The following is a 72089-nucleotide window of genomic DNA, read 5'->3' as shown; positions in this document are numbered from 1 at the left end:
ATTTTCGAGTGTTTAGGAGAGGAAAAGAAGCTTTTTTTTATGTGACTGCCTCTAAATTTCTTTTTTTATAGGGGGAGACGATGTTGGTATATGAAGCACTGGTTACCAGTTCAGCTGAATGCATTGTCACTATTTGAGCAAGCATATTCCAGTTGTGCCATAATGTAGACAGGTGATATTTTCTGAATTGCCCCTATACCAATAGTCACACCATATCTTGAGCATTACTAACATGTCTGGCCCCACAAATTCTTTGTAAATGTAGATTTTTGTACACAATGTATGCAACTTTTTTAGGAGCACCTGCTGACCAGAGAGTAACAACCTCAGGATAAAAGCAAGTAGCTGTACAGGACAGAAGGGTTGGAGCTTGACTAAGGTAACTCAGAAAGTACCTTTGTCCTTGATTCACATTACCTGTCATGACTAGAGAGAGATAAACAAAACAAAGATAGTTCAACTGTTAATTACCCCCTTGCCACACACACACACTGCTTAAACATAGTTACCATCATAAGCAAAAATTTACATTAAAAGGCGACAGGCACTTCCATTGAAGTCCTAAGTATGAGGTGCATCCTGAAAGTAATTGCCAAATCATTCTACTGCCACTGCAGCACTTGTGTTGTAGGTTCACACATTTCTCGGGTTCATTGTCTTGACACTGCAGCTCAATTTTGTGGTATTTATATTTGTTAGTGATCAGTCAAAATCTTTAGGACCACCTCTGAGCCCAGTGACTGTGATGTGTGCTCTGTTATGTTTAGTTCCAACACACAGAACATTAAGCCAGCTGAAATTCATCAACTTGTAGACATTTACGGTGAGAAAGTGGATGAGACAGTTGAAGAAACACTCATGACGAAGCATGTGTTGGACAGCCTTCTGTTGTCACTGATGGTATGGGTGAGAAAACACATGGTTCACAATAAGAATGTATTTCAAAAACTGTTTTGCATGACTCAGTCATAAATTGCTTAAATTTTTGTGAATTGCGTTTGAAAAATGCTTTCAAAATTATGTACCTTGGCAGAGTTTTGACATTTCAGCACTGAATACAGTGATAAGGAAGATGAGTTCTTAAATAGAATCGTGACTGGTGATGAAACTTGGGGTCTTCATGACACTCCAAAATAAAATCAACAATCTATGGAGTGAAGGAAGTGACAGTCCGACAATCCTCCACCACCCCCAAAAAAGAAATCATAATGAAGTTGCAAGTGCAAAAAGTCAGGTGAAATGGATTCTGCGACCAACAAGGCATTCTGCTTGTTGAGTTCCTTCTCAGAGCTGAAACCATGAAAGCGGTATGATACTGCAAAACACCGAGAGAACTCCATCACACTATTCAAAACAAAAGATGCAAAACTCTCAATCGAATCATTATGATGCTTCATTTCTGCTGGTGGCACTGAAATCCTTACTAAACAATTCACTTGGGAACAGTGAGACCACCTGCCAATCAGTGCTGATCTCACATCTTCGGACTACCACTTTTACTTCATCATCAGTCAGGATGAAGGTGCTTGAACACCTATGATGATGTAAGCAAGTGTGATCAGTATTGGAGGTCTTAACTGGTATTATCTTTCTATGAAAAGGGCATAGAAAAGTTGGATTACTGCTATGACAAATGTCTGAACAGTGGTGGCTGTTACGGTCTGAAGAAATGTTTTCATGAGTCCTTTCCCACAATGGTACTTACTTTTCTGGCATACCAGTGTGGGTATAAAAGCTGACGGAGAACACCCCACATCCTCCTCTTTACAGCAGTCACATAATGGGGATACTCAAGCCAATATGAACCACCTATTTTCTATCAGCAGCCATGTTTGACCATGAGGTTTGATCAGCATGTTGTTGAATCTTGTGGATCATACACAGGGTTATTCAGCTGCCCCTGCCATAAAGTTTTATGGAACCTGCAACATCTTCAAGAACCACACCCATGATTTTAATCTTCTCTCCTCCCTACATGCTCACTGTTAGTCCTGCAAAAACAATGAACAGAACCTTTTTGTATCAAAATTAACTACATTACATTTTGTACTTTGTTGGACACCACACTTTCTGTGGCATTCAAGAAAAAAGGCATTTGAATGCCTGTCTTGTACTTTTTGTTAAATAATTAAAAAACTATGGCTTCTAGTAAAAATGTATCCCCTCCCCTCCCAAAAAGAAATGACTACATTAAATTTCCCACAAAAAGATCCTGTTCATTTTTTTATGTAGGACTAGTAATTTGCATGTAGTGGGTGAGAGAAATGAAAATCTTGCCCATGACATTTGTAGGCATTGCAAGTTGCATAAAACCCATGGGTAGGTGTAGTTTAATCATCGTGTACAGGTTTATCATGCCAAAAGAACTAATATAAGATTTCTCTGGCTTCATAAACAGCTCAAGAAACATTTTACACCACATTAATGTATAGTGTTTGCACTTTTCTTAATCAGAAAATCATTTCTCATTGCTTTCCTGACCACAGAAAATTCCTACACACAGCCAACTGTTTTTGTTGTTGTGGTCTTCAGTCCAAAGACTGGTTTGATGCAGCTCTCTATGCAAGCCTACATCTATTTGAACCTGCTTACTGTATTTCCCCTTCAACAGCTTTTCCTCCTCTCACTCAAATCCCACCAACACCAAATTGATGATTCCTTGATGCATCAGCGTATGTCTTATCAACCAGTTCCTTCTTTTACTCATGTTGTGCTGAAAATTTCTTTCCCTGTACTGCCAGGGATTTTTCTGGGTGAGAGGATTGGGAAAGTGTACATTCACCCTTGTGATGCCAACTGAGGAACTCGAGGACAAGAAAACTGACACAGGCAGGATAGTGGTGTGCTGGACGTCATTGGTAAACGATGACACGGTGGTCGGCCAGTACCGATGGACAGAGTTTACCTTATGTTTTATCCACGAAATCATCAAAATTTCTTCCTAGAAACACATTTTTAAAGATACCATCCTTTTCTAGCTTCAACTGCTTGTTGTTCACATCTCGTTTCGGAGCAAGGCTACACTTCACGCAGATACCTCCAGAAAAGACTCCGTAACATTTACATCCACTCCTAACATATTCCTCTTTCTCAGATATACAGTCCAGCCTGCATTTTATATCCTCTCTGTGTCAGCCATCATCAATTATTTTGTTACCCAAATAACAAAACACTTCTATTATCTTCAGTGTCTCATTTCCTAATCTGCGAGGTTTGTCCGAAAAATACATATAAAAGTTGCATAATAACTTTATTTTACAATTATTCAGGTATTACAATATGGTCTCCTTCAAAGTGCTCACCCTGAGACGTGATACACGTCTGCCAACGCCATTTCCACTGTTGATAACATTGCTGAAAGTCTTCAGTTGTGATGTTGTTTAGTTGCCATGTCGTTTCCACATCTCCCAATGCCACACCATTACGCATTTTTGGGAACATGAAGAACTCACACGGGATTAAATCCAGTGGTGATTGAGCTTCGGGCCAAAAACACAACGAGCGACATGTGTGCGGGCGCATTCTTGTGATGAAGGGTCAAACTCTTGCCACAAGAGCTCCGAGACGTGTCAGAACTTCAACGTAAAAATTTCCGTTCACTCTCTTGCTGGGAGGGACAAATTCCTTGTGAACAATGCTCCAAGAATCAACACTGTCATCACATTGGACCTTGATTTTTGCGACTCTTTTGTTCTCGGTTCTCCTGCTAGTTTCCATTCCTTGCTTTGAGCTCCACATCGAATTTCTAATACCAGGACACGTCTCCAGTGATGACTCGGTTGAGAAAGTCACCTCGTTCCTCTGCTTCCAACCAATCCCTACAGCACTCAACCCTCTTTGCTTTCTGTTCTGGTGTCAAGAGCTTCGGTACAATTTCTTCATTTCAAGTTTTTGTGAACAATTGTTTTGAGGGTTGACAGCTTGTCAGCAATCATTCTGTCAATCCACGGTCTTTAAGAACACAATCTGCTGCACACTCCCACCTTCATGCTGAGTGCTCTGACTCGAACTGAGCATTGATTTGATTGATTACAGCAGTAGTCTCACCTGATGGTGACTGCAACCTGTAACATAAAGACATTATTCAACCTTTATACATATTTTCTGGACAAACCTCGTATAATGGACAATGAAAAACTTCCAATTCTAGTTAGTTATATTAGTTGTTCCATGGATCATGAACACGATTCTTTCGTAATGATGTGGAACGTGTCACCTGCCATATTCTCCAGATCTGACTGTGTCAGACTTTTTCCTTTTCCCAAACCGAAAAATAATACCTCAAAGGATGATGATGATGCAGTGACTGATGCTTTGTTGCAATTGAAATCAAAGATCTTTTCTTTGAATGGTTTGTAGAAGTTATCTGAGCATGCCTCCAAGTGTATTGGTGTACACAGGTATTATATATACAAATAAATTTATATTATGGAATTTCTTTCACTCTTTATTTGTTAGGGTAGAAGCTTTTTCACCCCTCCTCGTACAGCTTTCAAATGCAAACTTGCTGATCATCCCTCGTTATTCATTCCGCATCTCCTGATTGAACTTGACTACATTCCATTATTCTTGTCTTACGTTCATCTTAGAACTGCTCTTTAACACACTACCCATTCAATCCTAGGACAGAGGTGTGCTGACCAGCTGCCCCTCCATGTTGCATCACATCACACCACACCACTGGCAGGGGGCAATATGTCGGTTGGTGGAATTTTAGCATTTTTAAAACAACCAACGGAAATTCCAGGTTGGAATGTCAAAAATTTCTGATTTTTATCCCTTCCATTCCATTCAATTTATCTTCCAAGACCCTTCCTGCCTCTGATATCAAGAGCTTTATTTCTTCTCTCTTCCTGTGTATTATAAGAGTCCCGTTACTCACTCCAAACAACAAGAAAATATTGAAACGATGTAACACTTGTTTGTCAGAACTGTCTGAAGTGTAATGTTGGGATATGACACTGTAGGATAGAGTTCCAATGACATTTGTTGCATAACCTAGAAAACAGTATCAACAATCATCGACATGATTTGAAGTATTTTGTTGCTCAGCTCACCATCCAAATATATTTAGAAGTACAATTCATGTGGGCTCTAGGTCATATAGTTTCAGTTAATATCTTGACTTGCTGATGAAACAACATTGTAGCTTTTGATAAGCCCAATTCTCCAAATGTAATCAACAGCTAAACCACATTTCTAAAGCTTTGGCAACTGGCTAAAAAAGAGTCACTGATTTCAAAGTTGCAGAAGTATAAAAGCAAATTACAGTTCATGATATACACTGAGTTCACATTACTCAGTCCAACAGGTAAAACTGCACTTGGTTCCATGTGACATCAAGTCCAAGACAACTACTCTCATTCAGTAACCTCACTAAAACTATTGAGAAAGTTAACAACGATAGCACAACTCAACTCACGGGTGCAAAGCATCAAAGGTACATTTTTACAATATTAACTTCAGGAACTGTTCTAGTGGTTATGAAAAATTATAACAGTTTCTATTTGACACAGAAGTGCTATGAGGCATTTTCATAACCAAATAATTTGAAACACATGAAATTTATAATCTCAAACATCAAAGAAACAGAAAGAAATTTCAAACAAAATATCAATCCAAAAGGCTTCCATTTTTGAACAGCAGATTTGCAATTATTGAAAAAACATAGCTGAAAATTTAATGGAATCAGATACTTTGTTGGCCAGAATATTTATCATAATCTACTATTGAACAGAAGTCTCTGTGAGACAGAATCATTAAAATCTTCAACCGTGTTGTCTGTAAACATGCTCTGAAGGATCATTTCAGGCTTATCTACATTGTGAGTGTATAGCAGCATGATAAGTTGCCTGTCAATTTGTCATACACCACAGTGACATCATTCAAACAGAGAACCACTACTATGAGACAAACCATCTTCCAGTGGTAGCCTGGAGTCGACAACCTGTTTAGAGCATAAGAGTTGTGGCTCATAGGCACCCACAAGAAATTGCAAAAGAGCTGTGCACTGTCCATTTAGAAGGCAGCTGTATTAGTACAGACCAGACACCAAGTTTTTTCTGAACTAAATCGGGATATTTTTTAAAAACCAAGACTAAACACACACAGGCTACAATTCAATGTTTTTTTACTTTATTGAGATTTTTGCTCACTTTTCAATCTCCTTCATAGAATCTTCTCTTCTTCCTCAATAAAACTGGAGACATGTAAATCACTAAACCATCTTCATTATTATTATTATTATTTCAGCTTCTAATGTTGCTGCTGGGAAAAGGTTCCTCTCAGCTCACCAAGTGTTCACCATCATCTGAAACAAAACGGAAAAGTTTTAAGAAGTTGTCATAGTTTTCATAACAATGAAAAAAAATTCCTTCCACTAATCTGATTTCAGCTTGAAAAGTTCTTGTCTTCATCCTTGAGAAAGTTCTTTAACTGCACACATTCTTCAAACATCAAATCCCCATCTGCAAGAAATAACTTCTAGATATTCTGAAACTGAGCTCTGTTTCACTGTCAGTGAAAATGGTTTGAAAGTCCTGTAGACACTTTCTTCAAAGTCAAATCATTTTTCAACATAGTTTAGACTGTGCTGCAAGTAAACTGCCATTTTGTTGTGGTTTGCCTACTTTGTTCCTTTGTTGTCCTCGGTGTCTACATACTGGCTGAAAACATAGGGGTGTGCAGTACTGTCTACTGTAAATGATGTAGCCGACAGATGCACACTTGCGTTTCACAGTCTTCTACTTTCACTTTTCACATCCTCCCAATAATACACAGTTATGTATGGGCAGTGCACAACTTCCCATTTATATTTGTTTATAAGTCCACATCGGAATTAAAGTTACATAAAAATGACTGATTTTGCCCTATAATAAAAGATACTAACTAGGAATACTCAATATAAATTAGAAAATCAATTACACAGACAAAATTCAACCTGAGGGGGCTGCCTTTCTTTTTTATGAAAATGCAGATTACAATTCACATATGTTAATGGTAATTAGTTGAAAGTGAAGAAACAAATTTGAAGGAGGCATATTGCAAAACAAGGGGGAAGTAAAAATTAAAAAATTATCCCAGCTTCCTTCGTCACAATTTCTCTTTCGAATGTTTTGATAAGATCATCATGACGACTAAGGCTGCCACAGGGGAAGGAAACTGCACAACCCTATTCAATTTTTTCAGCAGAGAATTACAAAGCACTGTCACGATTGACCTCTGATGCACTACTCGAAAACAATGGCTATTTAGTCAAGTATGGCCACTTAGCGCTGTTAATAAGAGGAGGAGTTTAAGTCAGTAACTCATACAAGACTGCCCCTCATTAGAAATTGGTAATGAGCAATTTGAAGTGAAGACCACATCATTTTATATAATGTTGTCCATTTTTATGTAACCAGGAATTTTATCTATCCCAACAAAGTACAGTTGGGAGTTGGGTTTCCAACCAGATATCTGGGATATCAGGCAACTATGGTCAAGACAGAATCCAAGTCTCCACATTATCAATGTGGCCTCAGATAGCACTAGCATCCCTCCCCCAAAGCATTGGTCTGTGGAGTTGGGTATGGGAAAACACAGAATGGGTACTCAGTCAGCAGAGTAGGATTCCATTCACTGATGCATCCAGGAGTAACCTGACATCTGATGATTGTCAAAGAAAGGTGTGAAAGCAGCAGGAAACTATGAGACTTCAGACAGAAAGTTACCTGCTACTATGGCAGACTGAGTAACTTTTACTGTATGCTGCAATACAATTCAAAGTGATGCAGATACTACTTTTCACTACAGTCACTAAAACCTGTAAACAACAATTGTAACATCCCACAAACTGTTCAGTTTCTTGAAAATATAAACGTGTGCCTCAGTCATGGAACAATTTGAGGATTGCTGTGTGAATTTCCTCTTTGATGGAAAATCTCTTTCCTGTCAAATATCCACTGAGCTTGCTGGAAAGACTGAATGGTCTTCATCAAATTGTTGGCACTGTTTCACTACGACTGGATGCTACATTGCATTGCACCATACACTGCAAGAATTCCATGGCGAATTTGTATGTTTGGCTAACAAGAAACTTACTGTTCCTTGTACCTCAACTTTGGAGAGCCATTTCACTCCCACAATGTGATGAACCTGTTGTCCGTACTGCAGCAGAATTGTCTCTCAGGAAATTGGTAACATGCCCACTCTTCTGAAAGGGTGCCGTGCCTGTTGCGTAACTTAATTTCAGAAGTCCCTATACCTCAAGTATGTCTCTTGAATGAATCAATAACCATCCAAGACCATTTCTTCAGCAATTCCTTTGGATCAGTGCTCATTGTGTAGAAGCAGAAGAAGATACATTCATGTGTGTGAGTCATGAGGCAACGGTTCAAATCTGTGTTCTGTAACTAGTGCAACATTATTTAATAATTCTCCTGATACTGTGTTACTATCACATTTTTACTGTTAAATGTTTGTTTGCTGATGGGGTGGTAGGGTCAACCAATAACCCTCTGGAAATTTATACAGTGAGATAATCACAAGCCTATTTGGGGCCCACCCAAACAGAACCCTGCTTGCCCCAGTACAGCATATTCCATAGCAGTTACTCAGTAATGATTGTTTCACTCCCCTCAACCCTTATTGACAAATGGTGCATTTTCAAAATTATTTTTCTCCTACAATGTTCACAGTTCAGCCAATAAGATCAAAATCCCTTGCACTATGACGTACAATGTTCCATTACTGTGTCATTGGATGGTAGGCAAAAGTATGTCCAGAGCTTAGAGTAGCAATCGACTGTTCGTGTTAACAAGTCCCCAGCTCATGAAATCCATGTTTGACAAATGTGCACCCAGTCAATGAGACTGATCTCATCAGGATGGTCAACATTTGTCATGACCCAAAAATCAAAAGTAGCGTGTTTTCTGGAAGATGAGGAAGGCAATTGTAAACTGAGAGCTTTTATCATCTGCTTTTCTGGGGTTCCCATTGCACAGAATTAGTTCATGCTGACTATTTACTGAACTTTGTTGCTGCCTTAATCCTCAACAAAATTTTATATGAGGAGCTTACACACAAAAGCAAACATGTCAGGAATTTAAAATAAATGAGACACAGAATGGAACAAAACAAACAGGATAAGCAGAACCTAGATAATCATACAATTTAAGTGAAATCAAACATTTGCCAAGATACAAGCCTAGGAAAATACATTTGTGTCCACATACACATTTTGTGTGAAGGATAACTAATCCATTACATCCAGTCGAGTGATTTCCATTCCAGTCACACTGTTTCTCTAATGCAGAGCAACTGTTTGTGCTTCCGTGCTCCCTCATAATATGTTGCATAGCACTACTTTTTATTGTTATTAAAAGGACACAGTTACTTATGCACTGACTCCACTTTTGATAGAATAGGAAAACTTCTAAGAAAAAGGCCAACAATTGTAACAAAAGAGGAATACAATGAGATCTACAATCAGTGACTCAGCTAAGAAACCTTGCTCGCCGATGTACATCTTGTAGGTCCTTAGATAGGGATTTCACATTAAATATGTGAAATAAAATGCATTTCCATACACAAGTACAAAGCTATGGGAAACACTCATACTGATGTTGAGACAAATGCATTCTAGAAGTCCCAACTAGATGTAAAAGAGCAGATGAACCACTACAAAACCCTTTCCTTGGACAAAAGCCCAAGTACTTTTCAGCCATCCAGTCTAAGATAATAGGAAAAAAGATGTTGATGGTTTACAGTAAACTATTTTTTAAGAAGCCTGCCAAAATCACTAGTACTTAAGTTGGAACACAACCATCACCGATGATATTTCCATGTTGCTTGTGACTGTTAAGAAAATTATTCTTTTTTGCATGTAACACTTACGTCAAAGAATACTTCTAAAGATAGTTAATGCCACAGTTACGTCATTTTATTCTGGCATGGTGATCTGAAACATTTTAAGTAATAAACCTGAAATTTGAATAAAATATTGAAAACGAATATTAGTACTATAGTGGCCACTTTACAGTTTTTTCTATGGTATCACATACTACACTATAAAAATGTGTGAAATGATATGGTATAACAAGCATTATACAATAAGAGGTAAGTTATTTTGAAAGAAAGAAGAAGATTTTTAGTTTTGAAAATCGCTCATGGTTCATGTAATGAGAACATGTCCATATTTAAATGTGCTTTTTAAAGGAATATTTTCATTGTAGATTTGATTTACAGATATGAACTGCCTTTTGGCCTAAAAGTAAAAGGCATTCACACTGCAGTATGCTATTTTCATTCTTATGTATGCCCAAAATAAGTTTCATGTTGACTGTGATAAATTGCATTTAGTAGATATGTTCATTTTTGGATGTCACCTTCTCATAATTTGCTTGGGCCTTTGCCCCGCTTCAACACGGGGTTGACCCTGTTACTATAGAGATGGCAATGTTAGTGTCACAGAGTGTTGTTGCCAGATGCCCTTCTTGTCACCATCATGTACCCCCCAGGACAGAAGTAATGTACCCTAGCTGTCTGCGTCTAGTGTAAGCCATGAAATAGTGCGAATGTCTTTCAGATGTCTGTAAGTTGTGTAACTGAGGTGGTACATGGGGACCAGCCCAGTATTTACCATGTGGGATGTGGAAAACTGCCTAAAAACCACATTCAGGCATGCCGTCCCTCGTTGTTAACCTGCTGGGCTGATTCAGTCCGGGGCCGGCGCGCCTACCCAAGTCCAGGAAGCAGCACATCAGTGCTCGTGGGTAACCTGTTGTTTCCTTCTCAGAAATTCATCTATGGAATAGCACTTGTCAACTTTCATTATCAGCCAGCACCTTGTTAATTAAAGGGAGGTTGTCAAATATTTTTATGGCTGCATGATATGCTTCTTTCTGTGCTACAACAAGATTAAGTCCCACTGTTTTCCTCCTAGTATTGTATTTATGAATGCTAGTATTATTTTCAAATTGTGCTGATCCTTCAAAACAAACTTTGTAAGAGTGTATGTGTTGTGAGGCTACCTAATTTCTTTATCTATGTGAAGTTTGAGGATAGGCACTGTGCGTGTGTTTAGGGGGATGGGGAGGGGGAGGGGGAGGGGTCAGAGGCCCCCATTCTAAATATGACATCAATGAAAGAAGGAAGTTAAATTTTCTAGTGATGTCATTGCCACTTATGGCAATCAAATTTAGAGCAAATGTTGCTGCACTCAGTTTTATAATTCTTGTTCTCATCACTATGTACCCCCAAGTATTTTTAACAATCAGTCTTCACATATTTCTTTTCCGTAATGCTTCATTATTAGTGATGATTTGTCTTTCCTTGTACAAAACTGAATAAGATGCCTTTTCTTTGTAAACGATGTGCTAGACCATTTATTGAGAACCAATGAACGACACTTTCGAATATTTCATTTATTGCTCCATCTGATATCGAGGTCGGTTATCGTGCTTTTGAGGTGAATTAAGAGAACTATTTTGCCTTTATCAGTAAAGTTTCAGGCAATTACCCTTCTTCAAATTCATGTTGAGACCTAGAGAAGACAATTCTGGTCTATAAAGTGTGTCACAATTCAGAAATGTTAACTGTGTTCTTTAATGCTTCAACAGATTGTTATCCATAATAAAGGCCTGCAAGTAAGTGCATTTGCCTTGCAACCATTCCAGAAAATGGGAATGGTGTGTCCTTTTTAGTCACAATGCCTTGTTGCCCCAGTGATATACAATTAACTGCCACAAGAGGAGGGGATCTCAGACTAGATTACATTAATTATTTATTCCACAGACCCACAAAAGAGGGTATCCTCCTGGGTGTGGAACATGTCCAACAGTATTGGAATAGTACCTCAGAATCAAACTAAACAGGAGGTCCTGCCTGAGACCCAGGTATAGCTGCTTTCATTAAATGAAACTATATGGTTCCAGAGAGGAATCCCCATTTCATTCAAAACTGAGGTGCTATTCCATGACAGTTTGACATCCTCTGTGGTGCTCTTTGTGTTTTGGGGAAATAAGTGGACTTAGTTGTGAACTGGAATTTGGACTGAGGAGGGAGGCATGCTGGGGCAAACAGTGCAGAGCCACTGTGCCAGGGTGGTGTAGTGGTTCGTGCATCTGCCCAGTGAGCAGAGGATCTGGGTTCAAATTTTCATTCATCTCTTCAGTCTACATGTATACTGCATAGTTGGTTGAGACTTGTAAAAGTCCATGGAACCATAAAGTTTCTTTTCTTTTTGATGATCATTCATATCAATGTTATTTTCAGTTTCAAGTGACAACTGAAAGAACAAACTAATAGTCTTATCTCCCTTAATAGTACACTTTTTGGCGACAGAGAGAATACAGGCAAATGATTTAATAGTGATGCATCATCATCTAATCCAATTTAGTTAGTAGGATACATGTTCTATGGATCATAATGATGAGGAATGAGTCATTTTACATTCATTTGCAAATTAATTTATGCATATGGTTACATTATGAACATTTCTAATGTTGAGAATATCATGATTTTGCCATGTATAAAAAAATATGAGGCGTACATAAAGACCACAAACACTTTCAATTATTTATTGCACAAGAACCAAACACTGTGCACCTATCATACATGTGTCATTTCAAAGAGACACTGAAAGTTTTTTTTAATGTATACCACCACAGTGTAGTTTCGTAACTTGAGGATAGTCACCAAAAGTCACAAACGTGGTGTGTTGGCGTCCAAGCTCATGTCCAAGGCACCAAAGAAGAGTAAAAAGTCAATAATCGATAACTAAAATCTAAATTGAACTGCTTCGTACTGGCTATTACATCAACTTAGAAGCTTCTTCTGTGTTTTACTATGGTGCTTTTAGTGTCTCCGCATACCGCATCACGCGACATAGCTTTGCAGACGATAAATGTAGCCGTTTCAGAGAGAAGAGCGGCCAATGTGACGATCTGCTTTAAGTCGATTCGATAACAAATGACGAAAACGGACGGATTTCTAAGGTTTTTACTACATATGAAACCTTTTCACATTCTCCCGTGCAACGCGGCTGCTAGTCCTCCTTTCTTCAAAAATCCTAAGGCTCTAGCACATGTCCAAGGCACCAACGAAGGGTAAAAGTCAATAATCGGTAACTAAATTTTGAATTGTACTGCTTCTTACTGGCTATTACTTCAACTTAGAAGCTTCTTCCGTGTTTTACTATGGTGCTTTTAGTGTCTCCGCATACCGCATCACGCGACACAGCTTTGCAGACGATAAATGTAGCCGTTTCAGAGAGAAGAGCGGCCAATGTGACGATCTGGCTTTAAGTCGATTCGATAACAAATGGCGAAAACGGACGGATTTCTCAGGTTTTTACTACATATGAACACTTTTCACATTCTCCCGTGCAATGCAACTGATAGTCCTCGTTTCATGCAAAATCTTAAGGTCCCATCTTATGTCCAAGGCACCAAAGAAGGGTAAAAAGTCATTAATCGATAACTAAAACTGGAATTGTACTGTTTCTTACTGGCCATTACATCAGGTTAGAAGCTTCTTCTAAGTTGTACTATGGTGCTTTCAGTGTCTCATCATACCGCAGCACGCGACATAGCTTTGCAGACGATAAATGTAACCGTTTAGCGAGAAGAGCGGCCAATGTGACGATCTGGCTTTAAGTCTATACGATAACAAATGACGAAAACCGACGGATTTCCAAGGTTTTTGCTACATGTGAACACTTTTCACATTCTCCCGTGACACGTGGCTGCTAGTCCTCAATTCATGCAAAATCTTAAGGGCCTGCCTCATGTCCAAGGCACCAAAGCCGGCTAAAAAGTCAATAATCGATAACTAAAACTTGAATTGTACTACCTCTTACTGTCTATTACATCCACTTAGAAGCTTCATCTGTGTTCTACTATGGAGCTTTTAGTGTCTCCGCATGCCGCAGCACGTGACTTAGCATTGCAGACGATAAATGTGACCGTTGCAGAGAGAAGAGCGGCCAATGTGACGATCTGGCTTTATGTCGATTCGATAACAAATAACGAAAACGGATGGTTTTCACAGATTTTTACTACATGTGAACACTTTTCACATTCTCCCGTGCAACGCGGCTGCTAGTCCTCCGTTCATGCAAAATCGTAAGGGCCTACCTCATGTCCAAGGCACCAAAGCCGTCTAAAAAGTCAATAATCGATAGTTAAAACTGGAATTGTACCACTTCTTACTAGCTAATACATCAACTTTGAAGCTTCATCTGTGTTCCACTATGGTGCTTTTAGTGTCCCCGCATACCGCGGCATGCGACACAGCTTTGCGGCAGATAAATGTAACCGTTTCAGAGAGAAGAGCGGCCAATATGACGATCTGACATTAAGTCGATTGGATAACAAATGACGAAAACGGATGGATTTCACAGATTTTTATTACATGTGAACACTTTTCACATTCTCCCGTGCAACGTGGCTGCTAGTCCTCCTTTCATGGAAAATCTTAAGGTCCTAGCACATATCAAAGGCACCAAAGCTAGGTAAAAAGTCAATGATCGATAACTAATACTTGAATTGTACTACTTCTTACTGGTTATTACATCAACTTAGAAGCTTCATCTGTGTTCCACTAAGTGCATTTAGTGTTTCCGCATACCGCAGCACGCGACATAGGTTTGCAGACGATAAATGTAACCGTTTCAGAGAGAAGAGCGGCCAATGTGACGATCTGGCTTTAAGTCGATTCGTTATGAAATGACGGAAACGGACGGATTTCTCAGGTTTTTACTACATATGAACACTTTACACTCTCTCTCGTGCAACGCGGCTGCTAGAACTCCTTTCATGCAAAATCTTAAGGTCCTAGTTCATGTCCAAGGCACCGAAGAAGGGTAAAAAGTCAATAATCGAAAACTAATGCTCGAATTGTACTGCTTCTTACTGGCTATTACATGAACGTAGAAGCTTCATCTGTGTTCTACTATGGTGTTTTTAGTGACGCCGCATACCGCAGCGCTCGACATAGCTTTGCAGACGAGAAATGTAACCGTTTCAGAGAGAGGAGCGGCCAATGTGACGATCTGGCTTTAAGTCGAAACGATAACAAATGACGAAAATGGACGGATTTCTCAGGTTTTGACTTCATATGAACACTTTTCACAATCTCCCGTGCAAAGCGACTGCTAGTCCTCCTTTAATGCAGAATCTTAAGGTGATAGCTGATGTCCAAGGCACCAAAGCCGGCTAAAAAGGAAATAATCCATAGCTAAAACTTGAATTGTACTACTTCTTACTGGCTATTACATCAACTTGGAAGCTACATCTATGTTCTACTATGGTGCTTTTAGTGTTTCCGCATACCGCAGCACGCGACAAAGCTTTGCAGACGTCAAATGTAACCGTTTCAGAGAGAAGAGCGGCCAATGTGGCGATCTGGCTTCAAGTCGATCCGAAAACAAATGACGAAAACGGACGGATTTCTCAAGTTTATGCTACATATTAACACACTTCACATTCTCCCTTGCAACGCGGCTGCCAGTCCTCCTTTCATGCTAAATCTTACGGTCCTAGCTAATGTCTAAGGCACCAAATCCATCTAAAAAGTTAATAATCGATAACTAAAACTTGAATTGTACTGCTTCTTACTGCCTATTACATCTACTTAGAAGCCTCTTATGTGTTCTGCTATGCTGCTTTTAGTGTCTCCGCATACTGCAAGCACGCGACATAGATTTGCAGACGTTAAATGTAACCGTTTCAGAGAGAAGACCGGCCAATGTGACGATTTATCTTTAAGTCGATTCGATAACAAATGTCGAAAACGGACGAATTTCTCAGGTTTTTACTACATATGAACGCTTTTCACATTCTCCAATGTAACGCGGCTGCTAGTTCTCCTTTCATGCAAAATCTTAAGGTCCTAGCTCATGTCCAAGGCACCAAAGAAGGGTAAAAAGGCAATAATCGATAACTAAAACATGAATTGTACTGCTTCTTACTGGCTATCAGATCAACTTAGAAGCCTCTTATGTGTTCTGATATTCTGCTTTTAGTCTCTCCGCATACCGGAGCACGCGACATTGCTTTGCAGACTATAAAAGTAAACGTTTCAGAGAGAAGAGCGGCCAATGTGACGATCTAGCTTTAAGCCGAAGAGATAACAAAAGACGAAAACGGACGGATTTCTCAGGTTTATGCTACATACGAACACGTTTCACATTCACTCATGCAACGTGGCTCCCAGTCCTCCATTCAGGCTAAATCTTAAGGTCCTAGCTCATGTCCAATGCACCAAAGTAGGGTAAAAAGTCAATAATCGATAACTAAAACACGAATTTACTACCTCTTACTGGCTATTACATCAACTTAGAAGCTTCATCTTTGTTCTACCATGGTGCTTTTAGTGTCTCCGCATAACGCAGAGCGTGACATAGCTTTGCAGACAATAAATAAAACCGTTTCAGAGAGAAGAGCGGACAATGTGACGATCTGGCTTTAAGTCGATTCGAAAACAAATGACGAAAACGGACGGATTTCTCAGGTTTATGCTACATATGAACACTTTTCACATTATCCCTTGCAACGCGGCTGCCAGTCCTCCTCTCATGCAAAATCTTAAGGTCCTAGCCCATGTCCAAAGCACCAAAGAAGGGTAAAAAGTCAATAATCGGTAAGTGAAACTTGAATTGTACTACTCGTTACTGGCTATTACATCAACTTAGGACCTTCATCTGTGTTCTACTATGGTGCTTTTAGTGTCTATGCATACCGCAGCACGCGAAATAGCTTTGCAGACGATAAATGTAACCGTTTCAGATAGAAGAGCAGCCAATGTGACGATCTGAATTTTAGTCGATTCGATAACAAATGACGAAAACGGACGGATTTCTCAGGTTTTTACTACATATAAACACTTTTCACATTCTCCCGTGCAACGCGGCTACGAGTCCTCCTTTCATGCTAAATCTTAAGATCCTAGCTCATTTCCAAGGCAGCAAAGAAGGGTGAAAAATCAATAATCGAAAACTAAAACTTGAATTGCGCTGCTTATTACTGGCTATTACATCAACTTAGTAGCCTATTATGTGTTTTGCTATGCTGCTTTTAGTGTCTCCGAATACCGCAGCACGTGACATAGCTCTACAGACGATAAATGTAACCGTTTCAGACAGAAGAGCGGCCAATGTGACGATCTGGCTTCAAGTCAATTCGATAAAAAATGACGAAAACGGATGAATTTCTCGGGTTTTTATTACATATGAACACTTTTCACATTCTCCCGTGCAACGCGGCTGCTAGTCCTTCTTTAATGCAAAATCTTAAAGTTCTAGGTCATGCCCAAGGCACACAAGCCGCCTAAAAAGTCAATAATCGAGTACAAAAGCTTGAATTGTACTGCTTCTTTTGGCTATTACATCAAGTTAGATATTTCTTCTGTGTTCTACTATGGTGCTTTTAGTGTCACCGCATTCCGCAGCACGCAACATAGATTTGCAGACGATAAATGTAATCGTTTCAGCGAGAAGAGCGGCCAATGTGAGGATCAAGCTTAAGTAGTTACGTTATCAAACTTGTATTGTACCATTTCTTGCTTTCTATTACATCAATTTGGAAGCTTCATCTGTGTTCTTCTATGGTCCTTTTAGTGTCTCCGCATACAGCAGCACGCGACATAGCTTTGCAGACGTTAAATGTAACCGTTTCAGAGAGAAGAGCATCCTACGTGAGGATCTGGCTTTAAGTCGATTCGGGAAAAAAGGATAAAACGGAAGAATTTCACATGTTTTTACTACATATGAACACTTTTCAGATTCTCACGTGCAACGCGTCAGTTAGTCCTCTTTTCATGCAAAATCTTAAGGCCCTAGCTCCAGTCCAAGGCACGAAAGCCGGGTAAGAACTCAATAATCGATAACTAACACTTGAATTGTTCTACTTCATACTTTCTATTACATCAGCTTCGAAGATTCATCTGTGTTCTACTATGGTGCTTTTAGTGTCTCCGAATACCGCAGCACGCGATATAGCTTTGCAGACGATAAATGTAACCGTTTCAGGGAGAAGAGCGGCCAATGTGACGATCTGGCTTTCAGTCGTTTCGACAACAAATGACGGAAACGGACGGATTTCTCAGGTGTTTACTACATATGATCACTTTTCACATTCTACCGTGCAACGTGGCAGCTAGTCCTCCTTTCATGCAAAATCTTAAGGTCCTAGCTGCTGTACAAGGCACCAAAGCCAGGTGAAAAGTGAATAATCGATAACGAATACATGAATTGCACTACTTCTTACTGGGTATTACATCAACTTAGAAGCTTCTTCTGTGTTCTACGGTGCTTTTAGTGTCTCCGTATACCGCACCCAGCGACATAGGTTTGCAGACGGTAAATTTAACAGTTTCAGAGGGAAGAGCGGCCAATGTGATGATCTGGCTTTAAGTCGATTTGATAACAATGACAAAAACGGACGGACTTCTCAGGATTTTACTACATATGAACACTTTTCACATTCTCCCGTGCAACACGGCTGCTAGTCCTCCTTTCATGCAAAATCTTAAGGTCCTAGCTCATGTCCAAGGCACCAAAAAATCTAAAAGGTCAATAATCGAAAACTAAAACTTGAAGTGCAGTACTTCTTACTGGCTATTACATCAACTTAGAAGCTTCATCTGTGTTCTACTATGGTGCTTTTAGTGTCTCCGCATGCCGCAGCATGCGACATAGCTTTGCAGATGATAATTGTAATCGTTTCATTGAGAAGAGCGGCCAATGTGATGATCTGGCTTTAAGTCGATTCGATAAGAACTGACGAACACGGTCGGATTTCTCAGGTTTTCACTACATATGAACACTTTTCACATTCACCCGTGTAACGCGGCTGCTAGTCCTCCTTTCACACAAAATCTTAAGGTCCTAGCTCATGCCCAAGGCACCGAAGCCGGCTAAAAAGTCAATACTCGATAGCTAAAACGTGAATTGTACTACTTCTTACTGGCTATTACATAAACTTAGGAGATTGTTCAGTGTTCTACTATGGTGCTTTTAGTGTCTCCGCATACCGCAGAACGCGACATAGCTTTGTGGACGGTAAATATAACCGTTTCAGAGAGAAGAGCCCCCAATGTGACTATCTGGCTTTAAGTCGATTCGATAACAAATGACGAAAACGGAAGGATTTCTCATGTTTTCAGTATATATGAACATTTTTCACATTATCCCGTGCGAAGCGGCTCTTACACTTCCCTACATGCAAAATCGTAAAGTCCTAGCTCATTTCCAAAGCACCAAAGAAAATTAAATGGTCAATAATCGATAACTAAAACTTGAATTTTACTGTTTCTTACTGGCTCTTACATCAACTTAGAAGCTTCTTCTGTATACTACTATGGTGCTTTTAGTGTCTCCGCATACCGCAGCACGCGTCATAGCTTTGCAGACGGTAAATATAACCGTTTCAGAGAGAAGAGCGGCCAATGTACGTCCTGGCTTTAAGTCGATTCGATAACAAATTACGAAAACGGACGGATTTCTCAGGTTTTTACTACATATGAACACTTTTGACATTCTCCCGTACAACGCGGCTGATAGTCCTCCTTTCATGCAAAATCTTAATGTCCTAGCTGCTGTACAAGGCACCAAAGCCGGGTGAAAAGTGAATAATCGATAACGAATACTTGAATTGCACTACTTCTTACTGGCTATGACATCAACTTAGAAGCTTCATCTGTGTTCTAGTATAGTGCATTTAGTGTCTCCGCATTACATAGCTCGCGACCTATCTTTGGAGACGATAAATATAACGGTTTCAGAGGGAAGAGCGGCCAATGTAACGACCTGGCATTAAGTCCATTCGATAACAATTGAAGAAAACATACGGATTTCTCAGGTTTTCAATACATATGAACCCTTTTCACATTCTCCCATGCAACGCGGCTGCTAGTCCTCCTTTCATGCAAAATCTAATGATTCCACCTCATGTCCAAGGAACCAAAGCCGGCTAAAAATCAATAATTGATAACCAATACTTGAATTGTACTGCTTCTTACTGGCTATTACTTCAACTTAGAAGTTTCTTCTGTGTTCTATTATGTTTGCTTTTAGCCTCACCGCATACAGCAATAAGTGACATAGCTTTGCAGACGATAAATGTAACCGTTTCAGAGAGAAGAGCGTTAAATGTGACGATGTGTCTTTAAGTCGATTCGATAACAAATGACGAAAATGGACGGGTTTCTAAGGTTTTTACTACATATGAACACTTTTTACATTCTCCCGTGCAACGCGGCTAATAGTCCTCCTTTCACGCAAAATCTTAAGGTCCTAGCTCATGTACAACTCACCAAAGCCGGCTAAAAAGTGAATAATCGAAAACGAACACTTTGAATTGTACAACTTCTTGTGGGCTATTACATTAACTTAGAAGCTTCTTCTGTGTTGTACTATGGTGCCTTAAGTGTCTATGCATACTGCACCCAGCGACATAGCTTTGCAGACGACAGATAAAACCGTTTCAGTGAGAAGAGCGGGCAATGTGACGATCTCGCTATAAGTCGATTCGATAACAAATGACGAACACGGACGGATATCTGAGGTTTTTACTACATATGAACACTTTTCACATTGTACCGTGCAATGCGGCTGCTAGTCGTCCTTTCATGCAAAATCTTAAGGCCCTAGCTCATGCCCAAGGCACCAAATCCGGCTAAAAAGTCAATAATCGAAAACTAAAACTTGAATTGTACTACTTCTTACTACATATTACATCAACTTAGAAGCTTCTACTGTGTTCTACTATGGTGCTTTTGGTGTCTCCGCATACCGCACCCAGCGACATAGGTTTGCAGTGGGTAAATGTAACCGTTTCAGAGGGAAGAGCGGCCACTGTGACGATCTGGCTTTAAGTCGATTCGATAACAATTGACGAACACGGACGGATTTGTCAGGTTTTACTACATATGAACACTTTTCACATTCTCCCGTGCAACGCGGCTGCTAGTCCTCCTTTCATGCAAAATCGTAGAGTCGTAGCTCATGTCCAAGGCACCAAAGCCGGCTAAAAAGTCAGTAATCGACAACTAAAACTTGCATTGTATGACTTCTTACTGGCTATTACATCAACGTAGAAGCTTCATCTGTGTTCTACTATGGTGCATTTAGTGTCTCCGCATTCCGCAACACGAGACATATCTTTGCAGACGTTAAATGTAACCGTTTCAGAGAGAAGACCGGCCAATGTGACGATCTGGATTTAAGTCGATTCGATAACAAATGACGAAAACGGACGGATTTCTCAGGTTTTTACTACATATGAACACTTTTCACATTGTCCCTTGCAACGTGGCTGCTAGTCTTCCTTTCATGCAAAATCTTAAGGTCCTAGCTCATGTGAAAGGCACCAAAGCCGGCTAAAAAGTCAATAATCGATAACTAAATCTTGAATTGTACTACTTCTTACTGGCTATTACATCAACTTAGAAGCTTTATCTGTGTTCTACTATGGTGCTTTTAGTGTCTCCGTATACCGCAGCACGCGACATAGCTTTGCAGACGATAAATGTAACCGTTTATGAGAGAAGTGCGGCTAATTTGACGATATGGCATTAATTCGATACGATAACAAATGACGAAAACGGACAAATTTTTCAGTTTTTTGCTACATATGAACACTTTTCACATTCTCCCCTGTAACGCGGCCACTAGACTTCCCTTCATGCAAAATCTTAACTTCCTAGCTCATGTCGAAGCACCAATGAATGGTAAAAAGTCAATAATCGATAACAAAAACTTGAATAGTACTACTTCTTACTGGCTATTACATCAACTTAGAAGGTTCATCTGTGTTTTACTCTGATGCTTTTAGTGTCTCCGGATAACGTAGGACGCGACATAGCTTTGCAGACGATAAATGTAATCCTTTCAGAGAGAAGAGCGGCCAATGTGTCGATCTGGATTTAAGTCGAATCAATAACAAATGACGAAAACGGACGGATTTCTCAGATTCTTACTACATATGAACACTTTTCACATTCGCTCGTGCAACGCGGCTGCTAGTCCTCCTTTCATACAAAATCTTAAGGTCCTAGCTCATGTCAATTGCACCAAAGCCGGCTAAAAAGTAATAATCGATAACGAAAACTTGAAATGTACTACTTCTTACTGGCTATTACATCAACTTAGAGGCTTCATCTGTGTACTACTATTATGGTTTTAGTGTCTCCGCATACCGCAGCACGCGACATAGCTTTGCAGACGATAAATGTAATCGTTCCAGAGAGAAGAGCGGCAAATGTGTCGATCTGGATTTCAGTCGATTCGATAACAACTGACGAAAACGGACGAATTTCTCAGATTTTTACAACATATGAACACTTTTCACATTCTCCCGTGCATCGTGGCCACTAGCCTTCCCTTCATGAAATATCTTAAGGCCCTAACTCATGTCCAAGCGCCAAAGAAGGGTAAAAAGTCAATAATCGATAGTTAAACTTCAATTCTACTACTTCTTACTGGCTATTACATAAACTTAGAAGTTTGATCTGTATTCTTCTATGGTGCTTTTAGTGTCGCTGCATACCACAGCACGCGACATATCTTTGCAGACGATAAATGTATTCGTTTCAGAGGGAAGAGCAGCCAATGTGACGATCTGGCTTTAAGTCGATTCCATAACAAATGACGAAAACGGACGAATTTCTCAGATTTTTACTACATATGAACACTTTTCACATTCTCCCCTGCAACGCTTCCACTAGACTTCCCTTCATGCAAAATCTTAATTTCCTAGCTCATGTCGAAGCACCAAAGAATGGTAAAAAGTCAGTAATCGATAACTAAAACTTGAATTGTACTACTTCTTACTGGCTATTACATCAACTTAGAGGCTTCATCTGTGCTCTGCAATGCTGCTTTTAGTGTCTCCGTATACCGCAGCACGCGACAGAGCTTTGCAGACGATAAATGCAACCGTTTATGAGAGAAGAGCGGCTAATATGACGATATGGCTTTAATTCGTTACGATAACAAATGACGAAAACGGACAATTTTTCAGGTTTTTACTACATATGAAAACTTTTCACATTCCCCTGTGCAACGCGGTTGCTAGTCCTGAATTTCTTGCAAAATCTTAAGTTCCTATTTCATGTCAAAGGCACCAAAGCCGGCTAAAAATTCAATAATCTATAACTAAAACTTGAATTGTACTACCTCTTACTGGCTATTACATTAACTTAGAAGGTTCATCTGTATTGTATTATGGTGCTTTTAGTGTCTCCGCATACCGCAGCATCGGACATAGCTTTGCAGACGATAAATGTAATCGTTTCAGAGAGAAGAGCGGCCAATGTGTCGATCTGGATTTAAGTCGATTCGATAACAAATGACGAAAACGGACGAAATTCTCAGATTTTTACTACATATGAACACTTGTCACTTTCTCCCCTGCAACGCGGCCACTAGACTTCCCTTCATGCCAAATCTTAAGGTCCTAGCTCATGTCCAAGCACCTAAGAATGGTAAAACGTCAATAATCGATAACAAAAATTTGAATAGTACTACTTTTTACTGACTATTACATCAACTTAGAAGGTTCATCTGTGTTTTACTATGATGCTTTTAGTGTCTCCGGATAACGTAGCACGCGACATAGCTTTGCAGACGATAAATGTAATCGTTTCAGAGAGAAGAGCGGATAATGTGACGATCTGGCTTTAAGTCGATTCGATAACAAATGACGAAAACGGACGGATTTTCAGGTTTTTACTACATATGAACACTTTTCACATTCGTCCGTGTAGCGCGGCTGCTAGTCCTCCTTTGATGCAAAGTCTTAAGGTCCTAGCTCATGTCCAAGACCCCAATCCCAGCTAAAAAGCCAATAATCGATATCTAAAACGTTATTGTACTACTTTTTACTGGCTATTACATCAACTTAGAAGTTTCATCATTGTTCTACTATGGTGCTGTTAGTGTCTCCGCATACCGCAGCAAGCGACATAGCTTTGCAGACTATAAATGTAACCGTTTCAGAGAGAAGAGCGACCAATGTGACGTTCTGGCTTTAAGTCGATTTGATAAGAAATGACGAAAACGGACGGATTTCTCAGGTTTTTACTACACATGAACACTTTTCACATTCTCCCGTGCAACGCAGCTGCTAGTCCTCCTTTGATGCAAGATCTTAAGGCCCTAGCTCATGTCCAAGACCCCAAAGCCAGCTAAAAAGTCAATAATCGATATCTAAAACGTTATTGCACTACTTCTTACTGGCTATTACATCAACTTAGAAGCTTCATCTGTTTTCTACTATGGTGCTGTTAGTGTCTCCGCATACCGCAGTACGCGACATAGCTTTGCAGACGATAAATGTAACCGTTTCAGAGAGAAGAGCGACCAATGTGACGATCTGGCTTTAAGTCGATTCGATAACAAATGACGAAAACCGTCGGATATCTCAGGTTTTTACTATATATGAACACTTTTCACATTCTCCCGTGCAACGCAGCTGCTAGTCCTCCTTTGATGCAAAATCTTAATGCCCTAGCTCATGTCCAAGGCCCCAAAGCCAGCTAAAAAGTCAATAATCGATATCTAAAACGTTATTGTACTATTTCTTACTGGCAATTACATCAACTTAGAAGCTTCTTCCGTGTTCTACTATGGTGTTGTTAGTGTCTCGGCATACCGCAGCACGCGACATAGCTTTGCAAGCGATAAATGTTACCGTTTCAGATAGAAGAGCGGCCAATGTGACGATCTGGCTTTAAGTCGATTTGATAAGAAATGACGAAAACGAACGGATTTCTCAGGTTTTTACTACATATGAACACTTTTCACATTCTCCCGTGCTACGCAGCTGCTAGTCCTCCTTTGATGCAAAGTCTTAAGGTCCTAGCTCATGTCCAAGACCCCAAAGCCAGCTAAAAAGTCAATAATCGATATCTAAAACGTTATTGTACTACTTCTTACTGGCTATTACATCAACTTAGAAGTTTCATCTGTGTTCTACTATGGTGCTGTTAGAGTATCCGCATACCGCAGCACGCGACATAGCTTTGCAGATGATAAATGTAACAGTTTCAGAGAGAAGAGCGACCAATGTGACGATGTTGCTTTAAGTCGATTTGGTAAGAAATGACGAAAACGGACGGATTTCTCAGGTCTTTACTACATATGAACACTTTTCACATTCTCCCGTTCAACGCAGCTGATAGTTCTCCTTTGATGCAAAATCTTAAGGTCCTAGCTCATGTCCAAGGCCCCAAAGCCAGCTAAAAAGTCATTAATCGGTATCTAAAACGTTATTGTACTACTTCTTACTGGTTATTACATCTACTTAGAAGCTTCTTCTGTATTCTACTATGGTGCCTATATTGTCTCCGCATACCACAGCACGCGACATAGCTTTGGAGACGATAAATGTGACCGTTACAGAGTGAATAGCGGCCAATGTATCGTTCTGGCTTTAAGTCGATTTGATAACAGATGAGGAAAACGGACGGATTTGTCAGGTTTTTACTACTTATCAACACTTTTCACATTCTCGCCTGTGCAACGCAGCTGCTAGTCTTCCATTCATGCGCCAATCTTAATGTCACAGCTTATGTCCAAGGCAGGAAAGACGGCTAAATAGTCAATTATCGATAACTAAAACTTGAATTTTACTACTTCTTACTGGCTATTACATCAACTTAGAAGCATCTTCTGTGTTCTACTATGGTGCTTTTAGTATCTCTGCATACCGCAGCACTCGACATAGCTTTGCAGAGGATAAATGTAACCGTTTCAGAGAGAAGAGCGGCCAGTGTGACGATCTGGCTTTAAGTCGATTCGATAACAAATGACGAAAACGGACGGATATCTCAGGTTTTTACTATATATGAACACTTTTCACATTCTCCCGTGCAACGCAGCTGCTTGTCCTCCTTAGATGCAAAATCTGAAGGTCCTAGCTCATGTCCAAGGCCCCAAACCCAGCTAAAAAGTGAATAATCGATATCTAAAACGTTATTGTACTATTTCTTACTGGCTATTACATCAACTTAGAAGCTTCTTCTGTGTTCTACTATGGTGCATTTATTGTCTAAGCATACCACAGCACCCGACATAGCTGTGCAGACGATAAATGTAACCGTTACAAAGAGAATCGCGGCCAATGTATCGTTCTGGCTTTAAGACGATTTGATAAGAGATGAGGAAAACGGACGGATTTCTCAGGTTTTTATTACTTATCAACACTTATCACATTCTCCCGAGCAACGCGGCTGCTGGTCCTCCTTTCATGCAAAATCTTAATGTCCTAGCTCATGTACAAGACACCAAAGAAGGGTAAAAGGTCAATAATCTATAACTAAAACTTGAATTGTACTATTTCTTACTGACTATTACGTCAATTTGGAAGCTTCTTCTGTGTTCCACTATGGTGCTTTCAGTGCCTCCGCATATCGCATCACGTGTCATAGCTTTGTAGACGATAAATGTAACCGTTTCAGAGAGAAGAGCGGCCAACGTGACGTTCTGGGTTTAAGTCCATTCGATAACAAATGACAAAAACGGACGGATATCTCAGGTTGTTACTACATATGAACACTTTTCACATTCTCCCGTGCAACGCGTCTGCTAGACTTCCCTTCAAGCAAAATCTTAAGGTCCTAGCTCATGTCCAAGGCACCAAAGAAGGGTAAAAGGTCAATATTCGATAACTAAAACTTGAATTGTAGTGTTTCTTACTAGCTATTACGTCAACTTAGAAGCTTCTTCTGTGTTCTACTATGGTGCTTTACGTGTCGAGCCCATACCGCAGCACACGACATAGCTTTGCAGACGATAAATGAAACCGTTTCAGAGAGAAGAGCGGCCAATGTGACGAACTGGCTTTATGTCGAATGGTTAACAAATGACGAAAACGGACGGATTTCTCAGGTTTTTACTATATATATGAACACTTTTTACATACTCCCGTGCCAAGTGGCTGCTAGACATCCCTTTATGCAAAATCTTAAGGTCCTAGCTAATGTCCAAATCACCAAAGAAGGGTAAAAGGTCAATAATCGATAACTATAACTTGAATTGTACTATTTCTAACTTGCTATTACATCAACTTTGAAGCTTCTTCTGTGTTCTGCTATGATGCTTTTAGTGTCTCGCGCATACCGCAACACGCGACATAGCTTTGCACACTATAAATATAACCGTTTCAGAGAGAAGACCGGCCAATGTGACGATCTGGCTTTAAGTCGATACGATAACAAATGACGAAAACGGACAGATTTCGCAGGTTTTTACTACTTATGAACACTTTTCAAATTACCCGTGCAAAGCGGCTGCTAGTCCTTCATCATGCAAAAACTTAAGGTCCTAGTTCAAATCCAAGGCGCCAAAGCCGTCTAAAAAGTCAATAATCGATAACTAAATTGTGAATTGTACTACATCTTACTGGCTATTACATCAACTTAGAAGCTACTTCTGTGTTCTACTATGGTGCTTGTAGTGTCTCCGTATACTGCAGCAAGCGACATACCTTTGCAGACAATAAATTTAATGGTTTCAGAGGGAAGAGCGGCCAATGTAACAATCTGGCTTCAAGTAGATTTGATAACAAATGACGAAACCGGACCGATATCTCAGGTTTTTACTCCATAAGAACACTTTTCACATTCTTCCTTGCAACGCGGCTGCTAGTCCTCCTTTCATGCAAAATTTTAAGGTCCTAGCTCATGCCCAAGGCACCAAAGCCGGCTAAAAAGTCAATAATCGATAACTAAAACTTGAATTATACTTCTTCTTACTGGCTTCTACATCAGCTTAGAAACTTCACGTGTGTTCTACTATGGTGCTTTTAGTGTCTCCGCATACCTCAGCACGCGACATAGCTTTGCAGACTATAAATAAAACCGTTTCAGAGAGAAGAGCGGCCAATGTGACGATCTGGCTTTAAGTCGATTCGATAACAATTGACGAAATCGGACGGATTTCTCATGTTTTTAGTACATATGAACACTTTTCACAATCTCAATAGCAACGCGGCACGCAGCACGCGACATGGCTTTGCAAGCGGTAAATGAAACCGTTTCAGAGAGAAGAGCGGCCAATGTAACGATCTGGCTTTAAGTCGATATGATAACAAATGACGAAAACGGACGGATATCTCAGGTTTTTACTACGTATGAACACTTTTCACATTCTCGCGTGCAACGCAGCTGCTAGTCCTCCATTTATGCAAAATCGTAAGGTCCTTGCTCGTGTCCAAGGTAACAAAGAAGGCTAAAATGACACTAATCGACAACTGAAACTTGAATTGTACTGCTTCTTACTGGCTATTACATAAACTTAGAAACTTCTTCTGTGCTCTATTTTGGTGCTTTTAGTGTCTCCGTATACCGCAGCACGCGACATAGCTTTGCACACGATAAATGTAACCGTTTCAGAGAGAAGAGCTGCCAATATTCGATCTGGCATTAAGTCGATTCGATTGCAAATGACGAAAACGGGCGAATTTCTCAGGTTTTTGCTAGATGTGAACACTTTCCACATTCTCCTGTGCGATGTGGCTGATAGACCTTCCTTCATGCAAAATCATAAGATTCTAGCGCATGTACAAGGCACCAATGCCGGCTAAAAAGTCATTAATCAATAACTAAAACTTGAATTTGACTACTTCTTACTGGTTATTACGTCACCTTAGAAACTTCTTCTGTGTTCTACTATCGTGGCTTTAGTGTCTCCGCATTCCGCAGCACGCGACATAGCTTTGCACACGATGAATGTAACCGTTTTAGAGAGAAGACCGGCCAATGTGACGATCTGGCTTTAAGTCGATACGATAAAAAATGACGAAAACGGGCGGATTTCTTAGGTTTTTAGTACATATGAACACTTTTCACATTCTCTCGTGTAACGTGGCTCATCAGACCTTGATTAATGCCAAATTTTACGGTAGGCGGTCATTTCACTGGCACCAAAGCCGGCTAATAAATCAATAATCGATAACTAAAACCTGAATTGTACTGTTTCCTAAGGGCTAATTACATCAACCTAGAAGCGTCTTCTGTGTTCTACTGTGTTGTTTTTAGTGTCTCCGCATTCCTTAGCACGCAACATAAGTTTGCAGACGATAAATGTAACCGTTTCAGAGAGAAGAGCGGCCAATGTAACAATCTGGCTTTAAGTCGATTTGATAACAATTGACGAAAACGGACGGATATCTCAGGTTTTAACTACATAAGAACACTTTTCACATTCTCCCGTGCAACGCGGCTGCTAGTCCTCCTTTCATGCAAAATCTTAAGGTCCTAGCTCGTGTCCAAGGCACCAAAGCCGGCTAAAAAGTGAATAATAGATAACAAAAATTTGAATTGTACTACGTGTTACTGGCTACTACATCAACTTGGAAGTTTCCTATGTGTTCTAGTATAGTGCTTTTAGTGTCTCCGCATACCGCAGCACGTGACACTGCTTTGGAGACGATAAACGTAACCGTTTCAGAGAGAAGAGCGGCCAATGTAACGATCTGGCTTAAAGACGATTTGATAAAAAATGACGAAAACGGACTGATATCTCAGATTTTTACTACATAGGAAGACTTTTCACATTATCCCGTGCAACGCTTCTGCTAGTCCTCCTTTCATGCAAAATCTTAAGGTCCAAGCTCATGTCCAAGGCACCAAAGCCGGCTAAAAAGTCAATAATCGAAAGCTAATACTTGAATTGTACTGCTTCTTACTGGGTATTACATGAACTTAGAAGCTTCTTCTGTGTTCTACTATGGTGTATTTAGTGTCTCCGCATACCGCAGCACGCGACATAGCTTTGCACACGATAAATGTAACCGTTTCAGAAAAAAGAGCGGAAAATGTGACGATCTGGCATTAAGTCGATTCGATAGCAAATGACTATAACGGTCGGATTTCTCAGGTTTTTACTAGATATGAACACTTTTCACGTTCTCCCGTGCAACGTGGCCGCTAGACCTCCTTTCATACTAAATCTTAAGGTCCTAGCTCATGTACAATGCACTGAAGCCATCTAAAAAGTCTATAACTGACAACTAAAACTTGAATTGTACTGCTTCTTACTTGCTATTACATCAACTTAGAAGCTTCTTCTCTGTTCTACTATGGTGCTTTTAGTGTCTCCGCATACTGCAGCACGCGACATAGCTTTGCACACGATAAATGTAATCGTTTCAGAGAGAAGAGCGGCCAATGTGACGATCTGTAATTAAGTCGATTGGATAGCAAATGACGAAAACGAGCGGATTTCTCAGGTTTTTACTAGATGTGAACACTTTTCACGTTCTCCCGTGCAACGTGGCTGCTAGATCTCCGTTCTTACTAAAACGTAAGGTCCTAGCTAATGTCCAATGCATTAAAGCCATCTAAAAAGTCAATACTCGGAACTAATACTTGAATTGTACAGCTGCTTACTGGCTATTAGATCAACTTAGAAGCTTCTTCTCTGTTCTACTATGGTGCTTTTAGTGTCTCCGACTACCGCAGCAAGCGACATAGCATGGCACACGATAAATGTAACCGTTCCAGAAAGAAGAGCGGAAAATGTGACGATCTGGCATTAATTCGATTCGATAGCAAATGACGATAACGGGCGGATTTCTCAGGTTTTTACTAGATGTGAACACTTTTCACATTCTCCCGTGCGATATGGCTCATAGACCTCCCTTCATACTAAATCGTAAGGTCCTAGCTCATGTCGAATGCACTAAAGCCTTCTAAAAATTCACTAATCGATAACTAATACTTCAATTGTACAGTTGCTTACTGGCTATTACATCAACTTAGAAGCTTCTTCTGTGTTCTACTATGGTGCTTTTAGTGTCTCCGCATACCGCAGCACGCGACATAAGTTTGCACACGATAAATGTAACCGTTTCAGAGGGAAAACGGCCAATGTGACGATCTGGCATTACGTCGATTCGAAAGCAGATGACGAAAACGGGCGGATTTCTTAGGTTTTTACTGCACATAAAAACTTCTCACTTTCTCCCGTGCAACGTGGCTGCCAGACCTCCCTTCATGCCAAATCGTAAGGTCCTAGCTCATGTCCAAGGCACCAAAGCCGGCTAAAAATTCAATAATCGATAACTAAAACTTGAATTGTACTGCTTCTTACTGGCTATTACACCAAATTAAAAGCTTCTTCTGTGTTTTACTATGGTGCTTTTAGTGTCTCCGCAAACCGCAGCACGCTACATAGCTATGCAATCAATAAATGTAACCGTTTCAGAGAGGAAACGGCCAATGTGACGATCTGGCATTACGTGGATTCGAAAGCAGATGTGAAAACGGGCGGATTTCCTTGGTTTTTAGTACATATGAACACTTTTCACATTCTCTCGTGCCAGACCTTGTTTAATGCCAAATCTTAAGGTAGTCGGTTATTTCACTGGCACCAAAGCCGGCTAATAAATCATCTACATCTACATCTACATGACTACTCTGCAATTCACATTTAAGTGCTTTTCAGAGGGTTCATCGAACCACAATCATACTATCTCCTACTGTTCCACTCCCGAACAGCGAGCGGGAAAAACGAACAGCTAAACCTTTCTGTTCGAGCTCTGATTTCTCTTATTTTATTTTGATGATCATTCCTACCTATGTAGGTTGGGCTCAACAAAATATTTTCGCATTCGGAAGAGAAAGTTGGTGACTGAAATTTCGTAAAAAGGTCTCGCCATGACGAAAAACGTCTATGCTGTAATGACTTCCATCCCAACTCGTGTATCATATCTGCCACACTCTCTCCCCTATAACGCGATAATACAAAACGAGCTGCCCGTTTTTGCACCCTTTCGATGTCCTCCGTCAATCCCACCTGGTAAGGATCCCACACCGCGCAGCAATATTCTAACAGAGGACGAACGAGTGTAGTGTAAACTGTCTCTTTAGTGGACTTCTTGCATCTTCTAAGTGTCCTGCCAATGAAACGCAACCTTTGGCTGGCCCTCCCGACAATATTATCTATGTGGTCCTTCCAACTGAAGTTGTTCGTAATTTTAACACCCAGGTACTTAGTTGAATTGACAGCCTTGAGAATTGTACTATTTATCGAGTAATCGAATTCCAACGGATTTCTTTTGGAACTCATGTGGATCATCTCACACTTTCCGTTATTTAGCGTCAGCTGCCACCTGACAAACCATACAGCAATCTTTTCTAAATCGCTTTGCAGCTGATACTGGTCTTCGGATGACCTTACTAGACGTTAAATTACAGCATCATCTGCGAACAGTCTAAGAGAACTGCTCAGATTGTCACCCAGGTCATTTATATAGATCAGGAACAGTAGAGGTCCCAGGACGCTTCCCTGGGGAACACCTGATATCACTTTAGTTTTACTCGATGATTTGCCATCTATTACTACGAACTGTGACCTTCCTGACAGGAAATCACGAATCCAGTCGCACAACTGACACGATACCCCATAGCTCCGCAGCTTGATTAGAAGTCGCTTGTGGGGAACGGTGTCAAAAGCTTTCCGGAAATCTAGAAATACGGAATCAACTTGAGATCCCCTGTCGATAGCGGCCATTACTTCGTGCGAATAAAGAGCTAGCTGCGTTGCACAAGAGCGATGTTTTCTGAAGCCATGCTGATTACGTGTCAATAGATCGTTCCCTTCGAGGTGATTCATAATGTTTGAATACAGTATATGCTCCAAAACCCTACTGCAAACCGACGTCAATGATATAGGTCTGTAGTTAAATGGATTACTCCTACTACCCTTCTTGAACACTGGTGCGACCTGCGCAATTTTCCAATCTGTAGGTATAGATCTATCGGTGAGCGAGCGGTTGTATATGAGTGCTAAGTAGGGAGCTATAGTATCAGCGTAATCTGAAAGGAACCTAATCGGTATACAATCTGGACCTGAAGACTTGCCCGTATCAAGCGATTTGAGTTGCTTCGCAACCCCTAAGGTATCTACTTCTAAGAAACTCATGCTAGCAGATGTTCGTGTTTCAAATTCTGGAATATTCCATTCGTCTTCCCTGGTGAAGGAATTTCGGAAAACTGCGTTCAATAACTCCGCTTTAGCAGCACAGTCGTCGATAACAGTACCATCGGCACTGCGCAGCGAAGGTATTGACTGCGTCTTGCCGCTTGTCTACTTTACATACGACCAGAATTTCTTCGGATTTTCTACCAAATTTCGAGACGATGTTTCGTTGTGGAACCTATTAAAGGCATCTCGCATCGAAGTACGTGCCAAATTTCGCGCGTCTGTAAATTTTAGCCCATCTTCGGGATTTCGCGTTCTTCTGAACTTCGCATGTTTTTTCCGTTGCCTCTGCAACAGCGTTCGGACTTTTTTTGTGTACCACGGGGGATCCGTTCCATCTCTTACCAATTTATGAGGTATGAATATCTCAATTGCTGTTGCTACTATGTCTTTGAATTTGAGCCACATCTCGTCTACATTCGCATAGTCAGTTCGGAAGGAATGGAAATTGTCTTTTAGGAAGGCTTCTAGTGGCACTTTATCCGCTTTTTTAAATAAAATTATTTTGCGTTTGTTTCTGATGGATTTGGAAGAAATGGTATTGAGCCTAGCTACAATGACCTTGTGATCACTAATCCCTGTATCAGTCATGATGCTCTCTATCAGCTCTGGATTGTTTGTGGTCAAGAGGTCAAGTGTGTTTTCGCAACCATTTACAATTCGCGTGGGTTCGTGGACTAACTGCTCGAAATAATTTTCGGAGAATGCATTTAGGACAATCTCGGAAGACGTTTTCTGCCTACCACCGGTTTTGAACAAGTATTTTTGCCAACATACCGAGGGTAGGTTGAAATCCCCACCAACTATAACCGTAAGAGTTGGGTATTTATTTGTTACGAGACTCAAACTTTCTCTGAACTGTTCCGCAACTGTATCATCGGAGTCTGGGGGTCGGTAGAAGGAGCTAATTATTAACTTAATTCGGCTTTTAAGTATAACCTCTACCCACACCAATTCACACGGAGTATCTACTTCGACTTCACTACAAGATAAACCACTACTGACAGACACAAACACTCCACCACCAATTCTGCCTAATCTATCTTTCCTGAACACCGTCTGAGACTTCGTAAAAATTTCTGCAGAACTTATTTCAGGCTTTAGCCAGCTTTCTGTACCTATAACGATATCAGCTTCTGTGCTTTCTATTAGCGCTTGAAGCTCAGGGACTTTTCCAGCGCAACTACAACAATTTACAACTATAATTCCGACTGTTCCTTGATCCAAGCAAGTCCTGTAATTGCCAAGCACCCTTTGACATTGCAGCCCATCCCGCACTTTCCCGAGGCCTTCTAACCTAAAAAACCGCCCAGTCCACGCCACACAGCCTCCGCTACCCGTGTAGCCGCCAGCTGAGTGTAGTGAACTCCTGACCTATTCAGCGGAACCCGAAACCACACCAGCCTATGGCGCAAGTCAATGAATCTGCAGCCAATAAGGTTGCAAAACCGTCTGAGCCTCTGATTCAGACCCTCCATCCGGCTCTGCACCAAAGGTCCGCAGTCGGTTTTCTCAACGATGCTGCAGATGGTCAGCTCTGCCTTCATCTCGTAAGAAAGACCGGCAGCCTTCACCAAATCAGATAGCCGCTGGAATCCAGAGAGAATTTCCTCAGATCCAAAGCGACACACGTCATTAGTGCCGACATGTGCCACCACCTGCAGCTGGCTGCACCCTGTGCTCTTCATGGCATCCGGAAGGACCCTTTCCACATCAGGAATGACTCCTCCCGGAATGCACACGAAGTGCACACTGGATTTCTTCCCCTCCTTAGCCGCCGTATCCCTAAGGGGCCCCATTACGCGCCTAACATTGGAGCTCCCAACTAATCGATAACTAAAACCTGAATTGTACTGTTTCCTACGGGCTAATTACATCAACCTAGAAGCTTCCTCTATGTTCTACTGTGTTGTTTTTAGTGTCTCTGCATTCCTTAGCACGCGACATAAGTTTGCAGACGATAAATGTAACCGTTTAAGAGAGAAAAGCTGCCAATGTAACGCTCTGGCAATACGTCGATTTGATAGCAAATGACGAAAACGGGCTTATTTCTTAGGTTTTTACTACATATGAACACTTTTCACATTCTCTCGTGTAACGTGGCTTTTAGGCCTCTCTTCATGCAAAATCTTAAGGTCGTCGGTAATGTCAAGGCACCAAAGCCGGATAATAAGTCAATAATCGATTACTAAAACTTAAAGTTTACTGCTTCTTACTGGCTGATTACATCAACTTATAAGCTTCTTCTGTGTTTTACTGTGTTGCTATTAGTACCTCGACATAGCGCAGCACACAACATAAGTTTTCAGACGATGAAGGTAACCACTTCACAGAGAAATTCCAAATTCTGTGTCTGTGTCTACTGCCTGCTCATATTGTTTAAAGCAGGTTGCTCTAAATGCCCAGTGGATCTGATTCCCTTGATACCCATTCTAAACAATCTCGGATTGGGAAAGACCAAGCTCTGCTTATACTTATAGTCTGGGAAGTTGACATATCTTAGACAGTAAAATATGATGGTTAAAGATGTCCACTGAGTATTCCCATATACACTGAAGTTAGCTTTGAACAACAAATTATTAATTGGCCACCTACTCTTGACTCAATAGCTACTAAGATCTTTCACTGGTGAAGGAGGTGACAACGTTGTTACGTCCATTAGAGGCTTCTGTAGTTTGCTGAGAATGATGTGATATAATTGTGCCTTGTGATTTTCTGTGGAGTTCCAGAGTAAGTTCTACACTGGTGCAGGACATCCATTATTGCTGTTCTCATTCGAGGCAATCCTGGATTCTAAATCTCAAGCACCAGAGGATTAGAAACAGCAATGCAACCTCTGTCTTCCTGGCTGTCCACTATTTCAAAGTGCTGTGGTTGACAGTCTCTTCTCATTGTGCAGTGCTTGTAGATTATTGTAAATGGATAAACTGCAATATTTAGAACATCTCATTCTAAACTTTCTAAAGAACGAGACTTTTCTGTCACGACCACTTTTTGTGTGAGGTGATAAATACCAGGAATTTGGTTGTATTTTGAGAACCTAATGGTGACATACATTAGTGTCTGTGTAAATTAATGGAACTGGATTTTTCCTGAGGTCGGCAGTTTTCCGAAGGTCGGCGTTTTCCCACGAGGGCGGCGTTTTACCCCGAGGTCGACGTTTTTCCCTCGAGGTCTGCGTTTTTCCCCGAGGTCGGCGTTTTTTCCCTAGGTCTGCGTTTTTGCACTGAGGTCGGATCGGCGATTTTTTCCCCGAGGTCTAGAAATCTATCGGTATATTGAAAATCCAAAGTATTTTGATGTATATCGAACTATACTGATATGTCAAGTCAACTTGAAACATATATCCGACCACTAGATATCGGTATTTATCGAGATAGCGATATATTTCGATATACCTATTTATTTCGAGAATCGTTTTCTTAGGGGTACAGATTTTTTTCAAGACGTCCATTTTTTCCCATTATCGATTCATTTCGATATATCGACTTATGTCGAAGCACTCATTATATCGAGATGTCGATTTATTTCGAGATATCTATCTATATTGAGGCATCCATTTATTTCGAGGTATCAATTGATTTCGAAGTATCCGTTTATGTCGAGATATCGATTTAGTTTGATATACCGAAACAAATCAGGTTGTCTGTTTATTTCGAGCTATCGATATATTTCCATGTATTGGTGTACTTCAGATATCGATTCCTTTCGAGATATCGATATATTTCAAGAAACCTCTATATCTCAAGTAATCCATAAATTTCTAGATATTGTATTTTTAGAGATATCTTTATATTACTAGGTACCAATATATTTCAAGATATCGATATATTTCTATACCTCGATTTATCTCGAGAGGTCCATGTGATTCGAGATATCGATCTATATTGTAAGCTGAAATGCGTCTAGATGTCGATATATTTCGGGATATCGAATCATTTCGATGTAGCTGTCTTTTGGAGGTGTCGATTTATTTCGAAGTTTCGATTTTTTTCATGGTGTCGATTTATTTCGAGGTTGCGATTTATTTCGGGTTGGCGATTTATTTCTGGGTGTGGATTTATTTCGAGGTGTCGATATATTTCGAGGTGACGATATATTTCGACGTTACTTGTCGACTGCATCAGCTTAGAACCTATTTCGTACAGAGTGGTGCGACTGCATACCTCAGAAGGCGACATTGATATCCAGACGCTGAATGTAAACGTTTCCGAGAGAAAAGCGTCCAATGTGACGAATTGGCACTACGTCATTATGAAAACAAATGACGGAAACGTGAGGTTTCTGCCACTCAAAGTGCTGCCAACTTTCACCCCACCCCCTCCTCACTCTCCCCAGTCGTGGCGATCAGCTGGTGTGATAGAAATGGACACAGGAAAGTAATAACGTTCCATGAAATCCCATTTTAGGGAGGTTCAAGGGTAAATGTTCCAGACGGTTTATTTGCATTAAGACACGCATACTGGACATCTACAATGTCACATCTGCCAGATCGTTTCTATTGTCAGCAGTGGAAAACAAAACAGCGTACTGAAAAAGCCATAGTGAGACGCGGTTTTTGGTAGACGAAATAATAGGAATACTCTAGGCACTAATAATGATGATCTAATGAGAATTCTGGTATTGTTTTGAAAGATGCATTTAAATATGCATTGAACGTAGCTCCAAATTATTTTGAGAATTATAATTGCGGTATGATGGATCTACATTGGAGATTTGGTAATGCAAAACATTTCGATCTGAGAATACTTTACGTGATAGAACGGCATTGACCTTGTGTGTCATTAGGGTAAAGTTAATTTGCCGCCATTAACATAAAATTTATCCGCCATTAACATAAAATCTATTTTTCAGCTTACTTCAATAAGGACTCACTTCAGATGATTGGACAACTAAAGAGAACTCAAACCGTTATTTTAATAGTATTCGTAGGTCCAATGCAGCATTTACCGTGGACAGTCCCTGAGTCAAGACTGTCAGTTTTATGTAGGGAGCACTCCTTTAAGAAAGCACTCCGTGTTCAGGCCACAAGTGGCCAATCAGGACCATCCGACCGCCACGTCATTCTCACTGAGGGTGGAGGAGGAGCTGGCTCTCCCACTCGTTGTGGTAGTTTCCTTTGACTGGAGCCGCTACTATTCGGTCGAGTAGTTCCTCAATTGGCATCGCAAGGCTGAGTGCAACCCGAAAAATGTAAACAGCGCATAGCGGCCCGGATGGTCACCCATCCAAGTGCCGACCACGCCCGAAAGTGCTAATCTTCAGTGATCTGACGGGAACCGGTGTATCCACTGCGGCAAGGCCGTTGCCCCTACCACTTCTACATGATATTTTTGATCGTAGATCAGGTCTGATGGCTGGAAAGAATGGACGTTTACCATGTTATGCACATTTATATTTTCACTACGTCGACACAGCTGCTCCAATTTCGACCAGCGGTGATGGTAGCCATAATGATCGAGCCAAGCATCCTGTGTACATTGGTTGCACCCAAGTGTGTGGGGATCACAGCATTCGTGACATTTAAATTTGTTACTTCTTTGCTACTATATTCGCAATAAATTTTGCAGACAGTATCCGCATATGACGCTGAATGCACCTACAAAATTATATCATTGTACGACACATGTTTCAGGAGATACGTCATAAAAACTCAGGACAAGGCCAGACGCTGCATAGTACGGACGTGGACGCACAGCTGTAAATAAATGCCTGGTCAACACCAAGCTTTTCCGCTAGTCATCTATAAAGATAAAAAATCCCCAATATTGTCCACCAGCATATTTTTGAAAAACCTTTATTTTGTCATCCATTTTTTTTTCCTGTAAAAATCGTAAAAGCCGCATCATTGTGTTTTTAAAAATCGTTTCCTATTGTCATCTCTTTTTATGTATTTTAAACCATTTATCGCTTGTGTAACCTGTGGCTACAAGTCCATTCCCTTTATGGGGTAATCGAAATAATAAACAACGGAAAAAAGTGTGGGTCAATTTCTTCCTCATTTTTCGGAACTTTTGATAATAGTAAATCGTTGGCTCTTTGAGGGCGTGGTAGGTACATACAAGAGATTAGTGTAAGATTAGAATTTGGGTTAGATACGGTGCCAGGAGGTTCTGTTTCTATCTGGCTAGCTTCAGAGTACTTCACCATCTACTAAGTGATGCGTTTCATTTTGAATGGTGTGTTCTGTTCTAGGTCTACCCTTTACTCCACAATGCTGTTCCTTCGATGCTATTAAAACCAGGATGTTATCAAAATATATGCACAGTGGCAGACTGGAGTCTGCAGAAATATTTCCAGTGGTGGGGAGGGGGGAAGGCGCGTCGGGGCTGGAGTGCATGATTCTGAAACTGGCACTCTGTGTACAAATCAGCTGGTCAGTTACGAGGTGCATCAAGCTTCAAGACCCTAACTCTATAAGCGCTACAACTGGCCAAAGCTAAGGTTTATCAGTATTGTGGAGAATTCTTATCTGGAAGAGTATACTGTAACGAATAAAAACTCTTTACTCCAGATTCCAAGGATGGTTAGGGGCGACGGGTGAAAGTGCCCTTTTGCCTATCCTCCCCTCCCCACCTCCTCCCCTCCCCCTCCCCTTCCCCCTCGCGGACGCCAATGGCTGGCCCGTTCATTTTGAGAACATCAAAGTTGCAGTAACCTTTCTGAGAAACTGTTCTAGATGTCCTTGCGCGTCAATCTTACCACTCACAACAGCAGTGGGAATGTCGGTTATCGCTCAAACAACTGGTTTTCGGCTCTTATCAGTTTCCCAGCCTCACTTTAACCTAATTGTTAAAGCCCGTCACAATACCAGTTCTTGTAATAACCGATTTTCAGTATTTTATTTACATTATTTCCTCTTGTAAACGTAGAAATCAAACAAAGATAAAAATTTTTACTTTCTCAGTTTCTTGATAAATGGAATCAAAACGTCAAATACATTTATGATGACCTGCAGCCGTCCAGAACGAAATTAGAATTATATTAATACCGTCAGCTGCTCACGGGTGTCGATATATATCAACGGGGACAGGTGACAATGTGTGCCTGTCTGGGACTCGAACCCGGGATCTCCTGCTTACATGGCAGGCTCTCTGCCCATCTGAGCCACCGAGGGCACAGACGATAGTGTGACTGCAGGTACTATCTCGCGCACGCTTCCCGCGAGACTCACATTCTCACCTTCCATGTCCACGCACTACATTCGTAGTGTCCCACACCAACACATTCATTACTCGTGGAACACATTCTTACCAAGTCCCGTAACAGTTCGGGGAATACTTGTGCATCTTCACAGAAGAAGGTCATGGCTGGTATTGCCAGAACCATATACTTATATGGATATGGACATGTCTTCCACGAGGAATGAGTGTGTTGGAGTGGGACACTACGACTGTAGTGTATGGACATTCAAGGTAAGAATGTGAGTCTCGCAGGAGGCGTGCGCGAGATAGTCCCTGCAGTCGAACCATACACTATGCCCTCGGTGGCCTAGATGCATAGAGCGTCTGTCATTTTAGCAAGAGATCCCGGGTTCGAGTCCCGGTCGTGGCACACATTTTCACTTGTCCACGTTGATATTTATCAACGCCCGTGAGCAACTGACGGTATTAATATAATTCTAATTTCTTTAAATTAAATAGTCCAATAAAACTTTGTCCGCTGTTCGCTGTTTCTCTCAAAATATAGCGAGTACTTCTATACCACAGAAAACTGCCAGTATTATCCTACTGATTTTAGTTTTTAGAAATCTGCTCAAAAATTATATTTAAATCGGTTATCACAGCACTATGCGGGCATTACGTATAATCCAGCGATAAAGAGTGAAAACTGCGGCAGGAGAACTCTCTTTTTCGTTTTAATTTCTCTGTTAACGGCTAAAAGCAGATATCGTAGACACAGGCAGCAGATCAGGCACTTTCTATTTTTATCCCGAACTATGAATGATTTGTAAAATTTTAACTTTTTTCCTTGTATGATGTCGCAAGTCGACCAAATCGACCATTGTGCTTCACTCGTACTGCATATCGTAAAATACTTCCAGGCTTCCAGATGGTGCCATTCTGTGTTACAACTGACGTTCGACAACAGCGAGAAACTGCGTCCATTCTCGCGCACTGCTTGTATAACAGGCACAGTATTGTCTCGGCAATGTTGGACCAATTCACTTGTTGCTCGTTTCTATCAGCAGTGTTATTAAAGTGGCATACATCACTTTTCCCATTTTTTCTGTAATAACGCAGTATTTAAGAGCTATGGAAATCTTACGAATAAAAATTACTCGTCTTTTTTAAAAAAGGTTTATTTGAAAACTAAAAATTTTACTACGACAACTGTGGCTAATTGGTATATCTGTTTTTACGTGGTTATCAGGAAAATATAAAAAGATACTTGTCATAACCGAGAGCAAACAAATACCGAAAGACATCGGTTATTCAGAACTAAAATACCCATGTCGTTTTAACTGATCGGTTTTTCTATCTCTAAACTGCAGTGTCGCCACAGAAAAGTGTGTCGTTCCATCAATGTACATAGCAACGTTGAGATATGTATGTGTTTATGCGCAATATCGGCAAATGGAAACACGAAGAGGTAATAAGCACATGAGCGATAGAATTTATTTCACAGTCAGAAAAGTCGAGTGACAGACAAGACTGAATCACTGTAATAGAAATTATATGGAAAGCTGTGTAAAGGAAAATTTCCAGTTCTTTCGTGGATTCCAAAATTGAAGCAAATTCCGGGACATCAAGGTGACATAGTCTTATACGGATAGTATTCCATGACTAACGTAATTGGCCCACATACTGTACTGGTATACTGATAATATTACACTACTAAGGTAATTTACCTGAAATAATTTACAAACATGTTACTATAACATTCGCTACTACTCATTACGCTAATTGACCTTCAGCCATTAAGCGCAAGCGCAGATCTCAGTTATGATACGTGCGCCATCCAAAAATTTATCAAGGTGGTAACTCAACACAACTACAAACGATCATTGTGTGCAAAATAAATAGAACACCTCATAAGAAGAACATGACGGGTTTGAATCATTCCCACCGCAAAGGATGAAAAAATCAGGCTTGCACATAAGACCACTTGATAACTAACCAGAAATTCAGATTAGTTGTAGCTTCGGTGAGAATCGCCTTTTTTACATTTTCCCCGTAAACTAGATAATTATGAAACGTAACAACTACTCTAAAATATCTGCAGCAACGGACTTGCCGCGGAGGTTGCATCGGTTCACGTGAGATCACCGAAGTTAAGTGCGTTGTCGGGCGTTGAAGGCACTTGGATGGGTGATCATCAGGCCGCCTCATGATGCCAATCGAGGAGCTACTCGACCCAATAGTAGCGGCTCCGGTCAAAGAAAACCATCATAACGACCGGGAGAACAGTGTGCTGATCCCCGCCCCTCCTGTTCACATCCTCCACGGATGATGACACGGCGGTCGGATGGTGCTGTCCCAGTAGGTCACTCGTGGCCTGAAGACGGAGTACTTATAAAGCAACTACTCTCCAGTGGATGGTCGAACTACTGAGACCTTGATGCCTGGCATCAATAACAGATGGCAGCACAAGAGGTTGGCTTACGCCTACTGCCGAATTTTGCGATCTGTCGTAAGCCTGCGTAAGCACGTGGGGCCTTCCGTCTTAAGTGCAAGCATATCCATTGCGTTTTCTGCCGCGCGACTTGAGTGGAATGTTTCATTATTTCTGAAATATTATAGAAATGTTTTTCGTTGTATATCCTCACCATCGGTACTGAATTTACTGTAAAATTACTTGCTCACTTTTCGGAACTTCCGTTCATAGTAAATCGATACTATTTGAAGCCGTGGTAGACACGAGTCTAGTGTGCTTCACCTTCAGCACCTTCTGTGTCAGTCTCGGTTCCTATGTCCCTGATTTCACAACGAACAGTTCGTTGTCTACTGAGTATACTGTATGTTGCACGACACTATCCCTCCCACGCTGCTAAATGTAGGTCGTCGGCAAAATATGACTGCAGTGGAACAAGGGCGTCTGCAGAAATTTCCCCAGGAGGTGGTGGTGGCATTGTTAGTGGTGTGTGTGTGTGTGTGTGTGTGTGTGTGTGTGTGTGTGTGTGCGTGTGTGTGTGTGTGTGTGTGTGTGTGGAGGCCATTACTATGAAATTCACACAGTCCAGACCGCCAAGGAAAATAAACCTTGAGATTTGGAAAGGTTGTTGATCTTATACCGCTTATACTGCATATTTCGAAATTCCACCTCTAAGGGGGATACACAGGAAATGAAAGGATTTTTGAAACATGTAGCTATTAAGGTAATTTTGAAGCTAGGCAGACGAAAATTTGTATCTGGTTTCTAGGTCAGAAATAAAGAAATATGTGTTCCAGTATTATTGGGAATTTAACCTCTATGAGGTGAAATAGTAGGTGAACATTTTATCTTGAGATAAAAAATTATGGAAGGACTATGGAAGTATTTTTAAGGCTATATCTACGAAAATTGGTATTTGACTTCAAGGTTACAAATACGAAAATACGTATTTTCGTGTTTTTGGAAGTTCAACCCCTAAGGGGATGAAATAGAGTGAGCTGGTGCGTTTCTGGCGCCAGTTTCCGTCGATCGATGTTTCGATCTTTGAGTCGCGGTCCAGAGGACACTGCTCGCTAACCGACTGTAGTAGTTCTCTGTGCGGCCCAACATCGGGCTTACCGCGCTTACACTGGACACAGTTGCCAACAAATCGCATGCCATCGCCATATAGGTTGGGCCAAAACATGTGTTCCCGAACTCTGTTCAAGGTCTTGTAGAACCCCAAATGATCCCCTACCGCCGAATCGTGGAAATATCTGAGTGCCATGCTAACTCGTTCCTGTGGAATACAGACCTTCCCTTCACCACGGTTGTCTTCCCCTTTACACAAGACACCCCCCGCCCACCCCACCCCCCGAAGACCTCGCCATCCGCCAACTGCTGCCGAATCGGTCCCCACCCGGGGTCCTCGGCCTGTTTGCCGGCTAAGTCGCAGAAGAAACCGGGTGTCTCGGAGAGAAGGAAATTAACCCCCAGATCCGGCTCCACGTGGCCCTTGCCTTCCCCAGACTCTGCCGCGAACATACGGATAAGAGCGTCGCCAATTCATTGTCTCTGCCACTAATATGGCGAACCTGGAGATAAGTCTCGTCATCTTAACTTCGGTATGATTTTTAGCGATCTTATTAATCAAAGTTTAAGGGCTGGCACTGGCCAAGTAACTCACGGAGGCTCATTGGTTTCAGTCCAGTTGTATTGCTCACCTGTTCTCCAGATAGGGTTGTGTAGTTTATGTCTCAGAAAATTGTCTGCTCTTGATGTGTGTTGTGTTAGAGATAACTGGCAGCGGTCGACGCTAGCATACTGGGAGCAGAGCACCACGGCGGCAGAGAGATATTTGAGGCCATGTCCTCTCCTTTACATCTTGGGTTATGTTGTCACTTTTGCGTGATTCCATCTTTCCGGTGCTGAACTATAGCATCCAAAGTTCAATTGCATTTCCATGTTGAGTATATTTCTATGTCATTCTCTGCCTCGTGGATCTCTTGTATTGATTTGAATCCTTGGTCTGCTCGCGTCTATCGCCAATTCACACGAAATATTGAAGCAACCTTATTTTAAGGGTATTGTCATATAGTCATGTTCTAGTTGTAATCATTCTAAGAATATTGTTGATTAATCAACTGAGTAAGTAAATTTGAAGGTCCGTTTAGTCAAAATTAAAGGACCCCCTTAATTGTTTTAGTCATTTTTATACAGTTTTGTTTAGGAAAGTTGGCAAGCCGAACGTTAAATATCTGTATTTTTACGCTTAATCTGTTTCTCCCCTGATTGCAAGTAGTGAGAGTTCTGCTATGAATTTTATGGACATTTGTGCTATTTAAGTAAAGCTTTACCTAAGTATATATACCTAGTCATATTCAAATTTCAAGTTTTACGGGTCTCGTTCCACTTAACGAAATTTATTTATTATTTGTCCAACTGATCTGGCCTTGTGATTTTATAATGCTTTTGATTGTAATAAAATATGTAGCAACTACAACGGATTACTATTGTGATTTTGGTGTGTCACTACCATACCCCATATCACAGAGGATGAAATGTTTCATGAAATATATGAAAACCTGTTTTTGATACATTCAACGATTAAGAGGGTGGAATATAGGATGTAATGTTTTATGAAAGTATTTCAGTGCGAAAGAATTTTTAAAGCGAAATCTATGAATATTGTGTTATTGAAAACTACGTGTTTCACTGTTTTTGGAACTACAACCTCCAAGAAGGTGCAATAGGGGCACAGGTTTCACTGACCCATAGCCTTCCAGCCCAACCTGCAAAGTATACGGACTTGAAATTTGATGAAGGTGTAAATCTTACGCTGAAAGCATCATTTAAGAAGAGATTTTTCGAAATTTCACTCCTATGGGGGTGAAACATGGGTTGAAAGTCTTTTTTTTTTTAAATATGTCCCTATGTCCCTATTGAAGCTATAACTACAAAACTACGAAAATTGACATTTGGTGTCTCAGTCAGATACAAAAAAGAAACAGGTTTTTAGCATTTTCCGAAATTCTTCCATTGGGGGATAAAATAATTAGTGAAGGTTTTTTGAAAATAAATCATTATTAAAGAACTACTGAAGCATTTTTATAGCTACATCTATGAAAATAGGTATTTGACATCTCGGTTGGATGTAAAAAAAATGTGTTTCGTTGCTTTTGGAAATTTAACTCACTAATAGAGTGAAATAGGGGATGTAATGTTTTATGAAATATTTCACTATGAAAGCATTTTTAGAATTAAATGGATGAAGATTTGAATTTGGCTCCTCGGCTCTAAATAGAAGAATACGTGTTTAATTGTTTTTGAAAACCCAACCCCTAAAGGGTGTGAGATGTTTCAGAAAATGGTTCATTATGAAAGGATTGCTAAATATATCTGACAATTCGTATTCGGCTAATATGTTACAATTTTTAAAAACTACGTGTTTTTCTGGTTTTGGAACTTCGAGCATAAGGGGATGAAAATTTTAATGAAATATTTATTGCGTTATATTAAAATATTTTAAATCTGCATCTATGAAAACCGGTATTTCACTTCTCAATTAGATATAAAGAAATATGCGTTAGGGAGTGAAAGACTGTACGGAGATATCACCACAAGAATACAAACGGCTTGATTAACAAAAACCTTGGACTCCAGCTGTCAGCATTGCTTTTTGATCATTCAGTAAAAGACCATGCTTCAACGGCGCTAAGTTTAGAAAGTTTAGAAAGTGTTGCAGTTTATAAAAGACATAAAAAAACGATGAAAGAAAAAAATTCTTTGCAGACCATGAACGGTCTACGCAAGTAAAGAAGCGGATGATAAGCTAGCTCTTTATGCAAATGAGTTGGTCAGTTTAAGTTCCGAGACATGTCATGCAGCAGGAACGGAATCCTATAGTTGCTACGATTGGCTAAAGGAAAAGTTTTGCAGAATCACTCGAAATCACTTCTGCAAGTGGCTAAGAATGTCGTAATGAATAAAAATTCTGTACTGAGAATTCCAAGGTGGGAGATGCAAGATTCCTCCCCCCCCCCCCCCCTTCCCCCTCCTCACAATGCTATCCTTCTTTACCTACAGCAAAAAATAAATAAATAAATTAATAAATAAAACTAGAGAAATTTCTACTGTGAAACTATTTGCATACAAGAGAACGGCCCTTGAAATTTAACTCTTCAAAGTTTTAAGCCCTGCTCATTCCGGATATTGATTAGAAAGTGTTAATCCACATGTGAAACCTGAGTATATAATCCCTGTGACATTTGATCAACGGTGTTCCATAAGGACAGGTTCTCATTCAAAACGTTCGAAAATTCAATTTCTTTGTAGTTGCATTTTTTAAAGGTGTACTTGTCTAGACTCTTGGAACAGAAAGTTTTTTTTTTAATCCGTGCTTTACAAAAGTTTCTACAGTCCATTGTTTGAAGCAGTGTCACGGCTGCCATGAGCCGCGCGGGGTACCCGCCATGTGTCCAACGCCTTGTCACGGTTCGCGCGGCTCCCCCTGTTGGAGGTTCGAGTCCTCCCTCGGGCATGGTTGTGTGTGTGTTGTCCTTAGCATAAGTTACTGTAAGTAGTGTGTAAACATAGGGACTGATGGTTCAAATGGCTCTGAGCACTTTGGGACTTAACATCTGAGGTCATCAGTTTCCTAGAACTTAGAACGACTTAAACCTAACTAAATTAAGGACATCACACACACCCATGCTCGAGGCAGGATTTGAACCTGCGACCGTAGCGGTCGCGTGGCTCCCGACTGAAGCGCCTACAACCGCTCGGCCACATCGGCCGGTTTATCATGTATTCTAGAAGAGTTGCAAGGTCGTCAGTGGCGCCTGTTCTTTCGAGAGCAGTTACTATCTTCATATATATGGTTAAACGTTACCCAGCCATTGACCTTCGTCTGTGCGAATGCGCACAGGTTGCCGGAACTCTTACGGGAATCGTCACCTTAGTGTGAGCCAGTAATGAGTGGATGGACAAATACCTATTAAGTACATTACGTATGCGGATTGTGGACGGTTGGGGATGTGAGTCTCACGGGAAGCGTGCGAGGGATAAATTCCTGCAGTCGTGCTGTTCATGTGTGCCCTCGATGGCTCAGATGGATTGAGCGTCTGCCTTGTAAGCAGGAGATTCTGGGTTCGAGTCCCAGTAGGGGCACACTTTTCAGCTGTCCCCATCGAAGTATATCAACAACACCTGTCGGCAGCTGAGGGTTTCAATTAATTATCAGTTGTGAAGGTGATTCGATGAACCCTTTGCCAGGCACTTAAATGTGTTTTGCAGGGTATCCATATAGATGTAGATGATAACTCGTCCCGTGTCGCACGTGCTCAAAATGATTCATACTGCAGAATGCATGCAAACATACTCACCGAAAATACGGACGAATATCAAGTGCAGGCTGCCGAGTGCTGCATATCCAGCTTTGACAGATCGGCTTTTCCTGCCAAGAAGAACAGGAAGTTGCTGTCTAGGAACAATCAGAGGTAGAGGAAGGGTTGATAAATACTCCTTGACTTGCAGACTAAACGTAAATAACGAAAATACATTTTTGGTAAAAATTGGTCAAAACATAATCGGTTGCCCTCCGTATTGGATTAGCTGTTTTGAATATTGAAAATCTGACTTCAGATTCGTTTTCAGCGACATTACAAATATATATGTAACACTCAGTTCATGCAAATCGAAGTAATAATATAACTAAATGTTTTCCCTAAACTTTGAACACATTTTTTTCGGGTAACTATTTTCTCAGAACGGCATGCAGCATAAATTAAAAGTGGTTCGTTCTCTAAACATCTACCTCTGACCCCTAAAAGTAAACACTTTTCTTAGGAACTTATAGCTATCATATGACATTTGTTAATATTAACTAATTTTTGTGTAGGCATAAGGAGTGAAACAAACCCTCAAAAATCGAACTCAAAGTTCGAATTAGCACTGTATCGTTAAATTTAAGGTTGTTTCATTGCGGTTAGGTATACGCTCCCATAAATTTTATGTTTTATCGACTGATGTTATCCATTTTCAATTTCAGAGGAATAATGTAGTATCAACTGATGTTACCCATTTTTGAATTCAGGTAACATATGAGGTGCCACACTGCACGCGCTCTGCGTACTCCAGTCTCGCAGGCCCTTGATCAAATCATAATTACGGGCGCCATTTTTTATTGAAAATCTAAAATTAAGCTCATAGTATTATCACTCGTAATTCCCAAACAGATCTTAAGAATGTATTTTCATTGTCTCAAAAAGAATTTCAAATGTACCCTTTTTTGCTCATTTGTATGAGAACCTGGCCGTAACGCCGGAATATAGTCACGAGATTTTTTTTCAGAGACGCTGTACGTTCGCGAGAAGACTTTCGTTCTGCGCGTGTCGAAGGACATTCCTCAGATATTACTGTGTGTGTGCTACTCAGTCGTGCCATTTAAGTGTACATCTTTGCATAGTTTTCCTTTCACGATGTAAACAGTGTTCCGCTCAGTTGCTAACTGGCCATTGAGTGGTTCCGAAGGTATCGGATGTGCGGTGCGTTCGGTCTGCTAGGACAACAGCAGACTAGCGTGGTGCGATGGCAGAAGCAGACACTGAGGGAGCTAGCTGCTGGGACGCCAGCGAACAATTTATGCCAAGTAAGACGAAGAGGACTATTCTAAAATTACGAGCCGTCTCAAAAGTGTTTACCATTGGTAAATCTTGCTGTTGAGTCTGACAAAACTGGCAGTTTTGCCTAGAGATACATTAGAGAGAGCTACAGGAAATCCCCCCACCCCCCTCAATGAATTTTTGGTTGTGATGACAGGCCGATTGGTAGTGTAGCCCGAGATCTAAGTTAGGTTGGAAGTGGGTAATTTGATTGAGAGTTGTTTACGCCAACGATTATGAATGCCGACTAAACGTTGTGCGAGCAGATTGCCCTGTAGCGTAGCCTAGTGTTTCCGTCCGCGCCACATTTAACACACTTTCTCTAACTGTGTACAAAAGTCTCACAACAGCCACGATAACTACGTTTCTGGTGGGGGGAGGGTAGAGTCCACTATGTAACTTTCACTGCAAATTTTAGTAACCGCATAAACTAACCGAAATAGAAGCGTAATTTTAACTATATTTCCTTTTGTGGGAAAATAATGGTTCTCCTCTTTCGGCAGCAACTGTAATATGTAGGCGACTTATTAGTTTTTTTTAACTCTGAATCATGATCTCAATAGACGCAGTGCTTTTTTTACGTTACTTGATTTGTGGTCTATAGTAAACAATGCAACGAATTGGTAAATTCTTTGAAGTTTGACGTGTGTTACATAGACGACGTCTGCAATGTTCGTAAGGCCAAGTTTGCATATATTCGGTGTCTGTTTTTTTGGCCATGTACTGTATAATTAAAGGGAGGAGGATTATGTTCAAGGAGCAGTGCATTAGCAGTCTATGGAGAAATTGAGAATTTGGATCTAAAGAACGGCATGCTCGGGCAGTTCGTGCTATTCTCTTGACCACTGTGTAATTCGGACACAGTGATCATTGCCTCTCCCTCGTAACCAGGGGACTCGGGTGCTAATCCTGGTCTGGCACAAATTTTTAACAGTGCCCATTGACTAAAGTCTGTGCCCATTGTCAGCTAATGTCATTGTTTCGGTGTTAAATTGTATTTTGTTCACGATACGTAGTTTGGCTTTTTCATGGATAACAGCTTTGAAAAGCGTACAGGTTATATTCATATTTGCTCGTCGTTAGTCCAAGGCAACTATAGCGATTTATAAACACAGTTGTAGTTCGTATTAAGCCTACATACGTAATTGTGTCCTGTGTTTCTTTACCAAGAACTACTTCGTAAGTAATTCCCCTGTAGTGGTATTTTGTTTTAGTATTTTGTTTAAATATTTATAGACTGCAGGCTTGGATGAAATATGAAACACATGTCCGAAGTTCCTGTTGATACTGCAGATGCTGTTTCATCCGTACTAGTGGCCAAAACATTTCATCTAATGCAGAAGGACACAATTTGTCTCGAGATTTAGCAATTTTTCGTAATTGAGGCCTTGCTTCGATATATTTTTCTCTAATTCTTGTTTGGATTTAATCTTAAAACACACTAACTCTTCCACCACTTATTCGATATGTGGTTTTATCCATTTCGTAGCCTAGAGTTCCTAAACGGTCTATAATATTAATGATTTCCGTTCTCAATTATATTTTCTGTAAATCTCCTGTTTATGGTTATTGCTAACATGTTTCACGTTCTCACTTTTATTATTTTTATTTTTCTAGTTTTGTGCCTTGTAGCCAAATTTTCTTTGAATCTGGTTTTTAATTCTGAAATAGTAACAGTTGAAGGTCAAGAGAAGATTGCGGTTTATTTGAGGAGAGTGGCTTGGAGATTTTTTATAACAGACGTATACAGGTCATGGGGATCCTTACCTATATACATTTACTTCGAGTGTGATGTAGCCCATTCTCTTGTCATGATCTCGGCTGTATCGTAGCACATTGTCTCGGTTAGGTTGGAGATTTCTGTTGAGAGTTGCCGAAGTCAACGAAAGTGATTACAAAGTAAAGACTGTGCTAACAGAACGATCTGTAGCGTAGTCCAACACGTTCTTTCTGTCCTTTTAAAGCCTCTTTTAATTAAAAATAACTAAAGCTGCAAGATACAATCACAAAAACTGTATTACGTAATAGAGTAATCCCAGACTATTGTTGTGTAAGTTGTGTGCGTACACTATTTTTTTTATCAGTGAATATACATTTTTTTACTCATTTGCTGGGTTTCAATTTTCCCCGTTTTCTGGCAAAAAACCTTTTCCTGTGAAGGGCCCATTAGCTTGTCGGTTATATTTGTGACTTTCTCGACGGTCAGTAATTTCCTGATAGTCCATCCACCGGCGTCATTGTTAACATCGGATATAGATTTTAGTATTAGGAAGGCTAATATGAAGCTAATGCATAAGTAGGTCTAATAATTAATAAAAATAGCAATGCGGGTAAGCTACTACAAACAGCATAGTGAACGCATTATTGTGGCCAAGATAGCCACGAATCCCACGCCTACCAAAGTCGTAAAAGTAGTCCGCAGATGATGAAGAAATTGATGAAATGTGTGATGAGATAAAAGAAATCATTCGGATAGTGATGGGAGATGAAAATTTAATATTAATGGGTGACTGGAATTCGACAGTAGGAAATGAAAGAAAAGGAAACGTAGTAGGTGAATATGGAATGGGGGTAAAAAATCAAAGAGGAAGCCGCCTGGTAGGTTTTTGCCCAGAGCATAACTTAATCATAGCTAACACTTGGTTCAAAAATCATGAAAGAAGATTGTATACGTGGAAGAGACCTGGAGATACTGCAATATTTCATATATATTATATAATGGTAAGACAGAGATTTAGGAACCAGATTTTAAATTGTAAGACATTTCCAGGGGAAAATGTGGACTCTGATCACAATATATTGATTATGAACTGTAGATTAAACTGAAGAAACTGGAAAAAGGTGGGAATTTAAGGAGATGGGACCTGAAAGAACTGACAGAATCAGAAGTTGTAGAGTGTTTCAGAAAGATCATTAGGGAACGATCTACGGGAATGGGGGAAAGTAATACAGTGTGATGAGGGATCTGAGTGGTGTACTGTCAAGGGGGAGGGGGTTCCTCAGGGATCAGTGTTGGGGCCGCTCCAGTTCCTTGTTTATATAAATGATATGCCCTCAAGTATTAAGGGTAACTCTAAAATATTTCTGTTTGCTGATGACACTAGCTTGGTAGTAAAGGATGTTGGGTGCAACATTGACTCCGTTTCAAGTAGTGCAGTACGTGACCTCAGTCCATGGCTTGTAGAAAATAAACTAACGTTAAATCACAGTAAGCTTCAGTTTTTACATTTTCTAACACAATATGCAACAAAACCTGACGTTTTAATTTCACAGCATGGGCATATGATTGGTGAAACTGAACGGTTCACATTCCTAGGTGTTCAAATAAATAGTAAGATGTCGTGGAAAGCCCACGTTCAGGATCTTGTTCAAAGACTTAATACTGCCATTTTCACTATTGGAACGGTGCCGAAAGTGAGTGATACTTCGACAAGTAAATTAGTCTACTTTGCTTATTTCCATTCACTTATGTCATATGGTATTATGTTTTTGGGTAACTCTTCCCATTCTAGAAGGATATTTTTGGCTCAGAAACTGGAGGTTCGGGCAAAAAGTGGTGTGAGTTCACGAATCTCTTGTCGACTTCTGTTCAGGGAGTCTGGGTATTTTGACCTTGGCCTCTCAATATGTATATTCCTTATTGTCGTTTCTTGTTACCAATATTAGTTTATTTCCAACAATAAGCAGCTTTCACTCGGTTAATACTCGGGAGAAATCAAACCTCCATTTGGATCGGACTTCCTTAACTCTTGTGCAAAAATGTGTGAGTATACTGCTGCATCCATTTTCAATAAGCTGCCACTCGAATTCAAAAATCTTAGCAGTAATCCACGCGCTTTCAAATCGAAACTGGAGTGTTTCCTCATGGGTCACTCCTTTTATTCTGTCGAGGAGTTAATTGAAAAATTAAGCTGATTCTCATTGTACTGCTGATAGCGTTTGCTTAAACTTATGGACTGATTTTCTCTCAGGATCATGAACATGTATTTCTATCTGTTATTACTTTTTTGTTGTAAGTTCATGTGTCGCCCTAACCGCCGGCTGCTTCACGTCTGCTGTGCAGCGAGCTACCTTAATTTAAGTATTAACTCTATTTTTCTTACTTGTCACTTCTTCTTCCGTGTGTTTTTGCTTTTAGGAAGCTTTAATTGTCGAGTGCTAGTAATAGTGTTACATAGATTTCGTGTTTGTTTTGAATACAGTCAGAGAGAGTCCTTGTAGTCAGCCATAGTGCCAGTAGTGCTAGTGTTTGTTTTGAATACAGTCCAGAGACAGGTAGTGCTATTTTCATTGTTTTCCACAAGAAGTGGTTAGCAATCACAGTTTAGTCAGTAATCAATCGCCTTTAGTGAATTAGCAGTCTACTTAAAAGTTGATTAAGTCTCTTCGGTAAATTGATTCCTTAGGATGGATAGGATGTGTGACTGCTGTGTACGGACGCAGGCCACTCTTCGCGAACAGCTGAGCGTGTTGATGGCCGCGGTCAGCCGTCTTCAGGCTGCTGCCTCGGAGTGTAGCGGCAGTGGGGAGTCTGGTGCGTCGCATGGTGCACCCCAGGTGTTAGATGCTTCACCCACTGTCCCTGCTGTCGAGAGATCTTCGCGGGTACCGGGCGCGGTTGGGCCACCCTCTCCCCAAGGGGAGTGGCGGGTTCAGTGGCGTTCGCGGCGCACGAGGCGGAGGGTCAATGTGGAGGCTGGCCGTGTGGCATCGCCCGCTCTGCCTGTGAATGGACATGTGGCTGCTCCTTCAGCAAGGTCCGAGCAGGCACACGGGGGGAGGGGTTTATTAGTTATTGGGAGCTCCAACGTTAGGCTAGTGATGGAGCCCCTTAGGGAAATGTTATAGTTCTGGGAGGAGATTTTAATTTTGCTGGATATAGACTGGGAGACTCAAACGTTCATAACGGGTGGCAGGGACAAAGAATCCATTGAAATATTTTTAAGTGCTTTATCTGAAAACTACCTTGAGCAGTTAAACAGAGAACCGACTCGTGGCGATAATATATTAGACCTTCTGGTGACAAACAGACCCGAACTATTTGAATCAGTTAATGCAGAACAGGGAATCAGCGATCATAAAGCGGTTACTGCATCGACGATTTCAGCCGTAAATAGAAATATTAAAAAGGTAATAAGATTTTTCTGTTTAGCAAAAGTGACAAAAAGCAGATTATAGAGTACCTGACGGCTCAACACAAAAGTTTTGTCTCAAGTACAGATAGTGTTGAGGGTCAGTGGACAAAGTTCAAAACCATCGAACAATATGCGTTAGATGAGTATGTGCCAAGGAAGATCGTAAGAAATGGAAAAGAGCCACCGTGGTACAACAACCGAGTTAGAAAACTGCTGCGGAAGCAAAGGGAACTTCACAGCAAACATAAACATAGCCAAAGCCTTGCAGACAAACAAAAATTACGCGAAGCGAAATGTAGTGTAAGGAGGGCTATGCGAGAGGCTTTCAATGAATACGAAAGTAAAGTTCTATGTACTGACTTGGCAGAAAATCCTAAGAAATTTTGGTCCTATGTCAAAGCGGTAGGTGGATCAAAACAAAATGTCCAGACACTCTGTGACCAAAATGGTACTGAAACAGAGGATGACAGACTAAAGGCCGAAATACTAAATGTCTTCTTCCAAAGCTGTTTCACAGAGGAAGACTGCACTGTGCTTCCTTCTCTTGAAGTCGCACAGTTGACAAAATGGTAGATATCGAAATAGACGACAGAGGGATAGAGAAACAATTAAAATCGCTCAAAAGAGGAAAGGCCTCTGGTCCTGATGGGATACCAGTTTGATTTTACACAGAATACGCGAAGGAACTTGCCCCCTTCTTGCAGCGGTGTACCGTAGGTCTCTAGAAGAGCGAAGCGTTCCAAAGGATTGGAAAAGGGCACAGGTCATCCCCGTTTTCAAGAAGGGACGTCGAACGGATGTGCAGAACTATAGACCTATATCTCTAACGTCGATCAGTTGTAGAATTTTGGAACACGTATTATGTTCGAGTATAATGCCTTTTCTGGAGACTAGAAATCTACTCTGTAGGAATCAGCATGGGTTTCGAAAAAGACGGCCGTGTGAAACCCAGCTCGCGCTATTCGTCCACGAGACTCAGAGGGCCTTAGACACGGGTTCACAAGTAGATGCCGTGTTTCTTGACTTCCGCAAGGCGTTTGACACAGTTCCCCACAGTCGTTTAATGAACAAAGTAAGAGCATACGGACTATCAGATCAATTGTGTGCTTGGATCGAGGAGTTCCTAGATAACAGAACGCAGCATGTCATTCTCAATGGAGAGAAGTCTTCCGAAGTAAGAGTGATTTCAGGTGTGCCGCAGGGGAGCGTCATAGGACCGTTGCTATTCACAATATTCATAAATGACCTGGTGGATGACATCGGAAAGTCTCTGAGGCTTTTTGCAGATGATGCTGTGGTGTATCGAGAGGTTGCAACAATGGAAAATTGTACTGATATGCAGGAGGATCTGCAGCGAACTGACGCATGGTGCACGGAATGGCAATTGAATCTCAATGTAGACAAGTGTAATGTGATGCGAATGTATAGAAAGATAGGTCCCTTATCATTTAGCTACAAAATAGCAGGTCAGCAACTGGAAGCAGTTAATTCCATAAATTATCTGGGAGTACGCATTAGGAGTGATTTAAAATGGAATGTTCATATAAAGTTGATCGTCGGTAAAGCAGATGCCAGACTGAGATTCATTGGAAGAATCCTAAGGAAATGCAATCCGACAACAAAGGAAGTAGGTTACAGTACGCTTGTTCGCCCACTGCTTGAATACTGCTCAGCAGTGTGGGATCCACACCAGATATGTTTGATAGAAGAGATAGAGAAGATCCAACGGAGAGCAGCGCGCTTCGTTGCAGGATCATTTAGTAATCGCGAAAGCGTTACGGAGATGATAGATAACCTACAGTGGAAGACTCTGCAAGAGAGACGCTCCGTAGCTTTGCATGGGCTTTTGTTGAAGTTTCGAGAACATACATTCACCGAAGAGTCAAACAGTGTATTGCTCCCTCCTACTTATATTTCGCGAAGAGACCACGAGGATAAAATCAGAGAGATTAGAGCCCACACAGAAGCATACCGAGAATCCTTCTTTCCACGTACAATACGAGACTGGAATAGAAGGGAGAACGGATAGAGGTACTCAGGGTACCCTCCGCCACACACCGTTAGGCGGCTTGCGGAGTACGGATGTAGATGTAGATACTGACACGTTCAATGACCTTGAAGATTTGCTCCTCAATTTGGGCCTACGGAACTTGACATGCGCAGAGAAAGAGGGTAACAGAAGATATATTGAATTTAATTTATGAAAGGAGAAAATACAAAAATGCAGTAAATTAAGCCGGCAAAAAGAAATACTAATGTCTCAAAATGAGATCGACAGGAAGTGCAAAATGGCTAAGCAGGGATATCTAGAGGACAAACGTAAGGATGTAGAGGCGCATATCACTAGGGGTAAGATAGATACTGCCTACAGGAAAATTAAAGAGACCTTTAGAGAAACGAGATTCACTTGTATGCATATCAAGAGCTCAGATGGAAACCCTGTTATCAGCAAAGAAGGGAATGCAGAAAGGTGGAAGGTGTATATAGAGGATCTATACAAGGGCAGTGTACTTCAGGACAATATAATGGAAATGGAAGAGGATGTAGATGAAGATGAAATGGGTGATGACATACTGCGTGAAGAGTTTGACAGAGCACTGAAAGACCTTAATCGAAACAAGATCCCGGGAGTAGGCAACATTCCATTAGAACTACTGACAGCCTTGGGAGACCCAACTCTGACAGAACGTTACCGTCTGATGAGCAAGATGCATGAGACAGCCGAAATACCGTCAGACTTCAAGAAGAATGAAATAATTCCAATTTCAAAGAAAGCAGGTGTTGACAGATGTGAAAATTAGCGAACTATCAGTTTAATAAGTCACAGCTGCAAAATACTAACGCAAATTCTTTACAGACGAATGGAAAAAATGGTAGAAGCCGACCTCAGGGAAGACCAGTTAGGATTCCGTAGAAATACTGGATCATGTGAGGCAATACTGACCCTACGACTTACCTTATTAAGTAGATTAAGGAAGGGAAACCTACGTTTCTAACATTTGTAGACTTAGAGAAATCTTTTGACAATGTTGACTGGAATACTCTCTTTCAAATTCTGAAGGTGGCAGGGGTAAAATACAGGGAGCGAAAGGCAATTTACAATTTGTACAGAAAGCAGGTGGCAGTTATAAGAGTCGAGGGATATGAAAGGGAAGCAGTGGTTGGGAAGGGAATGAGACAGGGTTGTAGACTATCCCCAATGTCATTCAATCTGTTTATTGAGCAAGCAGTAAAGGAAACAAAAGAAAAATTCTGAGTAGAAATTAAAATCCATGGATAAGAAACTAAAACCTTGAGGTTTGCCGATGACGTTGTAATTCAGAGACAGCAAAGAACCTAGAAGAGTAGCTGAACAGAATGAAGTGTCCTGAAGGGATGATATAAGATCAGCATCAATAAAAGCAAAACGAGGATAATGGAATGTAGTCGAATTAAGGTGGGTGATGCTGAGGGAATTAGATTAGGAAATGAGACATTTAAAATAGTAAAGGAGTTTCGCTATTTAGGGAGCAAAATAACTGATGACGGTCGAAGTAGAGAGGATATAAAATGTAGACTGTCAATGGTAAGAAAAGTGTTTCTAAAGAAGAAAAATTTGCTAACATCGAGTATAGCTTTAGGTATCAGGAAGTCTTGTCTCCGAGTATTTGTATGCAGTGTAGCCACGTATGGAGGTGAATAATGGACAATAAATAGTTTGAACAAGAAGAGAATAGAAGCTTTCGAAATGTGGTGCTACAGAAGAATGCTGAAGATTAGATGGGTAGATCACATAACTAATGTGGAGGTATTGAATAGGATACTGGAGAAGAGAACTTTGTGGCACAACTTGACTAGAAGATGGGGTCGGATGGTAGGACACGTTCTGAGGCATTAAGGGATCACCAATTTAATATTGGAGGGCAGCGTGGAGGGTAAAAATCGAGGAGGGAGACCAGGAGATGAATACACTAAGCAGATTCACAAGGATGTAGGTTGCAGTGGGTACTGGGAGATGAAGCTGCCACACGATACAGTAGCATGGAGAGCTGTATCAAACCAGTCTGTGGACTGAAGACAACAACAACAACAACAACAAGGTATTTGTGTGATGTGTAACCTTCAACAGAAGTGGGGCAGACAAGAGGGTTAGATTATATGTACTTTCCATTGAAATTGATCCATAATGGGGAGATACTCAATGGGAAAATAATATGCTAATTTACTATCCACAGACCGCAAATGGACTGATCATGAACGAGGAATGAAAATTTAGTCACACTTCTGATTGTACACGTATTATTTGACCCCCCCTCTCTCTCTCTCTCTCTCTCTCTCTCTCTCTCTCTCTCTCTCTCTCTCTCTCTCTCTCTCTCTCTCTCTCTCTCTAAAACACACACACACACACACACACACACACACACACACACACACACACACACACACACTCTCTCTCTCTCTCAATCGCGCGCGCGCTAGTTCTAATAAATAATTCAGTTCATTAATGGTGTCGGAAGAGATGGTTAGCAAGAAATCCTTTAGGCTCCTCGTAAACTGAAATCTCTCAGTAGTAAAGCTTTTTGTGGCTGCCGGCAAGTTATTGAAAACATCGTTCTCCTTAATGATGGAGACTTTCTTGCACCAAAGTAATTAACTTACCAATTTTTGTGGAGATTATTCACTTCTAGTTATGACTTCATGAAATGAGCTGTTGATTTGAAAATATTCATTTGTTTTTAAACACAATATTCACGGGGAGAACGTATCTTCCATCTCCACCATGTTAACTGATCTATTTATATGATCCTTATTCTAAGTTGTGTTATATTAACGGTAAAACACAAAACATTACTTACATGCATTTCCACTGTTTTCCAACAAGCTGACAATTTTTCATGAATAATATATTAATACTGAAATTTTTAGAAAAATTTTGAAAGAGAGGTTTTGCAGGCAAATTTCAAAAATAAAAAGACCATAGTGTTCATTATAATACAACTTCTCCATGGTTTTTAATTCCTACTCCGAAGTTTTCTTTTGTTTTCTTTACTGCTTGCTCAGCAAACAGATTGAATAACATCGGAGATAGGCTACAACCCTGTCTCACTCCCTTCCCAACCACTCCTTCCCCTTCATATCCCTCGACTCTTCATGCCCTCGAGTAAGAAAACTGACCGTTAGAATTCCATGGTTCTGGGATAAATGGTTTGAGAGGAAAGGTACATTTAGTTAGAAAAGTTACGGAAAATTTAAAGTTGCATTGCACTTAACGTCGTACATGCACTCATTTAAATTGATAGTTTCTTTCACTTTCCAATAGTATGCATGCTGTACAAAAACATAACATTTGTTTCATGATATTTACTTTTTTATTTCTTGCAAGTCTTCTAGAACTTCTCTCGAAAACTTTGTGGGTAGATCTTGGCATTTGTTTTGTTCAGAAACGTTATTACTGTAGCAAACAACTGACTACGAGACAAGAAAAAATGTATTCAATAGGTGAAAGCTCAAAAACTACGGGTAAAATGTCCCTAGGCTTATCATCTCAAAGAAGAGATGGCACAGAGAAACAAGTGGGCATGTCTTACATAGCAAGCTGCCATTTAAACCGACATTTTAGTACCTTCAAATAAGGATTTGGAATAAAATACTTTCATATTCGCACTAAGTGTAAATCAAACTGGTACAGTCACCAATAAACAAAACTATTTTCATTGTTTTCGGGGTTCCTTTTGCCTTTCGGAATAAATATATTGCGAATCAGCAGTTAACATGCCTGGTTCCCCAAACAGGAGACGACTAGAAACTTCCGAAATGTGGTGGTGTAGAAGAATGCTAAAAATGTTTTGATCGAATATCTGATGGGGAGATACGAAATCAGATTAGGGAGCAGAGAAATTAATGGCACAAATTGACAAAAAGAAGTGATCGTGGGTAAATGTCATATTTCGATTCCACCCATCCGCTGTGACCCACGACGTTCTGCATTACTTTGATTAGTTGCATTTCGAAGGATACCAGTGGCCTTATTAAATGTTAACTGGGATTGCCTTCGTTTCTAGAGCAATTTATAACGTTCGTTAACTATGATTTTTTTCGGAATATATCGTGATGAACTCTGGGAGGAACCACAGAACACAGCTTAAATTGTCGTTGAAGAAACGAGTAGTGATTGTATTTTTATCTTTCTTATCCGACACATTGGGGAATCCAAGGTATAATGGGGTACACAGTTGAAAACTTTGATTAAATGTACAAAATTGATAAATAAGAGAGTTACAAATTTTTATATGAACACATTATGATGTATTAATCACAAAAATATAAGAACATTGCCATAAAATAAAACAACAATATTTTCTCACTCAAAAACAGAAATTTATATCATTTGCACGCGGCAGAATGGGGTGGTAAATACAAGTGATTACAAAAACGTATAAAATTATCGGAAATGCAGAAAATATTGGCTTGCTCGGTATTTTTTTTTAGTTTAAAGTGAGTATTAATGTCAAACTACAGTTTTCATGTATCGTATCCTTTTCTTGAGGCTGTTTACAAAATTCACACACGGGGAGACACTCATCATCTTCGCTATCTATTCCTGCACAAGAATCGTGTGTCCATTTTTTGCACGTGGAACAAGCGACCCAACCTCCAACTGATTTTGAATATAACCCACCACAATATACACACTGACAGTCAGAACTTACCTCATAATCACTCTCGTTAGTATAGTATTCTTACTCCTTTCTTCCATTTATCTTCAGGCTCTTTCTCTCGTTTTTGAGTTCTTAATTTTATTCTCTTTCGCAAAAAGTTTTCTGTTTGCTCTTTCTTCTTTGTCAAAGTTCTTTTTTCTATTTCTCCCATTAATGACTTTTAACTCTTTTTTGTACGGCGAATCAGTTAAAACAACGTAGTTCCCCCTTTTCAGTCTCGCTCTTTTCTTGCTTTCGTTAACTTTTGACAAGAAAATCAGAATCTCAGGTGAAATATGAAATGAGGAGGTTGTGTTGTCAGTTGTCATCCAAGAGCACCCAAGATTAGAACAATTAGCCCCAATAACTTTGTTATTCTTAGGCGGCAGTTCATTGTAACAATTCGCTGAAACCTCGTCCCCTTGATTATCCAGCCAGTTTGAGTCGTCTTTTTCAGCTGGTGTGCTAGGTGAAGGCAATTCCAATTGTTCAGATGTAATAACCTCTTTATCTGACGGCCTATCACGTCCGCTGTCAGTTGTGTCTGCCGGGAGGAAGTGTGCGTCTTGAATATGGATGGGTCCGTGGGCCATATTGCAGTAGCTTCGAAACCTTTAATAGCGGTTTTCATTGTTGCGCTTTAGACGAAAGCTGAACCAAAAAGCGTTGAAATTTGAAAGATAGTTACGACTTTCCCTGCGTGGCTTCGCAGCCATTTTCGAAGCTGATCACTATAACGAGGATTTATAAAACAAACATCAAGCGGCTGATGTCTGTGAGAGCAATGTGGTGGTGAAGAAACGCCACTCTCCCTCGCGTAGTCCATAACGTCATTGTTCGTGGTATGAGCTGAGTGGCCATCTGATATAAGGAGAACTGGGACGTGCTTTGATGTCTTAGAAAATACCACTAATTGTGGAAACCATACAAAGAATGACTCTGTGGCCATCCATGCGGTGCTGTGGACCTCAGCGCAACCTCCTGCTGTCAGTCCTAACTCAAATTCTTTCTGCTTCTTCTTTAGTGGAAAAATAATCGTAGGAGGAATGTCAGCTCCGCTTGCTGACGTACTAATGAGGATGGTTGCAGTTTCGCCCCTTTCTGCAGAGGTTAACGATCGCACTGGACGGTTCCCTTTGCAAGCTGCGATGTTCGATTGGTTTTTAGCATTAACCGAGACGCCTGTTTCATCACAATTAGTTATTTGAGAAGTCATTAGTTTGTGATTGTCAGTTACATTTGTTAGCAACGAAAAAACCTATCGACAGCTACTTTATTAAAATCAATGATTCTTGTACCAGATAATGCTTCGGGCTTGCGAACAAACCCGCATTTGCTTCTTCATTGTTTCGTGATGTAATAAAGATTTCGATTTGTTTTGCTCGAAATTTTCGAAAAGGTATCTGTAAAAACGTGCAAAAATTGAAATGGCAAAACTGTGCACCTGCCGAAATACGAGTGCGTATACTCATTTGAAAACATTTTCCTACACCGCTTCTGATACGCTAGAGGTTACCGCACAGTAAACAACAATTGTAGTTGACCGTTTGCCTGCATCGTATAAAGTACGGCCAATAAAATATTTTTGTAGGGGGGACACATCATCTCATCCTAAATGGAGAGTTCATCTATACGTGTAAAAGTAACCACTTGTGCCAGAGGGAAGTGTGTTGGGAGCCTTATTGTTCCTGTTGTATATTAACATTACAGATAATATAAGTAAGCTCACATATTTCGAAAATGATGCCGATATCGACATTGAGGTAACAAAGGTCGTGTGAAGCGATATGCACATACAGGGGATAGTAAAAATGTGACCACCTATACTTGCATCTACATGGATACTCTGCAAGTCACATTTAAGTGCATGGCAGATTGTTCATCGAACCACCTTCACAAGTCTCTATTATTCCAATCTCGCATAGCACCCGGAAAGAATGATCACCTGTGTCTTTCCATACGAGCTCTGACTTCCCTTATTTTATCGTTGTGGTCGTTTCTACCTACGTAGGTCGGTGTCAACAAAATATTTTCGCATTCGGAGGAAAAAGTTGGTGATTGGAATTTCGTGAGAAGATACTGTCGCAACGAAAAACGCTTTTCTTTTAATGATGTCCAGCCCAAATCCAGTATCATTTGTGTGACACACTCTCTCATATTTCGCGATAATAGAAAACGTGCTGCCTTTCTTTGGACTTTTTCGATCTACTCCGTAAGTCCTATCTTGTAAGGATCCCACATCTTCCAGCAGTATTCTAAAAGAGGACGGAGAAGCGTAGTGTAGGCAGTCTCCTTTGTAGGTCTGTTACGTTTTATAAGTGTCGTGCCAATAAAACGCAGTCTTTGGTTAGCCTTAGCCGCAACATTTTCTATGTGTTCTTTCCAATTTAAGTTGTTCGTTATTGTATAATAATAATGGCGTGTGACGAGGGCCTCCCATCGGGTAGCCCGTTCGCCTGGTGCAAGTCTTTCGATTTGACGCCACTTCGGCGACTTGCGCGTCGATGGGGATGAAATGATGATTAGTACAACACAACACCCAGTCCCTGAGCGGAGAAAATCTCCGACCCAGCCGGGAATCTAACCCGGTCTTTTAGGATTGACAGTCTGTCGTGCTGACCACTCAGCTACCGCGGGCGGACGTTAGTTATTGTAACACCTAGTTATTTAGTTGACTTTACGGCTTTTAGATTAGACTGCAACTTCTCTGATAGTGATTCGTCCATTCTGCTTCACCAGCAATATTGCGGGATCAGTAACGACCTGATTTGCGGATATTGCGGGCGTACCTTAACTGGCTTCTGTCTTCATTGATTAGCGGCTACCACTCCTTTAGCCCTGCAGTACCCATTACTTTGTCCACAAACACACGATGGTTTCAACTTGAGAATCGCCAAGCTTGGAGCCAAATGTGATGTAAAGACGTCATTTTGCTCAGAATACTAAATCCAACGTGTACGACTTGCAAGTGTTCCGAAGTAGTGGAGAAAATCAGGTATGTGTGCTAAATATGCCTGAAAACATGAACGCATGCGCGCCCTGATACCATTGTTGATTTCAACAATTAAAAAAGGTCGGATATGTTTTGAACAGCTCATGTATATAAGCCATCGCCAGTGATGTCGAAAGAGCAAGATACCCCTATCTACGGCAGTTGTATAGGTAGTTCGAATGGAGCGGTCTATTGTCTGACGTATCTCCATAACAGCTCCGAACCGAATACCCCAAAGTTCGACAAATGGTTCAAATGACTCTGAGCACTATGGGTCTTAACATCTATCGTCATCAGTCCTCTAGAACTTAGAACTACTTAAACCTAACTAACCTAAGGACATCACACAACACCCAGCCATCACGAGGCAGACAAAATCCCTGACCCCGCCGTGAATCGAACCCCGGAACCCAGACGCGGAAAGCGAGAACGCTACCTTCACGTCAGGAATCAAGCTGAGCTCAGAAGGGCGCAAGTCCGGGGTTGTCTCTGGCTGATACTGATCTTCGGCCTGACGTGGCTGCTTGTCCTGTTCCAGGGGTTGCCCCTCAGTCTGCAAGATCCGAGCAGTCGCAGAGGGTGGTCTTACTGGTAGTTGGGAGCTCCAACGTCAGGCGCGTAATGGGGCCCCTTAAGGATATGGCAGCAAGAGAGGCGAAGAAAACCAATGTGCAATCCGTGTGCATACCGGGGTGGGTCATTCCAGATGTGGAAAGGGTCCTTCCGGATGCCATGAAGGGTACAGGTTGCACCCATTTGCAGGTGGTCGCTCATGTCGGCACCAATGATGTGTGTCGCTATGGATCGGAGGAAACCCTCCCTGGCTATCTGATTTGGTGAAGACTGCCAGTCTCGCTAGCCGGATGAAAGCAGAGCTCACCATCTGCAGCATCGTCGATAGGACTGACTGCTGACCTTTGGTAAAGAGCTGAGTAAAGGGTCTGAATCAGAGGCTGAGATTGTTCTGCGACCGTGTGGGCTGCAGATTCCTCGACTTGAGCCATAGGGTGGTGGGGTTTCGGGTTCCGCTGGATAGGTCAGGAGTCAACTACACGCAACAAGCGGCTACACGGGTAGCAGGGGTTGTGTGGCGTGGGCTGGGCGGTTTTTTAGGTTAGATGGCATTGGGCAAGTACAAAAAGGGCGGCAGCCTCAACGAGTTCGGGGCAAAGCAGGACATGAGGGGACCAAGCAGCAATCGGTATTGTAATGGTAAACTGTCGAAGCTGCGTTGGTAAAGTACCGGAACTTCAAGCGCTGATAGAAAGTACCGAAGCTGAAATCGTTATAGGTACAGAAAGCTGGCTGAAACCAGAGAGAAATTCTGCCGAAATTTTTACAAAGGTACAGACAGGTAGAAAGGATAGATTGCATGCAACCGGTGGTGGAGAGTTAGTCGCTGTTAGTAGAAGTTTATCCTGTAGTGAATTAGAAGTGGATAGTTCCTGTGAATTATTATGGGTGGAGGTTACACGCAACAGCCGAGCTAGGTTAATAATTGGCTCCTTTTACCGACCTCCCGATCCAGCAGCATTAGTGGCAGAACAACTGAGAGAAAATTTGGAATACATTTCACATCAATTTTCTCAGCAAGTTATAGTCTTAGGTAGAGATTTCAATTTACCAGATATAGACTGGGACACTCAGATGTTTAGGATGGGTCGTAGGGACAGAGCATCGAGTGACATTATACTGAGTGCGCTATCCGAAAATTACCTCGAGCAATTAAACAGAGAACCGACTCGTGGAGATAACATCTTGGACCTACTGATAACAAACAGACCCGAACTTTTCGACTCTGTATGTGCAGAACAGGGAATCAGTGATCATAAGGCTGTTGCAACATCCCTGAATATGGAAGTTAATAGGAATATAAAAAGAGGGAGGAAGGTTTACGTGTTTAGCAAGAGTAATAGAAGGCAGATTTCAGTCTACCTAACAGATCAAAACGAAAATTTCTGTTCTGACACTGACAATGTTGCGTATTTATGGAAAAAGTTCAAGGCAATCGTAAAATGCGTTTTAGACAGGTACGTGTAGAGTAAAACTGTGAGGGACGGGATAAACCCACCGTGGTTCAACAACAAAGTTAGGAAACTACTGCGAAAGCAAAGACAGCTTCACTCCAAGTATAAACGCAGCCAAAACCTCTCAGACAAACAGAAGCTAAACGATGTGAAAGTTAGCGTAAGGAGGGCTATGCGTGAAGCGTTCAGTGAATTCGAAAGTAAAATTCTATGTACCGACTTGACAGAATATCCTAGAAAGTTCTGGTCTCAATTTAAATCAGTAAGTGGTTGGAAACAGCATGTCCAGACACTCCGTGGTGATGATGGCATTGAAACAGAGGATGACAGGCGTAAAGCTGAAATACTAAACACCTTTTTCCAAAGATGTTTCATAGAGGAAGACCGCACTGCAGTTCCTTCTCTAAATCCTAGCACAAACGAGAAAATGGCTGACATCGAAATAAGTGTCCAAGGAGTAGAAAAGCAACTGGAATCACTCAACAGAGGAAAGTCCACTGGACCTGACGGGGTACCAATTCGATTCTACACAGTACGAGAAAGAACTTGCCCTCCCTTCTAACAGCCGTGTACCGCCAGTCTCTAGGGGAACGGAAGGCTCCAAATGATTGGAAAAGAGCACAGGTAGTCCGAGTCTTCAAGAAGGGTCGTAGAGCAGATGCGCAAAACTATAGACCTATATCTCTGACGTCGATCTGTTGTAGAATTTTAGAACATGTTTTTTGCTCGAGTATCATGTAGTTTTTGGAAACCCAGAATCTACTCTGTAGGAATCAACACGGATTCCGGAAACATCCATCGTGTGAGACCCAACTCACTTTATTTGTTCATGAGACCCAGAAAATATTAGATACAGGCTCCCAGGTAGATGCTATTTTTCTCGACTTCCGGAAGGCGTTAGATTCAGTTCCGCGCTGTCGCCTGATAAGTAAAGTAAGAGCCCACGGAATATCAGACCAGCTCTGTGGCTGGATTGAAGAGTTTTAACAAACAGAACACAGCATGTTGTTATCACTGGAGAGACGTCTACAGACGTTAAAATAATCTCTGGCGTGCCACAGGGGAGTGTTATGGGACCATTACTTTTCACAATATATATAAATGAGGTAGTAGATAGTGTCGGAAGTTCCATGCGGTTTTTCGCGGATGATTCTGTAGCATACACAGAAGTTGCAGCATTAGAAAATTGTAGCGAAATGCCGGAAGATCTGCAGCGGATAGGCCCTTGGTGCAGGGAGTGGCAACTGACCCTTAACATATACAAATGTAATGTATTGCGAATACATAGAAAGAAGGATCCTTTATTGTATGATTATATGATAGCGGATCAAACACTGGTATCAGTTACTTCTGTAAAATATCTCGGAGTATGCGTGCGGAACTTTTTGAACTGGAATGATCATATAAAATTAACTGTTGGTAAGGCGCGTACCAGGTTGAGATCCATTGTGAGAGTCCTTAGAAACTGTAGTTCATCAACAAAGGAGGTGGCTTACAAAACACTCGTTGGACCTATACTTGAGTATTGCTCATCGGTGTGGGATCCGTACCAGATCGGGTTTGCGGAGGAGATAGAGAAGATTCAAAGAAGAGCGGCGCGTTTCGTCACAGGGTTATTTGGTAACCGTGATAGCGTTACGGAGATGTTTGACAAACTCAAGTGCCAGACTCTGCAAGAGAGCCGCTCTTCATCGCGGTGTAGCTTGCTCGCCAGATTTCGAGAGGGTGCGTTTCTGGATGAGGTATCGAATATATTGCTTCCCCCTACTTATACCTCCCGAGGAGATTACGAATGTAAAATTAGAGAGATTAGAGAGAGCACAGGGGCTTTCAGACAGTCTTTCCTCCCGCGAACCATACGCGACTGGAACAGGAAAGGGAGGTAATGACAGTGGCACGTAAAGTGCCCTCCGCCACACACCGTTGGGTGGCTTGCGGAGTATAAATGTAGATGTAGATGAGTGTGGTGCGTGATGCGGCGCTCCCCATCCCCATATACCGATCAAATCAGTCACGACTTGAACCGAGCGTGCCCGAACATTGTCCTACAAAATGATGTCCGCCTCCTGCAGAAACCGACGCCGCTTCTTTCTCTCAGTTGCTTTTCTGCTTTGAAACACAGTCTGTTTCGTTTTCGAGTCCAAACCGCTTAACAGATATTGTTCAAATTTGGCATGGAGACAGTTTGAACTCTGAGAAAGAACATAGCCCACTTTAAAAAGCAAGAAAATTTTTTTTTTGCATCAGTGAACGTAAACTACATTAAAACTTACTTATTTTGCTTGTATAACTTAAGAATTCTATAATGTATAAGTACTTCAGTAGTCGCCGTGCGGGATAGTCTCTCAAACGAAATTGCTCCCACGTCCGAGGCCTTTCAATATCACGTCTTCCATTCCGTTTGTAGTTCATAATATTTTGGGGAAGTCTGGGACGTAGCATTCTCACCAGTCTTCACGATATTTTTGAATTTTTTAGTTTCTGTTGAAAATACTTAATTTTTCTCTAGTATCTTCATTCCTAATCATTTCTTGTTGTGCAGCTCTTCGAATTTCTTAGGAACCTCATCTCTGCCGTGTGATTTTTTTTGCTTTTTTTTTAACCATGTTTTCGCTTTCATAGCATAATACAGGAACCGGGACCACGTTATAGAATTTCGGAACAATCTTTTTGTACTTTATTGCCCAATATTCAGATAATAGTGTCACAGACAGCTTAGAATTTGTGTAATTTATTTTAAGTATCAGAGTAAAAATCAGATCTTACAGCGTAGCCTAAGTGAAAGATTAAGAGACCAGTTCTAAAGCAGGATTATCCAAAACTAGTTTTAAAATGACTGAGTATTTTCCTCGGAGTGCACTTATTTTCGTTTTATTACTAGAAATTTTAAAGTTGTATTCATTGCATATTTCGTTCAGGTGGTATATAGATCTTTGGAGGTCATTTCGTGAACGTGAATCATGTCATCTACAAGCAGAAGCACAATCAGGTATTTCTCATTCGTTATCCCAATTCTTTTGTCTTGTCGTAGTTCCTGCTTTCATTTATGAAGAACGAAGTCAATGTAAATACTAAAAATGCTGACTTAATCTGCTCATTTAAATGTATACCGAACGAGCTGCCGCAGTGGTTAGTACATGGTATGATGATAATGATGATGATGATGATGATGATGATGATGTTTGGTTTTTGGGGCGCTTAACTGCACGGTTATCAGCGCCTGTACAAAGCCCCATCCTTTACACAGTCCAGTTTCGCCACCTTCACGAATGATGATGAAATGATGGCATCACAGACACCTACTTCCCGGGCGGAGAACGCAACCCAGCCGTGAATCGAACCCGGAATCCCATCACCAGCAACGCTAGCTTCTACACGACGAGCTGTCAACTAGTACACTAGACTCGCATTCGGGAGGATGACGTTTAAATCCGCATCCGGCCATCCTGATACGTTTTCCGTAACTTTCCTGAATCGCTCCAAGCAAATGCTGGGATGATTCCTTTGAAAGGGAACGGCGGACTTCTTTTACCCTTCCCTGACGCATTGCCAACTCCTGCTCCGTCTCTAATGACCTCGACATCGATAGCACATTAAATGCAATCCTCCTTCCGTCCTTCATTTAAAGGCATAGGTTTACACAATAAGTCGGGCGTTAAAAGTTACAAACTGCGTACTCGTCTAAGGCAGCATAATTTCATGGAGCGCAAATTATCGAGACTATATTCACCGAGCATTTGTGAAAGGCAGCACGTGGCGACTTCCAACAAACTTCACACATAATTTCGAAACTTGGCGAAACTTTTTTTCCCCTCTGACATCCCTGACAGAATGATGAAAGGAAAAAGACTTTTATCACTTCTACATTTTCGCTGTTCGTGCAGTAAAGTGTCAGCATCAGGCTTGATGTTTCACTTCATTACTTCTTTACTACTCACTTTATTCGCAACACATTTGTCAGACAGTATCCACATACGTCGCCAAATGTACCTGAAAATTATAGAATTGTACAACACCTAGTTCAGTACATAAATATTGAGACGTTTTCGAAAAACTAGCTTCTCTTACAACAGAGCGTCTTCAACTGCAAAGGGTTATGTTTCTTCAGGTCAAGTTTTTAACACATTAACTGATACGGAAAGTGAACGAACTTCTGAAGGTGGTTTACATATGGGACTTACCGTTTTGAGACAGCAATTTGGAGAGGAGAAGGGGCGGTGGTTACGCGGTCTATTTGGATCTTCAGTGTTTCCGCAAATGATGCTGTTGCCTGTAATAAAGTTCTGTTTGAAAGAAGCCACGCCCTCATAAGATTTCAGTGTAGTGCAAAGCATGACAACTTAGTTTAAATGTTCCCGAAATGTAAAATTGTTCGGTTCACAAAACGATATAACCTTATCCTACGAGTATAGTGCAGCGAGTCAAATTCGCAATCGCTCAACCCACATGAATACCTGGGTGTAAAAATTTCTAGAGATTTGAAATGGAACCGTCACATAGTCGCAGTCTTAGGGAAATACGGTGGCTGGCTGCAATTCGTTGGTAGAATTCTAGGAAAATACAATCGGTGTACAAAAGAAATTGCTTACAAATTACGCTTGCGACCCATCCCCCAATATTGCTCGAGATTCTTGGATCCTAATCAGATACAACTGCCCGGCGATACTGAATGTATACAGAGAAGGGCGGCACGAATGGTCACAGGTTTTTTGACCCGTTGGAGAATGTCACACAGTTTCTGATCAAATTGAACAGGCAGGCGCTTGGAAACAAACGTAAAATATCCAGAGAAAGTCTACTTGGAATATTTCCGGAGGAATCCTTAACTGTTGAATATAGGCGAATGGTGGTCAATGGAGGGAATGACTGCGAATGCTCGTTCGATTTTCGTTCTCTTCCGTAGGCTGCGATGCAAACTAATCCTGGTAATATTCCCGGTGTGAGATGTAGTTGGCAGCTCTGTAAATGCTGACCGGTGAGTCGCTTAAAGCCCAGGTGAAATTAATCTCGGAGGGACACATCACGCTCCCAACCGACTAAGCATATCCCCTAAGGATCGCCTAGAGCCTGTGACTAGTGCATTGAATGTAAATACGGAAAACTGCAAAAACTCACTTTTTGAACTATTTGTAATTCCATTAACTAGTTTTGTAACCTTTACAGACTCATCTTCAAATGTGGCACACAGAATTTCCGTCTCTCTGACGTGGAGACAGGGCGACAGTAACATGGTGACATGTGTCGGAAAACCAATTATTCCACTTACTGACTAACGGGCAGTTCATGGTAGACACAGACTATCCCGTGGAAGAGCAAAGTATCGCGAGGAGACCTAATTAGAAAGTTTCTAGAACTGACGTTACATGATGAAAGTAGGAATGGAATATACTTAAACCGCCTACGTATTGTAACTGTAGGAAGCGTGAAGACCAGAAGAGACTAAGCACAGCACGCACAGAGGCTTTTAAGCAGCCACAGTTCGCACGCTCCATACGTCAGTGGAGTGGGAATAAGTCCTAATAACTGGTATACTGGCAAGTTCCATCTGTCACGCAATTCACGGTCATTTATAGACTACAAATTATAAGCTGCCTATGTTTTGTTTAAATTTGGATTACAAGAAAATGGGCGTTTTGCAAAATGTCCTACATAAGTCTCCTCTTCATCAACACCACCACCATGAGTGTTCTGCCCTAGGGCAGGTCTTCACATGTAGCTCTCCATGCAGTCCCATCATTTGTTACCCTCTTGTTTTCTCACAACTATTTTCTGTTCTTACCCTGTCCATCACCTGGTATGTTCATCGTCTTCTTCTTCTTCTTCTTCTTCTTCTTGCATTCACCGTTTCCTCCATACCATCAATAAACAATCTCTTCTCATTCAGTGTCCATGCCAATTGTGTTTGCTCATCCTGCTACCTTTAAAATTTCTCTCTGTTCTCCCACTCAACACCACCTCATTTCTCACTGTGCCTGCCTATTTTATCCCCTATCAACGCACCCACATAAAAGCCTCCTGTTATGAAACGTCTCGTTGGCAATTGCTATACGTA

The 72089-nt window shown here is 41.0% G+C and overlaps 1 non-coding gene across 1 annotated transcript; it reads left to right on the top strand.

Moving 5' to 3' along the window:
- The first annotated feature begins 47638 nt into the window (after positions 1-47638).
- Positions 47639-47713, top strand: Trnat-ugu (transfer RNA threonine (anticodon UGU)). The gene has a single exon. It is a non-coding gene; the product is annotated as a tRNA-Thr (tRNA).
- The last annotated feature ends 24376 nt before the right edge of the window (positions 47714-72089 follow it).

The sequence above is a fragment of the Schistocerca gregaria genome, chromosome 6 (assembly GCF_023897955.1).
Source record: "Schistocerca gregaria isolate iqSchGreg1 chromosome 6, iqSchGreg1.2, whole genome shotgun sequence".
In the NCBI taxonomy this organism is placed as follows: domain Eukaryota; kingdom Metazoa; phylum Arthropoda; class Insecta; order Orthoptera; family Acrididae; genus Schistocerca; species Schistocerca gregaria.
Note: the sequence above shows the minus strand (reverse complement) of the source record. Positions and strands in the feature narration are given on the sequence as shown.